The sequence below is a fragment of the Galeopterus variegatus genome, unplaced genomic scaffold (genome assembly GCF_000696425.1).
Source record: "Galeopterus variegatus unplaced genomic scaffold, G_variegatus-3.0.2 Scaffold1555, whole genome shotgun sequence".
Taxonomy (NCBI): Eukaryota; Metazoa; Chordata; class Mammalia; order Dermoptera; family Cynocephalidae; genus Galeopterus; species Galeopterus variegatus.
The window spans coordinates 336,061-398,754 of NW_007727666.1; the positions used below are offsets into that span (position 1 = coordinate 336,061).

The following is a 62,694-nucleotide window of genomic DNA, read 5'->3' on the forward strand; positions in this document are numbered from 1 at the left end:
AACACTGAGGGTTGCGATCTGTTGCCGGACACGGAAAAAGACAAAAGACAAAAAAAAAGAAACTAAGTTCCATAGTGACTGGGACAATGTATGTCTGGTTCACTTCCTGTGTTCAATCAGTACTTCTTTTTTTTAAAAGATGACCGGTAAGGGGATCTTAACCCTTGACTTGGTGTTGTCAGCACCACGCTCAGCCAGTGAGCAAACCGGCCATCCCTATATGGGATCCGAACCCGTGGCCTTGGTGTTATCAGCACCACACTCTCCCGAGTGAGCCACGGGCTGGCCCGTTCAATCAGTACTTCTTAATTGAATGGGGAAAGAACATAGTACATGCATGGACATTGTATTAGTGTTTCTGTTGCTTATAACAAAATACACAGAACTGGGTGATTTATAAAGAAAACAAAATTGACTGCTCACAGTTTCAGAGGCTAAGTCCAAAGTCCAGGGAGCACACTTGGGATCCCAAGTTATCTGTGGGCCGGCCCCTATTTTTTTATTAATTAAAAATTTTTTTTTTACATTCTATGACGTTGCAGAGCAGTTGAGAAGGAGGAGGAAAGGGGAAAGAAGGAAATAGGATAGAAGGAGGAAGGAAGAGGGGTGGGATTGAGGCCTGTGGCACCCCCCTCATTCCCACAGGGGAGACCAGGGGGCTTCCAGCAGTGGCTTGGTCATTGCTGGGCTGGGTACAAATGTCAGGGGGTGTGGCAAAAGTCCTCACCCCCCACCACCTCAGCTTGGGAACCTGAGGCTGTTCTTGCTGAGGCTCAGTGGTCATCACTGGGCTGGTTGCTCATGGTGCGGGGGGGACCAAGCCCACCGACCTGGCTTGGGAGAGCCGGGGGCACTTCCCACGGCTGCTTGGTATTTGTCATTGGACTGGTTGCATGTGTCAGGGAGGCATGACGGAGGCCCTCAGCCCCCACCACTCTGGCTCAGGGAGAACCTGGGGCACTTCCTGCGGTGGCTCAGTGGTGGTTACTGGGGTGGTTGTGCATGTCGGGGTTGTGTGGCTGAGGCCCTCAGCCCCCACCCTCGGGACTGGTTGCAGGTGTCAGGGGTCATACTGAGGCCCCCATCCTTCCCCACTTTCTGGCTTGGTAGCCCAGGGGACTTCCCGTCCTTCTAGGTGTTATAGGTGTTCTTTGGTGAAATGAGACCTTTACTAGTTAATATCAAACTTTGTCTCTGGTTGTGGGTACTTTGGTTTTTTTTCCAGTTCTGTGTTGGATTATTTGCTGTTCCCACCACTTAAACTCGGCACTAGTAACTAATTTCTTGTCCTTTGCTTACTTCTAAAATGGGGGAACTTCCTGTGGGGACCAGTACTTGAGCTGTGTGGTTTAGCTAAATTACTGCTTTGCTGCTGATTCCCTAGGGAAGGCTTTTTGTGCAGCTCAGATTTTAATGGTTGACTTTATGGGAACTTCCAGGTCTAGAGAAATCGGTACACCTGGGTTGTGTAGAAACTGGTCTGGGCCTGAGTCTTTTCATCAATCTGCACCCCATGCAATTCTATATTCCTGACCAGTCTCCTCTGAGTGGTCCTATGCCGACTGGGGGCAGATCAACTGTCTTTGCTGTGCCCGTTTTCGCCTGGCCACTGTCTGTGTTCCAAACACTTCCCATGGGATGGGTCATGCTCCGGTCCCTTGTGATGACTCACAGGCCTCTGAGTGGCTCCTTTTTTTTCAGTTGTTCTGGCTTCTCATTCCTATGTGGGTCCACGGGAACCCTATTAGTGGGGCCACCAAGGCCCTCTTTTCCCCTGCCGCCTCCAAGCAACTTCATACAAAGGGCACAGCTGCAGCTTTTGCCAGCTCCTGCTCCATGTGCTCAGCAGCTCCAGCCTGGAAACAGCCAGAGCAGTTTTTTCTTTCTCTCATCGTGGCTTCTCCCACCTTCATGTGCTCCATAGGTCTCTCCTCCTCTATCCTCTGAGCTCTAGTGGCCCCAGGTTGGCTGTTGTTGTTTGTTTATAGTTGTAAATCGGTTGATTTGTGGGAGAGAGTGACACTGGGGACCATCTATTCCACCATCTTAACCTGAAGAACAAATTTTTATTTTAGTTCCCCAAACCAAAACATTGTGTTGTCTTGTTTTTAAAAACAGCCAGAGCAGTTTTTTCTTTCTCTCATCGTGGCTTCTCCCACCTTCATGTGCTCCATAGGTCTCTCCTCCTCTATCCCCTGAGCTCTAGTGGCCCCAGGTTGGCTGTTGTTGTTTGTTTATAGTTGTAAATCGGTTGATTTGTGGGAGAGAGTGACACTGGGGACCGTCTATTCCACCATCTTGACCTGAAGAACAAATTTTTATTTTAGTTCCCCAAACCAAAACATTGTGTTGTCTTGTTTTTATTTTGGTCTTTGTGGATGAAGTTGTATTTCCTCTGGTAGCACACATTCATTAGGAGCCATGTGCCCATCCATTCATTCAGAGACATTTGCTGGGCCCCAATCCAGGTGCTGAGAATACAGCAATGAGCACAACATGGGAAATCTCTGCTCTCCCACGGAGTGTATGCCTGTTACAGGTGTTGGCTTCCTTCCCTTGATTGCTGGATTTCCTTCTTTTCTTCCTTCCGTTTATTTACTTTGCCTACCCCTGGTCCGTATACCTTGAGAGGGGGCATGGACCCTCATGCAATAGCAACCCCACAGTTGCTAGAAGGCCCACAGACTGCATCTATGGACCAGCATTCTACCAACCAGGATGTTGCCCGTCCTCTACCGAGGCATCTCAGTTCCTCCAGAGTCAGGAAGACCCAGGTTGCCCTCTGAGGTGCACACGTGCACACACCGGTGCTCCTCCCAAAGTCCGAGCCTCCCTACTACTGTTCCTCCTTCCTACCTAACATAAAGGATACAATGCCCTACACCAGTCCTCCTCTTTAGAGATCCTGGCAGAGCCTGTGTTCGTGTGGACAGCTCCAGGCCTTGCCTGTGTGTTGGTCCCAGCAGCCATTTTGTTCAGGAGAGTCAGGTGAAGGGGAGTTGAGAAGAATGTGAAGAACGTCCTCAGGCTACCATTTCACCATCCAGTGCTTTACTTGGCAACTTTTCCTACAGAGCTGACTCATATCAGCAGAGTGAGGGTGACTCCAGGCCTGGGTGGGCGTGGGCTAGCTGAATGACTAGGGATCCGTGGTGTGTAGATCCCTTCACTACTCCAGGTCTACACTTTTGTAGCCCTGAAATAAGGGGAGCTGGACCCGATGGTTTCTTAGGTTCCTCCGGCACTAAAAATCTACAGGTTTATGCTCTACAAAATGTCTAGAGTAGTGGATGAGGACAGGTATGGAGTTCTTCACCGCATTAGTCATACAGATACTCTCAGACACCTGTGGGGACCGTTCCTGTTTTCCCCACTAGGACCAGGTGATATAATACCCAGAGCTCATACTCTAAATATTCCTTGACAAAGGGCTGAACTATCTAATGCCTCCAAAATATTTCTGTGTTAAAGAACAGCACACTCATAGCCCCAAAGCCCAAATTCTTCTCTTTGAATCAATTTGTGCCCCAAAGTTTTATGACTCCAGGCTGTTTGGGCTTTTGCTTAGATAAGAAGCCTGCAGAACAGCACAGGGCTCATCCTTAAGAAACATCAAAAATCACCTGGGGCACCCATTAGAAATGCAGATGCCCAGGCCTTTTACCCCAAACCTGTTAAAGCAGACTCTCTGATGGTATTGGGTACAGGAATCTGCACTTTAAATAAGTGGCAGGGGCCCGCGGCGCTTCTTTGAGGCTCTTCTGATTTCCCCTCAAGTTAGCTAGCAGGGGTCTTGGGTGAGCGTCAACAACTCCAGTATCCTAGAGGCAGCAGGAGCCCACACTTCTGAAGGAAGGACAGGAACACATGACGTTCAGCAGGAGACGAGGCTGTCTCGCTGCAGAGCCAAAAATGTGACTATTTAGTGCAGTGGTACTCAAGTCTGGTCCCTGCACTGAAGACCTCAGTATCACCTGGGAACTTGTTAGAACTGCAAATTTTCAAGCCCCATCGTCCCAGCCCAGTCAGCAACACTGGGGGTGGGGCCGAGCATCAGTTGTAACAAGACTCCAGGTGGTTCTGGCGCATCTAAAGTGGGAGACCACTGACCTAGAAAGCCCGTGAAGCAGGCACCAAGACTCAGCACATCACTCTGAGGTCTCTCAGCCTCAGGCCATCAAGACTTTGAAGCCAGCCCAGAGATTCCTGCAAGTCTTTATTAGATTCTCCTCCTCTTCTTCATGACTTTCGGCTCCTCCAGAGTGGCCTTGAGGGCCACGCCTTCTTATTCCTTGAGAATTTGTCACCTTCCCACAGAAGGAATTTCTCTGGAGATGCAGCACAGAGGATCTGAAGCTCTTTATAGCAGAAGCTCTTGAAGTAGAAACTTCTAGAGGAACATAATACAAACCCCAGCAGAAGTCCCAAGCTTTCCTTTGAGTCACTAGAGAGAAGACTGGGCAGTCAGGAGTGGAAACAGCCGACAGTGTGGGGAAATGGCAAGCGTCCTGACCGTCCGCTGCCTGCAGGTGCGATCAGATGAAGAGGAGCAGTGTGAGCACGCTGGTGGAATCAGAATCGTGATGGCCCTCCAGCGCCACAGCCACCCTGGCCCTGCTCAAACACCACGCTGAACATGCAGAGGGGGGCATTTCAAAACAGTCACCTGGCCCACCCTTCACTCTCCTCCCTCCAAGATGCATCCTGAATGGACCAAAGAATATAAAAATGGGGAAGATCTATATTAGTATTGGAGAACAGGGAAGGGGCCACCAGTCATCCCGAAACTCAGGAATTTCTGTGAGAACTAGTGCATTCGGGACCAGAGTGGGGAGAGGGCTGCCTAACTGCTTATGCCACATGTGGGAAGGGGGGTGCAATGTCCCCAGCCCCACTGCAGCAGACACCCACAACTGTTGATCACATCAGCTTTCTTGCAGAGCTAGTGAAGGCTGACTTCCCTATTATAAACAACAGTTGGGACAACTATGTGGGATCCTTAAGCAAACCTGCAAATGGAATCTTAGACTTCTTGATACTTTCTTTCTAAATAAATGAAGGAGCAGCTTGTCCATCTGTAATGCAAATAAGACAAAAGGAAGCTGTGGCTGAGCTTCACCGCAGGTCCACAATTGCTTCCGAGGGGAAGAGGTGAGCCAGATCCCCACCCTGGCCCCCTGCGTTTGCTGCAGTGATGGCCAGATATTAGCTTAGGAGATCAGCTACACTCATCTTCCCCTTCTCCACCTTGCTCTCTCTGGGAACCAGCACCATTTGGAAACCTGGACTGTCACTTTTAAGCGAAAGGAGGAGAATGGCTAATATTTAGATATTATTTGGGCAACACTTTAGGCAGAGAATAATGAACACAAGAGATGCTGTACTGGTTGCAGCCTCTTGATGTCCTAAAATTTATGTGTGCATTGCAATTAAAATTAAAAAGCAGTCTTGTTCTATCTAGAGATAGAAGTGATCCTTGAATGTGGAAACCCCTAACACAGACAGGACTGTGGTTGCCTAATAAACATCAGAATCCATAAAAACAAGCTTGAAAATGAAATTATAGTAACAATGCAGTGATTACAAGCCATTCAATATTTCATAAAGAGCACAATAAGTTCAGAAGTCATTCGCATACAAGCCCTGTAGAAGAACCCAAGTGATATTAAAGGCTGCTGGTTATTACAAGCCAGTGGCATTCAGGAGATCATGTTATCTTCAGTGCCTTCACAAAAATGTATCTGAGGCACTCAAACATCAAGTCTACTCAAATAAGCTTCCCAAGCAGCTTTTCGGTACATCTTGGCTGCTTCCAGACGATTAGCTGCTGATATTATGCCCCGACCTACAATGATGATATCAGAACCTCGCTTGCCGATAACTTCTTGTGGGCTGTTGTACTGTTGGCCAAGATTATCCCCTGCAAAAACACAAAAGCTACTGTTTAGCATAATACGAAAATCAGAAAACTTGTCACACGACTTCTCTGAAAAATATCTAATCAGCTTTAAATAAAAAATATGCATCTGCTTTCCATTCCCCTCTTGTATAGCAGAGGTAAAAAGAGGAGCTGAAGAGACTCACTGGATCAGCAAAATCCCCCACAGAGAGAAAGATGCTAACCAACTTCTTTTCAATGTCTACTTCTAAAGCATTTATAGTTCAACAATATTAAAAAACAAAGAAATAAATCTGTGTTGCCAAGAAAGGTTTAATACGATACCAAAAAATAAACATTGGCCTCACATTGAAGAAAATTTTAGTATACATCTCAATCATCATGATGCACTGTTGGGAAAGTCCTCCCAAGCATCTAACCTGACCACTACCATACATATGAACTTTCTTTCTTTTTTTTTTTTTTTAAAGATGACCGGTAAGGGGATCTTAACCCTTGACTTGGTGTTGTCAGCACCACGCTCACCCATGAGAGCTAACCGGCCATCCCTATATAGGGATCTGAACCCGTGGCCTTGGTGTTATCAGCACGAAACTCTCCCGAGTGAGCCACGGGCCGGACCTACACATGAACCTTTCTGCCACAACCCCATTAAGTGGTCACACAGACTATCACAAACCCTAATCCTTAATTTTTGTTTTTTCGTTATTAAATTCCGCTGTTCTAGAAACATTCTATTAAATGGCTTAGCTTTCAAATCCAAGATGCTTTAAATATCCCTAAAAGCCTATATCCTAACTGTATTATCTAGTCAAAGAATTGTGGGGATTTACAAACAACACTAACAGATGACAAGTACAGAGTGCTTACTCGGTGCCAAGACCTTGTTTAAGTGCTTTACGCATTATCTCACTGAAACCTCTCAGCTATCCTATGAGGTCATACTGTTATCCTCATTTCACAGATCAAGAAAATGAGGCTAAAAGAAGTGAAATGACTTGTCCAAAGATACATGGCTGCCAAATGGAAGGGCCAGAAACCCAAATCTATCTGACTCATAAAACATTTAGCACAAATGTAGAGTTTAAAAAATTCCAAGAGTTATTGAATATTAAGGCAGCTATCACAAAGCCTTACGTAGGCAAGTCGTTCTTCTGAGGCCTATTCATTCTTTATTCTTTGGGGTACATCGACTACCCATTAACCCATTTATTTGAATTCTCATCAGCCTGTTAGTTTAGTTTTCTTCCTGATTAACTTCCTGTATAAAAATATTTAATTAAAAACAAAACAAAACAAAAAAACAAAAAGACAGTTCCTTCTTTTTCTTAAGTATGCTTATATTATCTATATAAAATAATTAGCTCCTTCAAAATTAATGGGTATCTACTAGTTCTAGTATTTAAGGATTTAAAAAGAAACTCATACCCTGCTTGATGTTATAAACCTCAACATCAGTTTATCTTCCCAGTGTCAGACACACTCTTTCATCTGTCTCTATATAGCCCATTGTCCATTCCTTCAACATTTGCACAGTCCTAGGGGATACACGTTTCTTTAGGAGCTTTTGGTCTAGTACAAGAGTATTCAAGAAACACTACATGTACAAAAATATATACAAGAATGTTCCCGGTTTGAAAACAATCTAAATGCAACCTCAGGGGAATGGTTAAATGCATTATGGTGCAATCATAACTAGGAAACACTACAGAGTAGTAAAACAAATGGGGTGAATATAGCTGCACATATACGAAAAGTTCTCCAAACCGTGTGCATGTTAGCACATGCAAAGCCAAAGGTCCGGAAGAATACACATCACACCAGTTATGTGATTATCTCTCGAGAAGGAAACTGGACAAGGGAAAGAATGGTGTGAAGAAGAGGTGGGTATGAGTTATGTAAGAATGACTAGTAGAAAATCTACTTTTCTCTTAATATTTTTAAAGGTATCTTTTGAAATTTGCAATGGTAAAAACAGAAAATCAGAGCTGTCAACTTGACAAATTCTGCTGAGGGGTGATAAGCACAGTTATTTTCATTTAAAATAGCTTTTGCAAACTGAGAACCCTAACGGTCCCAGTTCCAACCCTCAACTTCTTCAGCCTAACCCATAAGGAAGGAAAGAGATGGAAGGTGGGACAGAATAAACACCAGTGACTGTGATGAGCAACCGTTCTTGTGTAATAACCAACAGAGGAAAAATAACACATTTCCAGGTTATCATTTCTTCCTTATTCAAAACCAAAGCAGTTTTAATGAGTCCCATATTACATTCAAATATGTATATTTTTATAACCTAGATTACTCTTTATTGAATAACAGACTATCAGTGAGAAAATTGGCACTGCTTTTTAGCCAATACAACTACATTTGTCAGACTGCTGAAAGTATTACATGTTTGAATGAGTTTGGGGAACATGACAGAATCATAGTTATCCAAACTGAAGATTTGTAATAGACATTAAACTGAAGATTCCTAATAGACATTAACACATCAAAGAATCTGCAAAGTCCTCTAGCAAAGAAACAAATGTTTAGTTTTGTTTAGCCTAGGGCTTTCCAAATTTCCTTAAACATAGAATACCTTCTTTGGGCAGCATATTCAGAACACTATCTGGGAAACATAAACATAAAATATCAATATTCTGGGCATATTTTAACAAAAAGTCACTTTCTAAATCTTTATCCTAAAATTAGACTGCAAGTTGTCTTGCAAATCCAGGTCAGTATCACCAGGCCCAAGGCCTCATTCATCATGGTTCTAGACTAAGAAGGCTTCTCTTTAGCAACTTTTTAATAACATGCAAAGTTTTATTTTGCCTGACATGGGTAAGGAAGTGTTTTGGAAAGAGGCATGACTAATGAATGGATTTACCTCCTGCTTCTAATTGAACTCCTGGAGTCAAGTGAAGAAATTCTGGCTTCATGCTTACTCGGGAGCCAGAAATAAAACCAACCACAAATTCAGAATGCTCTTCAGCCATTCTAATCTAAATGGAATATAATAGGACATATTACAAGAAAACAGTAAATCACACAAAATAATGTTCTATGAAAGCAAAAAACCACTCTATTAACTAGTCAGAAACTTTGCTGTATTACAGATGCCTTTCTCATTTCCTATTATATACAAATGTATCTGAAACAGGTCATCTTAAAAATGAATCATGATAATGAAACATACTTGTTTCATTAAGATCCTGAAATGACCCCTTCCCACCACCCGAACCATACTTAAAAACATCAAAAATCCTATATTATGTGCATCTAAAGTTAAGATGCTGCATAACTACTCATTCGTAATAATGCTTGGTGGCCCACCTGCTCCCCAAAAGGATTTGAGGTGAGTACTCCAGAACACATTACAATGGTATTAATTCACATTCAAGGCTTACTGCCTATCAACACAGGGTGCTTATATCCAAAGGCAGCCATCATATAAAAACAGCTATGTTGTCAAGAGCTAAAGAAATCTCTCTCACCTCCACTGCTTTCCCACTTCTTTAATATTTGCTACTAATTGGTCTCCCCAATTTCTATACTATTACCTCACATTTATAAAAGTCTCTTTAGAAAGTCTGCCTGGCTTTCGGATTTGGCTCTTCCCTGAGACTCACATTGTTACATTCTTGCCACCAAGTGCTACCACAACAAAGTGATGTCTTGTCCTTCAGCCAGACCCAGACTCAAAGAGTGCCAAATATTAGCAATGACTCATGACCCCTCTGCTGTGAGACTTGGGAAATCAGACATTTATGTCAATTCAGGGGTGGGGTTAGAACCTGACCCTAGGACCACGTGAGCTCTTAACATCTCCACATACAGTCTTTGAAGTAATATGAAAAAATAAAAATTCCCATGGCAATTTTTTAAAGTAATATATTCTTTAAAATATCTGTATAGGTGATTTATCCATCTTTCTAGGTGACTATCCAACCATGAAATTTACCCACAGGAAAATGTGAAGAGGAACTTTTTAACTAGATAATTAGCCATCTCATACTTTTTTTTGTAGTGCAGGTTGGAGATGGTGCAGGGACAGGCATAACATGTATGGTGTTATAGGAACATTTAAAATGGAGTTAGTTATTGGAGGAAACAATGCATCTGGACTCTAGTTTAGAGCTTTTCCCATACACTACCAACTAATATCAAAGACAGAATAAGAGAAAGCCACTGCACATGGGCGCTGTCATGAGAGTGTGCACCTCCACGGGCCTCAGGAGATTCGGAGAAAATGCACTTCTGGGAAGCTCTTCTCAGCCTCACTTTCAACTCATGAGATGAGAAAGACAACTATCTTAAAAGCCAGGTAGGTAAAGGTAGATGTTCATTTGACTACCTATCTGTGTCTCAATGTTTTTCTCAGTACAATTCAAATCCCTTAAGTGTCTACTACAGTACATAAAGTGCTATTAACTATCAAGGGACTCTATCCAACTAGTCTTAATATACTGTCACACTAACAATAGCTGAATTTTGGGGGACGGAGGTTCCACAGACCCCAGATTAAGATATGTTCTTGCCCTCTAGCATGCAGCCTGACAGCGCTGGCCGCCTCTCACCCCAGTCCGTCCGTCACTTACCGCTGCTGCAGTGTAACTCCCCGTGGCCAGGGAGCCAGCAGAGCTCATTTCCGCAATGAGCAGGCACCCCCGATGCAGAGGCAGGCCCACCTCTCGCAGGCCTTTCACAACTCCTGAGCCTGGCACCACGTGAGCATTTACTAGATCTGCCCAGGAAGCTATTTTAAAGACACCACCTAAGACGAAGTGGGAAAAAAGTTATTTGCCAGTTTTCAAACACAACCTCTAAATTTTTGCTATACGAGCCAACTACAGTATGAAATAATCTCCTAGTAACATGTCAAAAGAAAGAGTCAAACACTTCAAAAACTTTAGTGATTGTCAGTGAACCCATAGTTCCATGTGTGAAAATGTCAGTCCACCTGTCAACTGGGTGAGAGATCACAATGAGAAAAATTCTTGCAAGTTCTATACCTGGTTTATCAGGAACACTGATAAGACTTTTCCCTTGCGGGCTGAAGCTGTGACCAAGAAAGCTCATGCAGTTCGAAATGGACTCCAGTGAAGAGAGGCATTTACTGAGGCTAAGAATATCAACATTCTCAAGTTCTTCTTGAAGATAACAAATTTTTACTCTGCAGGGATCTCTCAGCAACTTTGCTATCTCTCAATATTTCTATGTGTTCCTTAGCTCTCCTTAGCTATTTTAATTTCAACAGCTGACAATAAAAACCCTGGTTTTTTGAAAAAATTATATGCAAACCTGAAGAAAGTTTATATAACTCCAACATCAGTCAATAAGCTAAACTAAGCTAAGCAAAGTGATAATGGTAGGACATCTTAAGCACATGAAGGAAGTCACATATAGACAAATCTATTCTAAAGAAATAGCTTAAGAATATGCATGCCTTACTTTAAGAAAAATTAAGTTATCTCAAAGATGCCTATGATAAGTGTTAAATAACATGACCAAATATCTGTTAGAAGGTTAAGTAAAAAAAGCATTAGATATACATAGTATGATCACATCTTTGTAAAAACATGACAGAAAATTGCATAGAAGAATGGGTAGTAAAACTAAGCATTTTTTTCAACCAACACATGCACTATTTTGAGTCCTACTTGACTTTAAAATAAAAAAAAGGATGTACATCAACAGATCTTTTTCTGCTGAAATGAAATCTTATCATTTTATACTACTTTTTCATCGTTTCCTATTATCTGCAATTTTCATTCAAAACTCACCATGTTCTGCCAGGGCCAATATCTGTTATCAACAGATCTTTTTCTGCTGAAATGAAATCTTATCATTTTATACTACTTTTTCATTGTTTCCTATTATCTGCAATTTTCATTCAAAACTCACCATGTTCTGCCAGGGCCAATATCTGTCATTGAACCTGTCCAGAACCCATGTACCCTTCCTCTGGTATCAGCACACCCATTTTCTTTAGGGGAAATACTCCTGCCCAGTTCTCAGTTCAAGAAGTTTAAATGGAGTTAACAACCTCACATTTGCAGGAGGAGGCATATTACCCAGGTTAACTGATGAAAGTGTTCTAAATCCTAGGCCAGAGTGACTGGTTTGGGGTAGGCACTTGGAGTGTGCCTACCTGAGAAAGAAGTCAACAGAGAAGGAAGCAGAGCTGGGAGATGGAGAGAAAAGCAAGTTCAGAAGATATCACTTCAGGGCCAGCCGGTGGCTCACTCGGGAGAGTGCGGTGCTGATAACACCAAGGCCAAGGGTTCGGATCCCACATAGGGATGGCCGGTTAGCTCACTGGGTGAGCGTGGTGCTGACACCACCAAGTCAAGGGTCAAGATCCCCTTACCAGTCATCTTTTTAAAAAAAAAAAAAAAAGAAGAAGAAGATATCACTTCAGCTCCTGGATCCAACCACACTCGACAGCTTGCTCTATCGCTGTACTTTCAGTTATGTGAGCCAAAACATTTCCTTTCTTTCTTCTGCCAGTTTAAGCTAGATTTCTGATTCTTGCAGATTCTTGAATAACATACTTACCTTCATACTGCTTTTTTACTGTGTTTCCTATATCTGCAAACTTCCGGTCTTCAAACAGTAAGAACTCATGGCGTTTTGCCAGAGTTGTTAGCTCCTTCATCACATCCAGAGTAAAATCATCCAGAATATCCACGTGAGTCTTGAGCATGCAGATGCTGGGTCCTAAAGCATCTGCTAGCTGCAACAGCTCTCTGGCCTCTGAAACATCAGCAGATAGACATAGATTGGTCTCCTTCTTTTGCATAAGCCTGAGAAGCTTTGATGCAATGGGGTGGATCCTGGGCAGCTCTGCACGTACACCAAAGCTGAGTTCTTTGGGTACTTTCTTTACCAAAGGGAGAAAACCATTCTGATTAGCTTCCACAAAAACATTCTCCTGAATAAATCTCTTCACTCTCTTGACCATCTCAGCATCAATTTTTTTCTGCTGCTGGAGAATCTCCAGAATGTTGGACAATGTACACACTGAGTGGAGACGGATCCCGTGCGCCTGCAACTTGTCCTTGCCTCCCTGTTCTCTGTCCAAGAGCACTATGGCATCGGTGACCTTCAAGCCCTCTTTCTGAAGGACCTCAACAGTTTCCAAAATACTAGATCCACTGGTGACAACATCTTCAATGATTAAACAGGTTTCTCCTGGATTAACAGCTCCTTCTACAAGACGTTTAGTACCTAGAAAAGAAAAAATGCCGTTGATTCCAATTAAAAAAAGTATGTATGTATTTCAGACAACTCAAGATGTATCTTGCAGTATAAATTTGGCATGTACTTATGAACAGGTAGATGATCCAAATCTTATTTTCTGATAATCTACTTTGCAGCCACTTTATCTTTATTTCTGATAAATCTTCAAAGTGCCATGATGACTGTTTTGTTGAGTGTCTCTCTATCCCAAAATTGCCAGTTACATATACAGAATATTTGCAGTAAAACTAGTAAATTATTTTGCAGTGTAAATAAACACCACTCAATGTGTTTTATGATCAAATTGTCAAATATGGGGATCTTAAAGAAAAAACACTTAGATCAAGGAAAGTTACGAGATGCAAAATAACCCAATATTGTCAATGAAATCATTCCTTTTTCATTAACAAACTATTATAAGTTCATCCCACAAAATCAGCCAAACAATTGGCTTTTTGAAGATATAAATTCAGAAGGGAAATTATTCAGCAACCATTTAGACCCATTACTACCATCTTATGAATTATATAATGTAATGTGACTAAATATATTTCTCTACCCAAGTCCCACTACAGACTATTTTCAGATAACCTATAAAAATGTAAATAACTCAGGCTGTAGATTTTATAACTTTTTTTTTTTCCTTTTTGTCTTTTTTACTGACCGGTGACGGGATCGCAACCCTTGGTGTTGCGCCCGCACCGCGCTCAGCCAGTGAGCAGGAACCGGTCTCCACATGGGATCCGAACCCTCAGCGGGAGCACCACCGCACTCCCAAGCGGTGCACTATCCAGTGCGCCACCGGGCCGGCCCTAACTTTTTTTTTTTAGAGACTCATTTTTATATTTTCCACTGCCAATTTGTCTTATTTTGAACAGAAACAGAACTGGTAGGCATTTTGCCTATTTTTTGAGCTTTACTGCAGGTATCATCTTTGACTTTTCTCACTCCTTTTCTCTCAGATCTTCCACACACCCCCAAGTACTGCAAAGAATTGGCCAATTTAACTGAATCAGCTTAGACTAGAACCCAATACTGCAAGTACTTATAGGTATGTTAAAAAATAAACTATTTCGGGGCCAGCCCGTGGCTCACTCGGTAGAGTGCGGTGCTGATAACACCAAGGCCATGGGTTCGGATCCCATATAGGGATGGCCGGTTCGCTCACTGGCTGAGCGTGGTGCTGACAACACCAAGTCAAGGGTTAAGATCCCCTTACTGGTCATCTTTTAAAGAAAAAAAAAAAAGAAATAAATAAACTATTTCATTCTAGAAATATTTTAAAAAACATTTAATGAGAAAATAGACATAGTTTCCTTATAAGCAGGGATTCATGTACATAATTTTTTTAGCTCAAAAAAATCTAACATTATACCTTTAAGCAGCAAAAGTCAACTAAATATTTTTTCTTATTTTCTTTATAATGCCAATTTCAAACAAATAAAAGTAGACAAAATAGTATAATGAACACCCGTAAACACAGAACGCCACCACCCAACAACTCACAGTCAAGCTTGTTTCATCTATATCCCTATGCATTCCCTCCCCCCATAATTTTTAGAAGCAAATCCCAGACATCATGTGATTTCATCACAAAAATTTTTAGAAGGCATCTGTAAAACCTAAGGACTCTTTCTGAAAATATGTAACAAAACATGACCACACCAACATAAAACAAAACAAGCAAGAAAGCCCATTAATTCCTTAATATCATTAAATATGAAGTCAGTTCCAATAGTTTTTGATAGAGTTTCAGGTTTTAAAGCAAGTCCACCTGATAATCTATTGCCATGGACCCACAAAATACCTCCATGAGGTGGTTATATTGCTTTATGAGAGTAATTTTATTCATGCATTACTCTTCATGCAGTTTAAATACAAATATACTGGTAAAGTATGTGTTCTGAAAACATTTTGCTGATGAGGGAAAGGCTGGTAAAAATGTTAGGGGTTCACAGATACAGTGCATAAAAAAAGCAATTTTTTTCATTGCCTAATCAATACAAAGCATTTCACCCCTAGACTCTAAAGGAAAGAAAGGTGATTTATAGCAAGAGTTAACACATCCCACAAGCAATAACAACTTTAAGGACCTATAAAGAATATTTAAGATGACTCTGTTAAAACGTCAGTGTATGGAAGAAGAAAAAATTCTAACAGTATCAGGTTACATAATAACTTAATGCTTATGCTACTTTTATTTTACCATAATCCTTTGTTTCTTTCCTTCTAATAAGCATTGGAATTTGATTGGTTGAACAGATAACTGTAGCCAATGGCAAAGCTGTGTAAGGTACTCCGCACACAGTATCAAAACTGATCCCCGCATTTTGGGCAGTTTGGAATAAAATATCTGCAACCTGTAAGAAAATGAACATATAAACTATCTATTATTATTACTATTTTAAATGGTGTATAAATCACATAACAACATAACATTAAATCCAGTGGGGGTTAGTCTCAAACCTGATAGGAGAAAAAAAATAAGTACCCTTTTACTAAATTACTCTCTCCATAAATCTCAGTATACAAATATAAATATAAAAACACAAGAATGAACCTACTTGCTAGACTCAGGGTCTGCTCTGGGGAAGATCATGATGTTGACCCCAAAGACTAAGGATGATCCTCAGACTTCCTACTTTCCCTTAGTGCTTTGAGTACCTAAAACTATCATCTACTATTTATATTTCCTGAAAGAAGTCTTCAATTAATAAGTTTCATAAATATAGAGCCTATTGTGTGAATTGCTATTTTATGATCTCCTTTTCCACATAAATCATCACATTTTAATGTTAGAATGCATCTTCCCACCCAACACCACCCTATTTAAAAAAAAAAAAGGAAAAAGAAAAAGAAAAGAAACAATCACTCAGAGCTGCTTCATGAACAGGATCAGAGGTCTTTAAAAATTTTTACTCCTGCACTTCTAAATATTTAAAAATCTATAAATATTTTTAAGTTGCAAAGGATGTAATTTCCAGTACTAGAAATATTAACATATTATATCACTCATATCACTCTCTTTAACGAATATACTTGGAATCCAAATGCTATAATGATGTGACACCCATTATCCCCATTAAAAAAAAAAAAAAACGTGAAAATGCTGGACTGTGAAAGTTGGAAAATTTTCACATTTTTTTAAAACTCATATTTGCACTCTACTGTGTCCACAGAATTTTATTCTAACGCAATATATATGTATGTTTGAAAAGCTTTTACTGATCCTTCTATCATACTTCTCTGTATGTATAAAAATTAAAATGAATGTAAATTGAAATTTAAAATTGTAAATTAAGAAAAAATTTCCTCTGACCATAAGTCTCTAAGTATTAAGTTATTCTGTATTATCATTATAATTATTATGAGCATATAGTTAATTAAAATGTAAAATTTTGACAGAAACATAAAAACAGATTATTTTGGAAATAGATGAATGGCACCTTTTCCCTCCAATTATGTACAATTATGCACTAATGTATACATATACTGTAGTGAAATATTGCTTATTACTAGGAAGTCAGAGTTTAGCATAAATTCTATTGCTTTTTGGGGGTGTAAATACTGAGAAACCTTATTTATATAAATAAGTTGATGTGAAAAGGAGTTTTGTTATATGCAGGTCTCTCAATGTTTTGAACTCCTCCCCAGTTAACTACCAAAAATCACACACACAACATGATCCAGCAACAAAAAGTAAATTTTAGTCATTTATTGTTAAACCCATTTTTCATTAGAATCCTTAGTAACTCACTTTCTCTACACTGATGAGATATACCATAGAAATATTCTGGAAGGTAAGAAGTTAATAGTCCAACCCACCTCAACCACTGTTTCAATCCTTCTTACAATAACCACACAAAGTGGGTGCCCAATATATATATAAGCCCTTAAGTGGGTGGAGAGAACTTACATATGTCTTCTAGACAGAACTTTCTGCGATGATGGAAATGTCCAATATGGTAGCCACTAGACACATACAACAATTTAAATTAAAAAATTCATAATGCTCAATATTCACATGTGGCTAGTAGCAACTCTATTGGAGAACACATTTAGACCCTTCTATTCAAGGTGTGGTCTGCGGTTTCGGCTGGCAGTTTGTTAGGAATGCATAATCTCAGGCCCTGCCTCAGAGCTACTGAACCAGATTCTGCATTTTAACAAAATTCCCAGGGGATTCATAGATACTTAAAGTTTGAGAAGCACTGTGCTAGGACTTTCTAATCTGATCAAAAAGCTGCCTCACTGAAATGTCTGCCTTCTGGCTTTAATTCTTGCTCCTGGCCACACATTGCAAAATCGAATGCACCCTTCAAAGCAACCGCCCTTCCAAATATTTGACCAGCTGCTAAATTCTCCGCCTGTCCACCTTTTCCTTTCTTCTCCATGAGTAATTTTTCTCGGCGTTAAATACACACAACTCATTCAAATACTTCTGTGTCAGACAGGGCCCCAAGCTGGATTTCCCAACTCTTGCAAAAGCACGTGTCAAAGCCGGTCTGTCAAATAAGTTACTGTCTAAATTCCCAAAGAGCCCGACAACCCCTGGCCTCTGTGCTTGTCAAGCCTACTCCCCAAGCTGACAGTAGGGCCTGCCTGTCTGCCTGCTTGGCTCTTTTGCTCCCGACCACGGCCCAACTCCTGTCACCCCCTTTCATCTCCTGGTCCCCCTTCCCGCCACCCAGCTCGCCCTGTGCTTCCACTTCCTGGGCTGGCACCTGGGTCAGAAGACGCGGTCGAGACACGATGCCCCGCAGATCGATGTAGACTGGGGAGGAGAGCCCGCTCTTCAGCACGAAGTTGCCAAACTTGAAAGCCTGCACGTCGTACAGACCCGTCACCAACGGCTCTAAAGCTGCCCCGGCGGCCGCCATCGTCGCGCGCTCCCAGTTGGAGGCAAACTCCAAGTCGCGCCGAGCCCGCGGCGCCCGATGACGTCGTCCGCGGAGCCCCGCCCCTTCCGCGCCCCTTTCCGGCCTCTCGGGCAGGGTCGCTGGAGCGGAGGGGTGCTGGCGAGCTCAACCAGGGTGTGTGCTTCAGTGGATTCCTCTGGATAGGATCGCTGGGGTTTGAAGCCATGAACAGCTAGATTGACTCCAGGATGGTGAAGAGCAGCTTCTCAGGAGAGTTTGAGTAAATCCTGCTCATTGTTTATAGCTCACCCTCCTCTTGACTAGTTCTGATTATCTCTACCCTTTGATCCAGCATGCCACAATTTGCCAGTTATCAGCCACTCCTTTCCTCCCTACCTTTCACCAAACAGCAAAAATTCTCGAAGACAGGGACATATACTCAATTCTTTTATTAACTTTATAGCATCTGGCACGTGACAATTTCATAGCAATTTGCACACAGGAATATGATCTTAGTAGGTACTTGTCCATTGCCTCTTCTGTGGGCAATCTGCGTCCTGGAGGAGGGGCTGTGTTTATTTCTGTTAGACTACAACAGGGGCTTGGCAGTAATAGGTGTACAGCAGATAAGGAAGAGAGGAAGGAGAGTTAGAGGAGGATGACTGAGCCCTATCACGGTTATCCATGAGGATAATATTGACAGCCAGTCCGAATATTGAAACATATCTGGTCTTTACAAATAAATCCCTTATAGTGGAAAAGTTCTCCATCAGGTGGGGAAGGCAATACTTATCTATCCTAGTTTAAGGAAAGTAACCCTTAAAACCATAGGGCTCATTATTCTAGTTCATGAAACTGATTCTGATTTCATTTCTATCTTTCTGTGTTCTTCATGTCTATATTTTCTCTGAAGAGATTGTGCTGACTGGCCGATGTGAAAAGCCCATGCTTTTTATTATTATTATTGATTAGACATATTCATGGGGCAAGAGCTGACCACCAGCACCTGTGCCCAAGACGTGGTGAGCAAATCAATGCTATCAGCATGCCCACCACCTCACATTGCAATTATTCCCGGTGTCCCCCACCCAACCCCAGCCTAGCAATCCTAGGTCTGTCCTCTCCCTCTGTAAGTTCAACACACCACTGTGAACCCATGCATTTGACAATTGTTCCTTATTACAAATAAATGCAGTAAAATTTTGATGAAATAGCAGCCAAATGTTAAAACATTTTTGTACTTATTGGCAAAGTAAGCTAATCGAAATTCCTTAATCTCTAACACTCTGGCCAATTGACAGTGTATTATAATCAGCCTCATTTGCACTTGGGTGGCGAATGCAGACTTTCAAAGCCTGATCATGTCTGAATAGGCTAATCCAGATTCCTGGAGTCTGCACCAGGATGCATAAATGTGTGAGATCCAGCCCATATGGCCTGCCAACATTCTAACAACATTAACACATGAAATACCAGAAAGAAGTTAACAATATACCAGAAGCTTCCTTGGCATTTTTGGATAGAGAAACCCCTTAAAATAATAGGGCACAAAATTGTTGTTTTCTTTCTAAATGCTGGGCAAGAAGTAATAATAATGTGATATTTTTACCTTGTCAAGGGCCTTCATACATTTGGGGGAAGAAAAAATTACTCTTTTCTTTGAACAAAGGTTTTAATTAGGAAAAAAAAAAAAGACAACCAGAAATAGTATCTTTAGTATAGTATATTTATAGGAATGCATAACATGTGAAATGTACATTTTGAAGTTTCATCCATAACTTATAACATTTACTGTAGTAATAATAACAAGACAGCAGGTCATCACTTTACAACATTACACATGAGTGATTTTGACTTACAAATAAAATATTTACAACCTACCTTTACAAAACGACATTGTGTGCATACAAAATGAACAACTGCAGAAAAATTTAGAAATAATAAAACAACCCAAACCAGAAGATACACTTAAGGCAGACCAGCAAGACACTGAAATAATTAAGGCTGTGGAATTCTTCTGCACCTTGAAAATATAGAGATATTTATCAATACTGTGGAGTGGTTTTAAATCAACTGTTACAAGCCTGATGGAAGTATGTATTTATATGTATATGTGTAATGGTCCCTATGGGGAAACCTGTCCACTTATGGATAAGGCCCTTTTTCTGAATGGCCAGAGTAGCCCACCCCAAATTCTCAAAAGACTTGGAGGCTGCACCCAGTCACTCAAAACCAAGAGGTGCCAATGCTGTTTGCAAACCAACTACTAATGATTTAAATATAAAGATACTTCTGAGTCCAGGTAAAGAGAATAACCTAAGGGATGGCCTTTGTTAGTTTGGCTTTGTGGACTTCAAAAGACAGCAAATTAATTCCCAAATGAGTAGAATTTGTCTCCACAAATTATCCCTAATGGTTTTGAATGGCCGTAAATGGTTTTCCAATAGAAAAATTGACCCACCTGGGCTGTCTGCAAATGGATAGATTTCTGCATATGAGCAATAACATACACATACATATTATACACTATATACATGTACAGATGTACATATATCCGTATTTTCCAACAGTTTGCACTTTGATCACTGCTGTTCTCTTAATAGGATCTCATCCTGAAGAGTACATTTACTTTTTTCACAGTCTACGTATTTGTCCCAACTACTCATTTTACTCACCTTCCCCATAGAGTAGGCTGAAGTTTGGCAGAAACAGTAGTAAAAGCACCAGGATCAAAAAAAGCAAACACACAGCTGATAGATATGGCTTAAGTTAGTAAGAGAAGATGTATGTTTGTTAACTTCAAATTCATAGCCACAGTCTTTGAGGTCTTGGTAACAGTCTCCATAATACTCCAGAACGTGAATTCAGGTATTGACAGAACTACTACGCTGGCTCTCCCAGGCTAGCAAGTTCGCTGGGTTAAATCGGGCCTCCTAGAGCTGGCATTCCAAGAATTGTTATTGCACTTTCTCCACCGCTCTCCCTTTCTCAGCTAACCTCACTATCTCAAACAACAGTTATCTGACTAAACCGTTCTCTCCATCATTTGAATAAAAACTAAATCTGACCACTTTTTAGAATCTCCCAGCAAACAGCTGACAGGAAATCAGCTATGAGTACTGACTTCAGGCTTTTTGTAAATGTCCTTTAGAGGTGAAAACGTGTCTTAGAAAGATTGCTTTTTCCTCTCCTCTAACTTCTATATGTATTGAAAATGAGGAAGAAGTGCTTTTCATAGAAAATATGACCCTATGATATTTCCATGTTCTACTATTTCTGTATACATTTTTCATGTGAATAATATTTCCTATTAAAAATATCAAGTGATATGGACAAATGTCAGCCCTTTTTAAACCCCTAGAATTAATGAAACAACTGAGAGCCATATTGGTTTTAAAAAATAAATATTAACATAGTAGCTTTCCTTTTCTTGATGGAGAATATGTGAGCTCTATCTTTTGTAAGCCCACCCTGGGGTTAAGCATTCACTCCCAATTGATCCCTACATTTTAAGTAGTGAAGAAAAATCATGATGCAGTTTTACAAATAAATCCACTGAAAGCTCACATACTGTGTTTGCCTAACCCAGACTCTACAGAGATGCTACCCAGGAGAGAAAGGAATGAGGTCTACCTTCCTCCAAACTCATCCAGTACCATTCACTGGCCACCCTGAACAAGGATGTGGTGAGTTTGCACTTCTGCCCTACTACAGAGATCCCTTACGTTCAAAATATTTCCTCTTCTATCAAATGCATGGGACACAGTTTAAGTTAATGCAAAGAAATGACCACCATTTAGTTTATATCAAAGTTGCTCTGTCATATTCTCACAAATCTAAATTTCTATGTTCTTCCACATAGGCAAGAAAAAAGTAGTAACTAACTCACGGGCACTAAATCAAGGAGGCTATGGGACAGCAAATACTCGTGTGCTACTCCTAAAAGACCTAACCATCTAATAAAAAAAGAGCCAAAGCTTTCCCTCCACAAACCAACAGTCCAATTCACTTCTACACCTGCATTTAATTTGCCTCTTATAACATATTCCTGTGAGACTCTGAAGAAATGAATTGTGATATGGGAAGATATTTTATTCTCACTTCTGCCCTCCCAGTAAGAAAAAACGGCTGTTTGGGTTCTTCTCTGTCCATTTTTCCAGAGCATAAAGCTTTAGAAGAGAAGGTGGTGGTTGCTTTGGAGGGCATCTTACTTTATGTGCCTGCTGTTAAGAAATACTGCAGAAAACAGTTTATGGACATAAGATTTCATCAGCTCTCCTAACCCTTTTCTGTAGACAAGTTCTGAAATGATTGAAATTATAGGTTAAGATCAAATAACATTTAGACAAAGAACACCTAGTACTTCCAATTAAAAGCAATTTACAGAATTTAATCTCATGAGTTTGTAAATGGTATCTAAAGACATGAGTATTGAAAACCTGGAATGTTCAAAGTTACTATCAATAAAATTCTTAGCACTGGCAGTGTGTAGCACTTTTTAAAAATCAAAGTATTTTATAGACATCTCAACTAAGATTATTTCTCAACATTCCTACGAGATTAATGTCCTCCCTTCTCTATTTCCTCTTCCCCCCAATTCCCATTTTACCAATGGGCACATTTGGGGTAGAAAAAAAACCAAAGACTTTCTGTAAGAAAAAAATGAATCAGGAATAGCTGAGGTTGAAACTCAAGAATTCCTGTTTCCACCCTATATTCAGATGTTTTTATTTAAAAGATATTTTAAAATACGGAAAAAATGCTGCAATATCAGTAAGTCTAAATGCAATGAACTTCTTTATCTCCCATTCTCCCCTCTGAAAGGCACTACTATTGATAAAGACTTTGTGAACCATGAAGTGGTGAATCCAACTTTCTCCCCAGCTTCCTCTACTCCTCTTTAGACTGTTTATGGCTGAGAGAGAACTGAAGGACACCTCCAACATTACACATTTTTTTCTTAAAAATTTTACCACATTCAGCTATAAGTGGATATAAATCTATTTAATTGAAACAAATGTAAAAGATGCAGGATATCATTATACTTCTTAAAAGTTATTATGGGTTGTCCCTGATCTTTTCCTTCCTTCTGCATCCCATCTCAAAAAATAAAACAAAAAATCCCAAAACCCTGTGCAATGAACATAAACCAAGCAAGAAACTTGTGGCTTTAACCATTTGTTTTTCTGCTTCAGCTGGAAGTTCTTTCCCACTAAGAACTATCATAATTATAGTAGAAAGAGACTTCTTTCTTCTCTTCTCTACTACCCAGTAATAAATCTTTTGCTAAAACAGGTACAAGAGAGTGGTCCCTGATCCTTTTCCCCTCACCACAATGTCCACAAAGCAAACAACTTCTAGGATTCCTTGTTATGAGTATTTCCCCTACTACCCAGTAATAAATCTTTTGCTAAAACAGGTACAAGAGAGTGGTCCCTGATCCTTCTCCCCTCACCACAATGTCCACAAAGCAAACAACTTCTAGGATTCCTTGTTATGAGTATTTCCGTCTTGCAACAGAGAAATCTTGAACCAAGACCACTATCTTATCCCTGCTGGAAGGGACCAGGAGCTTTGCAGACAGGGAGGCTCCCTATTAGTTTTCTCAGTTATCGCACTATATAAAATATACCCGCTTTCTCTTAGGGCCTCTATTAAGTTCATTCTACTCTAATGATTGTACTTTGGCTCCAGTTAACAAAAGCACACTACTTTTCATTTCTCTGTCCCTCCTCCATGTCTTCTCATTCCCCCAACAGGGGTACTTGAGGGAGATGCCATGCAACCCCACATCTGGATCATCCCAACTCTGACGTAAAAGCTGACACAAAAGCTTTGGTTCTAACATTTTGCCAGCTGCCCTCCCTACAACATGATGTCCATAATGCCCTCCTGCCCTAGTCTGTACACCATTGTCCTAAGGCCCTGCCCTCTCAAGAAGAAGCAGCCTGTCATAAAAATGCAAAATGACTCAGCAGGGGAGTCTGTATTCAAGTCATCCACAGTGGGCAGAAAAGAACTTGCCAAGCCATATTCTATGGATATTTGGGATCCTCAGAGCCTGCAATCTATCCCATGACAAACCCTATGGACTAGACTTTCTTCTTTCATGTCATAATGGATTATGCCATAATGAAGACAAGCTTATTACTAAAAGGGCTTTTAGTAAATATATTTAAAATTTTAAAATGTGTCATATAGTATTTCTATATATACCTATAAGTTTAAATGAAGAATATGAAGGGTTAGTCAAGGGAGAGCTCTGAGAGAGTGAGGCCTGATGACCCAGGGCCGCTCAAAAACTAGGAAACTAATACAGTCAGAGTCGGTTTCCATATATTTGGTTAATCCCCAAAATACTAAGTGCTACCTAGTCTTATTGCTTGTACTTTCTATTAATTTATTGATCTGTAATCTTGGATGGGATGAGGTGGAGGGTAGATGAAGAAAATAATGATGAGTATTTTTAATTCTACATTTCCACTGTGGGAATAAGTGTTTATATATATTAAAGTTCAGGCTTAGTTCTACCATTTCTTTTTCATTTAAATGGGCTTGTAGTTCTATTTTTCCTTTATAAACTCCCTGCTTGCATGTCTATGCTGCATGATTTTAATTTCCTCAATCCTATTATAGGAGAGAAGTGATGCCATCAAGCCTGATTTGAACAAACACTTGAGTTACATTTTAAAAATATTATTTGCAAAACAGCAATTTTCAAAACACATTCTAGAAAACAAAGGGTAGATCATGAACAAACACAAAAAGTAAAAACTCCACCCCTCCCCCCAAAAAGAAACAAAGAAAAAACCATGAAATGCCCAGGTTTAATAGTTTTCCCATCAGAGGGAAAAAGAGCAGTTAATAATAATCCTGTATGGAGAATATACACCAGAAATCAGCAATTAATACAATTAGTCCTTTTAGTCCAGAGAAATATTGGTGGCTGAGTGGTGACAGGTATTGCAATCTCAGTTAAAACTCAATGCTCTGTTAGGGTGATGTATCAGGTTTTGCTCCATGGCTTCAAAAAGCACTTAGGACCAGGCATTTAAAAGGCCTATATGGCTGCCTCCTTTTGGTAAGCACCCCTTACCTACAATAAGGGTATAGAAATAAAGCAAGCCAGCTTTCTGAAGACTGTATTCTACAGCTGTAGAAGAAATCAGAAAGTGTTGGTACGTTGTTCATAGGAACTATAGGAAAGGTTTCTATTTGCCCTTTTGTATGAACCTGTTATATTCATTTACCTATTTCAAACCAGGTGTAGACATAAAAATAGTCCCACAACTCTTACTGTATTTAGACTCATTTCCTGGCAGGCTTTCCTGCCAGATTATCTCAGAGCTGCCAGTGAATTTGGGGGTAGCATTTCATATACAGAATTTATCTTAGTCAAATAATCTGTGACTAAGAGAAAAATCTTCCCATTCACAGATTGAAAAGGGTAACATTGCTTTCTCTTAATCCACAGGTTCTGGTAAAAGATTTCTATACAAGATTTATAAAATGCTCTAAAAAATTGTCATCTAATTGTGCTTAGTCAAAACAATGTAATGCTTCGATAAATAAATTACTGTCTTAACTGTAGCACTCAAATTTACTTACTTATGATTTCATATATATATCTATATTATAAAACTCTGGAACCTGAATGGGATATGTTATACTGTATGTGTATATGCATCCTATTAAGAAACTATATCTAAGTTACCTAAACCAGAATAGTTGATATACATGACATGTCTATTAAATAGAATTTTTGCTTAAAATTTCGGCAAAGGCAGAAACCTTTTATACTTACTATAGTGAGCTTAAGATTTGCCCAGTAAACCACTCATTCTGGAACATACAGTTAAAATATTATAACAGCTTATATTCTTGTTAACCTTGCCCTTCTTTTTAACTCTTTCTGTGACTCTTTGCATCTTCATTTCTTCAGAATGACCTTTTGGAAAGTCCCTGGATGTAGGGTGACTTTTACTGCTGCTCAGACCCTGAATAACCACTGACAAGCTTTTAGAGGTACATCTCTCAATCCAGAGAACCACGTGGAGTGAAAAAATGGACAGAATTATTTACAGTCACATTCAGTCTTGCTTTGGTTCACACTGCATTTCTATGTGAAACCTCACAGGCTGGGAGATGGCTACGTCCCTTGGTTCACCCGATTGACAATGTAGCTCTTGACGTTGGGAATCGGTCGGACGTCATTCTGGTGCTTGCGGCGCTCTATGAAGCACGCCAGGCGGGAGGTATCCAGGGGGATCTTGGAGTAGCTGCCATTGTGGGGCTGCAGCCATGGATGCTGCAGGCAAGTGGCTGCCGTGGGCCGCCTCCGGAAGTCTTCCTGTAAGATCACATTGATAAAATCTCTTGCGGCATTGCTCACACCACAGAAATATTCATGCGGGAAGCTGAAATCCACCCTGCAGACATTGATACACGTCTCCTCTTTGCTCTCATCCAAGAAAGGGGAGACCCCACTCAGCATGACATATGTCAGAACCCCAATGCTCCAGATGTCTGTGCCCAGAGAGACGGGGATGCCCTGGATCACTTCTGGGGCAGCAAACTCAGGATTCCCCAGCAGATGGTGGATGTGGAAGTGACCTGAGATCTGGACAGCATCCTCCAAGTCAATAAGCTTCACTCGAGGCACCGGAATTCGTAGGTCAATGAGCAAGTTTTCAGGCTGCGGAGATCCAGAGAGGCAAAGAGAAGAGAAGGCAAGTTCAGTTCCCTGTTTTGACTACGGTAGGGCTCCATTAGTTCAATCACAGTTCTGCTCTTCTCTGACAGAGCCTCCAGTGTATGGGAAATTCCCTATGCAAAGTGCATAGGAGGCTTCTAACTATGAGTCTGAACTCACTAAATTCTGAGTTTGGGTGGCACTTCAGTCTTCTTAACTACCATTTGCTTCTGCATTGAATCAAGAAAAGGATAAATTTCTCATTTTGGAGAACAGGGGCTTCTTTTTGAGCAGCATGAAAGAGAAGGTAACATTTATTTGCTTTCTTCCATAAAGTTAGACTAGATAGTTAAAGCTTCCCTTCCTTCTCTCACCCCAGCTGTCATTTTGTGACTCTGGTATGTTCTCATTAATTCCTAGACAGAGCACTTAAATTGTCTGACTACTTAGTTTCTGTTTAACAGTCATAGATTTCTAATCTAAATAAATAAAATGAATTCAAATTGACATTGCTCAAGGGTAATGACTGGTCAGTTGGACTTAGCTGTTTCCCTGCAAGGGTTGCTATTTCTTATTACCTTTATGTCCAAATGTGCAACCCTGCAGTTGTGAAGGTACTGCAGGGCTTCCATGATGTCTCGGATGTAGAAAGCTACTTTTTCCTCCATCAGCTCATCATGATTCATTAGGTAGTCTAAGAGCCGGCCATCATCCATCCTGAAAATAGGGAGAAAAGGCAAAGAAAATATGTTTCTGAAGAAACAGAGAGATAACACATGTACACACCTGTGAGATCTCTAAGATCTTTCTTACTTCCTGTTATAAATGAAGATCAGTGTTGCAGCACATGCATATTTTAGTTAGAGCCCAAAGTTAGTGTAATGTTCAGAACTAAAATAAATATTTACAAATGTGGTGCGCTTCGGGAAAGAAATCTGTATAACCTGTTTAAGAAATATTCTGTTTTGTTAACTTTTAAAATTGCTCATAAGAAGAAAGGTCTGACATCCCTTTGAGAGGTTAGATTGCAAAATAAAGAAAGCCTTCATTGAGAGAGACATAAGCAATATTCTGATTAACCAGAACCTAGTGGCTGCAAGCAGCTCCATGTGTGTTTTGCAAACTACTTTTCTCTGTAAATTTTTAGTTGGGGAAAATAGAAAGTAGCCAAAGTTTGTTCTTGGCATTCTTGATCCCTTTTTGAGTCCTTTCCTTCTGGGAAACTTTGCAATCTTAAAGTATGTGACTGAGAACATGGTATGTGGAGCCAGCCAGACCCGGATGTGATTCTGGTTCTGTCACCTACCTGCTGGGGGCAAGTCATTTAAACTCCCTGTGTTTTGGCTTCCCGGAAGCGCACCATCTTTAAAGTGGAAATAATAACAACAGCAGCAATAGAATAATACCTACTTCATTATGAGGATTGTGCAAGAGTAGAGTGAGAAAATGAGGCATTTAAGCACAATTGGTAGCATAAGTAAGTGCTCAATAAATGGTAGCTGTTCTCAGGCACCCTGTGCTCTCTCACAGGAAGGAGTGACCAAGTGTCAGTTGTTCTTTAAGGTACATTGGGCTGTTAAAGGCACATCCCAAGGAAATGCCCAGGTAAAGGAGCTTGATCCAGGGTCAGAAACTACTTTTGATCACAGCTGAACCACCCCCCTGGCCAAGTTTCCATTCTCTCCTCTAGCTTGTTACTTGCGGCTGGTCTCTTCTTATTTTCCTTGACAGGAGCAGAGGCTAGAAACGACAAAGGCCTCCTTTGCCTTGTCTGACCCTGCTGGGGGTGGGGTAAGAATAGTTAGAGTGCAGTACCAGTGGGCGTATTAAATGCATCCCCCTGAACTTCTTGGAGCAATTAAGGGAGAAATTAACAATAGCAATCAACCAAGAGTAGAAAACCTCAGTTCCCAAGTTCAACCTTAGAGCTTTTGAATAATGCAGAAGCCCACATTCCACCCTACGTCTGACCCTGCTGGGGGTGGGGTAAGAATAGTTAGAGTGGAGTACCAGTGGGCGTATTAAATGCATCCCCCTGAACTTCTTGGAGCAATTAAGGGAGAAATTAACAATAGCAATCAACCAAGAGTAGAAAGCCTCAGTTCCCAAGTTCAACCTTAGAGCTTTTGAATAATGCAGAAGCCCACATTCCACCCTAGACTGGGGAATCAGCATCTTAGTTGCCTGGTAGAGAAAAGCTCTACAAGCAATTCTGTTGACACCAAAGGGGAGAACCACAGTCAGAGTGTAACCAAGATTCAGCACATGGTTTAGCTCAGGCATTGCATCTCCACAGATTCTCCCTTAACCTCAAGTCCAGCTGAGCACCTTTCTATGTTCTCACAGGAACCCTCTCCAATGCAGGCATTTCTTTCTTAATATTTACCATGATATAATGAAATCATCCATTTAACTATTGGTCTTCCTCATTAGGACTTATAACTCCTAAAGGGCAAGAACCGTATCTTTTCACCTTGTTCCCCCCAACTCAGCCCCGGTCTGCACAGTGGTTGGCGCATAGCAAGTGCTCAGTAAATGCTTGCTAAACTAATTGAACCTAGCTTCCATCTAACTTAATTCCTGCCACATCTCGGGGAAGTTGGAGGAATTCTTTAGTCTTCACAGGTGAGGACCCTGTGGTCCAGGAAACTAAGTATTCTGTTCCAAATCACACAACTGGGACATGAGTCTAGATTCTTCATTCCAAGAACAGCTTCTTTCCATGTACTGTGGCAGCCTGATCGTCGACACCTTCTCTTGGAACAGTAGTAGGCATGTCTGAAGGGGCAAAAGTTCTGGGTCTGCTGAACCATCCTGGTACAAAGTGACAATACCCTTTATTGGAAAGCAAGCATAAATGTTGTCAGTTGTAAACAAGGATGGTTCACTGTCAATGGAATATGCCTTTTGAATGAGGAAGTTTCCAACAAATAGGTTCGGCTCTTAAAGACTGTTAAGTCTGTTTGCTAAGTCCAAAGTGACAAACTACCAACTACTACACTGCTAGGTAAAGTTAAATTTCATGAAAGGATTACACATGCTAACAGTGCTGATTTTGCCTCCTCTTGTTTCTTTTCAACTGACTTAAAAATGTAGCTAAAGATGTTTGTATTTTAGCTTTCTTTTTCGTCTTAAATAAATTTATCACAAGTTACTGCTTCAAAGACCCCTTACCCATACACCTAGACTGACAAGCACACAAGAGCAGATGAAAATGACAGTTGAAAGGCTGAAAATGCAGGTGCATCTCTACGAAATGTGGGCTCCCATGAAGCCATATGCAGCACTGGTCTGTGTGGACACGTCTGTCTCCTGTCCAGGCCAGCAGCCATTTCTGTGTTATCTCTACTACTTCTGAAAAGATTCTGTTCTCTTTAGTCTCTGTAAGAAACCACAGAGCATGCTCTCTGTTCTTAGCTTGGGGAAGCAGAGGGGAGAATGTAACTTTAATGTTCTATTTGATCTGTTCTGGAGGCCAAGTATTTGGTTGCCTAAGTCCCTAGAAAATCTGGAATGAGTGGAAGGTTTTGGAGGTAAGGTTCCACCCTAAAAGGAATTTCTTGGGCAGTAGACTGGGGATACCATGGTGGGAAGCTGACGCACAAAGCCCTCTCATTTCAACTCCACCCCATCAACCCTCAATTTGCCTACTGTCAATAAGCTCTTCCTAAACTCCTACCCATCCAAGAGTCCATTACAAAGAAAATGAAAATTGGAGTGAGGGGTGTGAGTTCAAGTCCCAGCTTCCACATCTTCGTTTTAAGGATCTTCTTTGTCCTTGATTTTCTAATCTATAAAACGGAATAACATGTATACAAGTTGGGGGAGAGAGTGCATGTTACATGTAGCACTTCGTAAACTATAATACATTGTAAAAAAAATACAACCGTCTTTTCCATTAATGGTGGGCAATAAATAACCCAAGCAGGTGGGAACCACCTTAGAGAGATGACACCAGTACTTACAATTCCAAAATCAGGATGTAGGATGTGGGGGACTCATAGGTGTCGTGGAGAGTGATGTACTGCGGGTGCTGCAGGTGCTGCAGGAGGGCGGCCTCGTGGGCAGCCTGCTCTTTCTTCTTCATTTTTTTGCTAACGAATTTCACAGCCACATCCTTGCGGGTGGCTTTGTGAATGCATTTCTTTACTATGGAGAAACGGCCTCTGGAAAACAAAAGGAAGAAAGCATTTTACAATCAACTAGGTTTTATTTTATCCAGGAATGTGTAAAGTTTTGCATGAAGTGGTCAGACAGACATTTTGTTAGGAATCCTACTCTACTATATTTTAAATTATAATGTCATCCAGAAAAGCTGTTTTTCCTTCCTTAGCATTTTAGGGTTCTTTAAGATGCAAAAAGCTAACTAATATCATTTTTTAGTCAATATATTTCCCTATCACTTTGAACATCAACCACAGGTTCAGTTTTCTAAGTAGAACATATTTCTATAAAATGCAACAATAACAACAACATTAAAGAAGCAGGAATTCTACTCAATGATAATTTAAAAAACATTTTTAAAGAGGCCAGTTTTTCATTTTATTTTGTTCATTATCTTTTTATTACGGAAAATTTCTAATATACACGAAAGTAAAGAGAAAAGCAGAATAGATCTCCTGTGTGTCCAGCTTTAATAATTATCAACACAACGATTTTGTTTTATCTATCCCTTTCCCATCCCCCGTTTTTTTCTCTGAAGTATTTTAAGCAAAGTCCAGATATGTAATTTCACTCATAAATACTTCAGTTTGCATCTGTAATTGACAAGGACATTAAAAAATGTATAACCACCCAGCCATTATCACATCTAACAAAATTACCCACTCCTGAAATAGACAGAATGGTTCCCAGATGCTGTTACAGCCCGGTAGGAGGAAGTAAAAGAGCAGAGGAGTAAATAGTCACATAAACTTCCTTTGGCCTTTTTTCCTTCTGTTTTGCTACCCAAAGAAGACAGGAAATAGAGTTGTGATATTTTGATACACAAGGGGTCTTCAAAAAGTTCATGGAAAGATTTGTATTACTTTGTAGTTCTGTCTTTCCATGAACTTTTTTGAAGTAACCTTGTATGTGTGTGTGTGTGTATATATACATATACTGGTTTCTGTCCACTTTTCCTAGCTCATAATTCTCATAACCCTTGTTTTTTTGTTATAATGCTGGAACTCCTTAGGCTTCAGAGGAGGCCTCAGAGAACAGTCTCTCTCTCTGACCTTCTCCTGTCCTCCTTTCATCTGCTCTTTTTCTTCCCGAGGCAGGAAATTCTCTGACCTTCCTTAGATTGTAGGTCATAAGACCCCCATTCCAGAAGGGGTCTTGCCCCATAGCCAGGAGGAAGGAATGCTGCCCAGAGAGGCCAAGAAGAACCCACTGCTGGGTTTCCTCACCCAGTCTGTTAATGTTAGATCATACCCTTTTTCTCCAATTATATTTCTACGTGGTTGTCCATGCTTCAATCATGCCTATGTAATGAAGTTTCCATAAAACCCCAAAAGGACAGGGTTCAGAGAGCTTCCAGACAGCTGAACACGTGGAGGTTCCTGGAGGGAGGAATGCCCAGGGAGGTCATGGAAGCTCTGTGCCCCTCCCCCATTCCTTGCCCTGTGCATCTCTTCATCTGTATCCTTTGTCATATCCTTTTAATAAACCAGGAAGTGTAACAAAGTGTTTTCCTGAGTTTTGTGAGCCACTTAGCAAATCCTCTGAACCTGAGGAGAGGTTTGTGGGGACCCTGATTTATACCTGATCAGTCAGAAGTTCCAGGACCTGGACTTGTGACGGCCCCATCGTGGTGGGGGCAGTCTTGGGGACTGAGCCCTCAACCTGTGGGATCTGAAGCTATCTCCAGGTAGATAGTGTCAGAATTTATCTGAATTAGAGCACGCTCTGCTGGTGTCCACTGCAGAATTGATTGCTTGCTTGCTGGTAGGACAATACCCCCACATATATGGTGTCGGAAGCATGTTGTGAGAGTTATAGTGGGAGAATCTGAGTGTGTTTTTCTACTCAAGAGCTAAAGTTTGTTTTTGATGAAAGGTACAGTGAATTGCATTGTGACTCCTGCCTAACAACAGAAATAATGAATATTTTAGCTCTATCTACAACCTCTGTCACAACCACCCAACTTAGGAAATTGTATGCTTCCTTGAGAGATGCCAATCAGAGACGGAGATGATACGAAAGCCCAACTGTTAGGGGGTGCTCTTTTATTTATACATCCAGGGTGGGTGGGTAATTTGTAAGATCAACCCACATTTTCTCACCCAGACCACCTGCAGACAAACAAATGCTCTGGGATGAACCCTTTTTGTTCCTTTCCCATCAACTATTTTGTGGGCATGGTGATGAAGTTTTAAATTACTATTCTGTTGAAAGTCATATTTTTATCCTTTTTATTTTTATTTTTTTCCTTTTTGTCTTTTTTACTGACCGGTAACGGGATCGCAACCCTCGGTGTCGCGCCCGTACCGGGGACCGGCAACAGGATCGCAACCCTCGGCGTTGCGCCCGCACCGCGCTCAGCCAGTGAGTGGGAACCGGTCTCCACATGGGATCCGAACCCTTGGCGGGAACGCCGCCGCGCTCCCAAGTGGCGCACTCTCCAGTGTGCCACCAGGCTGGCCCTATCCTTTTTATTTTGAGGCACACTAAATGTTCTGTAACTGAGACACTGAGTGACAGAGAGAGAGAGAGAGAGAGAGAGAGAGAGAGAGAGAGAGAGAGAGAGAGAGAGAGGAGATGATGTGTGTTGTCCAGGAGGATTTGGACTAGAAATACCCATAGAGCAATAATGTGCTTGACACATGAACATATATAGAGACCTATATCTAACAATTAGTGATGATACATTCTTCTCAAGAACACATGGAACTTTTCACAAAAATTGACCATGTACTACTCATAAATCAAGTTCCAACAAAAATCAACGAATCAATATCATATAGACTAAGTTCTCTAATCACAATACAATTAAGTTAAAAATCAGTAATAAAAAGATAATTTTTTTCTTTTTCTTCTTTTCTTTTCCTTCTTCTCTTTCTCTAAAAAGATAATTTTAAAAAATCTCATACATTTAAGAACCTCATACAGGTTAAAACATTTTTTCTATTACAACTGGGTCAAAGAAAAAAATCACAGTTGAAGAAAAAATACATAGAACTATAAGATAATGAAAATGCCACATATCAAAACTTGGGAAATATAGCTACAATTTGTACTCTGAAGAAACTTTTGAGCCTTAAATTCTTTTTTTTTTTTTTTTGTCTTTTTGTCTTTTTTCATGTCCGGCAATGGATCGCAACCCTCAGTGTCGCACCAGCACTGGACCGGGACAGGCAACGGGATCGCAACCCTCAGTGTTGCGCACGCACCTCGCTCAGCCAGTGAGCGGCCGGTCTGTATGTGGTATCCGAACCCTCGGCGGGAGCGCCGCCACGCTCCCAAGCGGCGCACTGTAGCAGTGCGCCACCGGGCCGGCCCAGAGCCTTAAATTCTTATGTAAGAAAAGAAAAAAGGCTGAGAGTTGATGAGTGAAGCATCCAAGTTAAGAAGTGAGAATGGTAGGGAGCCACATAAATACCCTAGTTGTTTTCTTGCTATAGAGAGAATGCATCTATAAAAGAAAGAAACAAACAACAAAAACTAGTCACTCTGTTGTGATGTTGCTAAGAGTCATGAGGGAAGGAACACAAAACTGTGTCCTTACCGTCCAATTTCATTCAGTTCAGTATAAGCAGAATCAAAGTTTTCCTTCCATGAAATGGTGGCACCATCAGCAGCAGCATCTTTGGAAAAGAGAGAATTCATTTATGATACTGAGGATGTCATATAAGAGAAAAGAAAAGGTTAACAGAAGAACTTCAGCATTATCCCAAAGCAATTCTCATGACTAAATATGGAGTCTAACTCCATGGGAAAAGGCCATGATTCTCTGGAATGTTATTTTTAAAAATATCATCTAAAGGGAACTGACATGGCAGAGTCAGAGCACCTCTGCCGCCTACTAAAACAAAGGGAAAACTCGGGAAAACCAGAAATGTAACTCCTGGATATTTTAAAATAGAAAAAAAAAATTTTTTTTAAAGGGAAAGTGAAAAATACTCTGAAGGCCTAAAATAGCCAGTGAAAATCATGGCTTTAGGGAAGAGGTAGAGCGAATAGGAGAAAAGTTACAAAGTCAAGAAAAGAGAAAAAAAAAAGAACATTTTAAAACTTCTCTTTCTTACCCCCACTGTTCTCAGGCACTAATGAGCTTATCCAGTATATTGAATGATTTGACTTAACCCACAGTATATGCCTGAGTAGACTCTTTGGCTGCATTACCTTGCATGATTTGTCAACTCCCTGGCAATGATGTACATACACACACGCATGAACATGCACGCCAATATGTATTTGTGTTGTCTGCTGGAGACCAAAGCTCACAAGCAGCAAAACATGAACAGTGGACATCCTGGGGCAGGCCTGAGTTAGTGGCTTGAGGAGGAGAGGAGCCACGTCAGCAGCATGGCTCTTCTGACCCCAGAGCTGGTCACCTCAGCCTGCCCAGAGTACAGTCTGGCCAGGGCTAACGGTGGCTTGTCCATATTGAATTCTGAAGAGACAGACTCAGGGCCAAGGTTCCCAGTGAGTCACAGGCCCATGGGACAAAGTTAAAGTCACCGGGAGGGAAATGACTGGGCTGGCATGAAGGCAGGCTGGAGAGCATTTCTGTATTCACATGGGGAGAGGGGCATAGCCCAAAGCCCCAGAGGGTTTCAAAAGCCCCTCTGGAGACTGCCTCCACTCAAAGAGCCACAGACCCATTGTCTTTTAAGTGCAGAGACCTCCCCAACACACACAGACCACTCTCTTGCAGTGCCCGAAATGTCACTATCTGCAGATTTCTTTAGGCTAGCAAGTGTCCTCTTTTAAAAACATCCCTGGGATCAAGGTGAATAAGGTGGGCAAAATAAGCACCATGTTTGTAAAATACTTGTATTTAGCTAGTTATATGTACAGGGTATTTCAAAAAGTTTGTGGAAAGATTTGTATTATCTTTCAATTTTATTTTTCCACGAACTTTTTGTTTTGCAACCAATCTATATAAAAATATATCCATGTTGAAAAATAAATTCTGTGAGGGTTGGGGGCAAAGAAACTATCAAATATTCATTTCATAGTTAAATCCTTCAACAAGGTCACTTTCTCTCCCCATTTGAAGCTGGTGAGTGCGGCTGTCCCTATGCTATGAGGTATGTTTCTGTCTGGCGGGGATGCTCAGGTGAGAGGAGGCTTTGTATTTTGTCTCAGAAGAGGGGTGGATGGCATCCATGTGACTCCTGCCTCCTGCTTGTACCTCTGTGTTCCTGGAGACACACCTGGTCCCCTAGGAAACTTGGCAGGCCCAGGGTTAGCATGAGTGGCAGACCTAACATTTGCTCCAAGATACTTGGAGTCACACTTTATGGACACATCTCCAGGCCTCTAAAATGTTGATTGACTGAAGCTGCAAGCAGCTCCAGGCACCTCTTGCATGGTGGCCTGACCTGTCAAGGAGCAGCCAGTGCTGGCCAGATGCCTGACCTCCACTGCCGGGGTCCTGGTCCTGGCTGGGACTCACCGTATTCCGGAAGTCGCACGAACTCTGATGGCTCGCTGGGAAGGCTGATTCCCCAGGGATTACTGGCGCTGACTCTGAACTGATAAGGACACCCAGGACTAAGGTCTTCGATGACCAGATAAGTGTCCAAGGTGGAAGCTATCGACTGCTGCCAGACCTGGGAACCTGGTGCAGTTTCATTACTGGCGCTGACTCTGAACTGATAAGGACACCCAGGACTAAGGTCTTCGATGACGAGATAAGTGTCCAAGGTGGAAGCTATCGACTGCTGCCAGACCTGGGAACCTGGTGCAGTTTCCGAGGAGAGGGAAAGAGAAGAAGCCAAAGCAACATTGTTTCAAAGACTTTCAGCAAAGTAAGGAAAATTGACACATTCAATTCAAGGGACAATTGTGGTCACTGTGCTAGGCTCTGAAAGCCTGTGGGCCAACAGTGGCAGGTTTGGGTTCGATTTCATAAATGACTGAATAAATGGTGAAGAGTGCATAAGAAGTTGGCCTAAAGATTCTGTTTATTCTCAAATGTGTAAATGTGAGAGTGAAAAGACATAGATAATACAGAATTTACAGAGGATCATGTGATACATTTGTAATAAGGCTGGAAGACTATATTATAAGTTAAACAATGAGAGAAAATATGCATTTGGAAATTGAAACAAAATGGAAATTAACACGTACAGTACTGAGTACCGTGTAAATTACTGTGGAAAGTGTCTTCAACATAGTTCTCTCATTTAACTTTCTCACTTAAGTCCACAGAAACCACACGAGGTAGGGAGCATTAACTTTACTTTACAGATGAAGAAACCGAGCCTCAGAAATATTAAACAATGTACCCAAGAGTACTTAGTCAATAAGATGAAGTACGACTGAATAATGCTAAAGTAAGTATGAACTTTGTGAAATGTTCATTGTGCTGACCTGGGAAACACAAGAGCGGATGGCTTAAGAAAGATGCAGAAATAAACAGTTTTATAACTGCAGGGGGCCTGTTTGATAAAAGAGAAGAAGAGTTAAAATAAAACGAGTAATGGAAAGTAGAGTAAAATGGATGATTTTGGTTTGGGGGGGTCATGTAGTTGCTTTTAATTCAATTGTGTGATTCATAATGTGGTTCAGAGATGTGTTATTAACAATTAGAGCTATCTGGCAGCTTCTTATTTTAACTAATTCTTGATAACTAGTAGACAGGCTCAGCCGTTTCTAACTGCTGAAAAAAATACATGCACTGTAGCATGTAAATGTAACAAATTTTAAAAGTTTAAATTGCAGAATTTTAAACTACACAATTAAAAAATATACACACACCTATGAGACTGTCAATTTTATCTAGGGGCCGGGGGATAGAGCTCTGATCATACTACCCCAGTTATTACTCTGGGAGAAAGATCACAAATTAGCAAACTAGAGAGCAGGGTTCTAGTGGGAGAACCACTAATGAGGAACCTTAGCTTCCTCATTTGTAAAATGGGCCTGATCATCCTCAGTGATTGAGCATGTTAAATAGGGAAACGTGCAGAAAGGCACTTTGAAACCTGCCCTAGGTCATATACATGTCAGGGAGGTTTACATCATCTTAGCAAAAACAGCTGCTTGATGTTTAAGATCAGAAGGTGGCTGTAGTCTTGCACTCAGGCCCCTGTGCTGAGTTGAAAGACACAAGATGGAACAGCTTCTGAAAGACGAGGAGGATAACAGGTTTATAACTCTGAAGGATCTCCCTGAGAGGAAGAGAAGACAGAAAAAGAAGAGCAGGAGGAGATGGCGCACCTTCCTCTCTGTACTCCACAGTGTAACCAGAAATAGTGCAGTTGCCCGTGCTGGACGGGGGCAGCCAGCGGAGAATTACGGAGGTGCAGCTTCTCTCCTGGGCAATGGGGCGGTTCGGGGCTGCTGGAACACCTATGGAGACAGAAATCAGGATCAAGTGCTACTTCTACAGACCTTGGCATTTTCTACCAATGTGGAATGTCATCTAGGAGACATCACCTAACCTGTGTCTCAAATGTTTTCTATGACCTCTGTCAAGTGGCATATATTTCGTTAGGACCAAGAGAGACTGGGAGACAACTCTTGCTATCTGAAGTTCTTCCTTAGGCTAAATACTGCACACTGGAGATAAAGTTTGGTCAGAGAACTATGCAGAAGGTTTATGGAAGGCTACAGAGAGCTCGAAGCAAAGATTTGCTCTCTTCCCATTTGCTAGAACTTGATTTTGAAATTTTCACAATGGATTTTTTCTTCCCCAGGTCTCAGGGAACCCTTGTAATGTTCACTTAAAATGTTTGACTAACACAAATTCATAGACACAGAAAGTAGAATGGTGGTGGCCAGGGGCTGTGGGAAGGGGGGAGCGGGGAGTTACTGTTTAGTGGGTGTGGATGGAGTTTCAGTTCGGGAAGATGAAGGAGTTCTGTGAATGGATGGTGGTAGCACGAAATGTGAATGTGCTTAAATGCCACTGAACCGTACAGTTAAAAATGGTTAAGATGGCACATTTTGTGTTGTGTATGTTTTATAACAATTTAAAAAGTAAATATTTAGAAGATGTATTATAAAAAGTTTGACTAACAAAGAAACTGTACCTTGCACTTTAACTGTAGCAGATGTTGATGTGGTCCCATGGTCATTTGTTGCTATACAGGTATAAATCCCACTGTCTTGGGGCATCAGATTGCAGATCTTCAGGGTGATTTCCCCGGAATCACTAGAGACATTAAAAGGATATCCCTCAGATCCAGTAATGAGACAACTGACTGGTGGGTAAAACCCCATAGGGTTGGCACATGTTGTGCTGAGTTGAGGCCCAAAGTCTAGTCCCTGTTCTATTACCTACCTACACACCTTGAGTGATCACCTTGCCTCTCTATGTCCCCATCTCCTTATAATGGGGAATGATTTCTAGCCCTACCTATCTCTCAAGTTTTTTTTTATAAACAAGGGATAGAATAAGGAATAAAATGAGATAAGAATTAGAATATGTTTTGAAATATGCACAGTCTTATACAAGTACTGGTCCGCATTCCTATTAGTATTATTACCACTAGCAATTTTGTCCTAAAATATCTTGTCTCACAGATCAATAATGAACGGTACAAGAAAATGGAAAGACTAAAGAATGAAAACGTTCACATATTTCAAATTCTACATATGGGATTCTCAAAGTAAGTAAGTGAGTTAAGAGAGGGTAAATTCCTCCACCTAAATAACTTCCCCAGTTGTACCAGAGACATACTAAGGGCTCTGAAAGGGTTAAGTACAGAAGTCACAGTCAGCCCCACTCCCTCTCCAGTGGTCATGACATGTTCTGTTGCTCCTAATGATCCTCACCAAGCACTGACTCTCGCACTAAGCTCCTCGGGCCCACAGATATTTTATGACCTGGCCAGGGAGTCTCTGCTGGGAATACCAGGGAATAGTGGTCTTTTTCCATTTCACATGCACACAAATTAAGTCAATGGTTGAAAATGTCTTGATTCTAGGTGTTTCTTCCATAAGCGTTTCTTAAGCATTTAGGGCTTGCTACCTCTTGTCCACCATAAGCAGAAGCACACAATAAAGCTCATAATTAGTAGCAATATATGTTAACAGAATGACTGTGAGGCAGTCAGCCAAGAACCAAGTTCTGTTTCACGGCCTTCTCGTGTGGAAGCATGCTTACAGCTTAATGTTCTATTGCACATTTTGGAACGAGTCTTTTTTTTTTGTTCTTAGGTAAAGAATTAAATATTTCACTGTTTCACAGCATCCTGAAGGGCACAAACATACACCAGGATGTGCAGATTTGAGGACCACAGTTTTGCTCTACCTCTTCTGACATAGAGATGAGCCTGGGGAGCCTTAGGGAAAGATCATCTAATAGGGTGAGTATAAGGCAGTGACTCTAAAAGCCCTTCCAAACTACAGCTCATGCTTGACCTGGGATATAAAGGTTTATGTTTTTCTTTACTTGTTTAATGAGGGTCCAGAACGCAGTCTTTACAAACTGTTCTTATTGGTTCCAGGTATTTCTACATGGTGCTGAGTGACGTGTGAAGTGTGTGGTGCTGACCCAGGGTTCATTCACCAGGCTGAGCAGCTGGCTGCATTGAACCTAAAGCTCACAGCTCTGAGAGCTGTCCTGTGAGACTGAGCCACCTGTGGGTTTTTTTTTTTTCTTTTTGTCTTTTTTACTGACCGGTAATGGGATCGCAACCCTCGGTGTTGCACCCGTACCGGGGACCGGCAACGGGATCGCAACCCTCGGTGTTGCGCCCGCACCACGCTCAGCCAGTGAGCGGGAACCAGTCTCCACATGGGATCCGAACCCTCGGCGGGAGCGCCACCGTGCTCCCAAGCGGCGCACTCTCCAGTGCGCCACCGGGCCGGCCCCCACCTGTGGTTTTTGACTCAATCTGTCTCCTAATCAAGGCTAAGTGTTTGATCCAGAATAGGTGCCAGGGCAGCTATTCTCTTGGAGAGACTAGCAACCAGAAGAGAAGCAGCACCCCAGTGGTGCTGATGTTGGGGCAATCAGCTTACCAGGAGGAGACAGTGTATGTGGCTGAGCTGTTGTCAGTGTCGAGGATATTCTGGTCTGGACCCTTCCAGGTGATGATGGGCTTTGGCCGCCCACAGGCTTTGCACTGCAGTATCACTGTGTCCCCAAGCAAGCAGGTCACATCCACTAAGGGCACAAGGAATTCTGGGGCCACTGTGATCAAACCGACATGCATTCACGTCATTCAGAACAAACTTGGAATAAAACAGCCATTTTTTTAAACACAACACTCTCATTTCCCACCCACATTGTGTAAAGATTCAAATAATCCTCAGCACAACACTGTTGTGTCATCTGTGTCCCTTTAAAAGTATTTAAAAGTAATAAATGTTTATTGTAGAAAAACTATGAAATAGTAAACAAGAAGAAGCAAAAGCTCCGTGGTGTCATGATCCAGAGACAACTACTGTGAACATTCTGGTATGTTTCCTTTCAGACTTTATATAAACACACATCTTCTGACCAAAATTGAATCCCATTATACTTGTATACATTGCAAGCTGTAGTCTTTTCACCTGACAGTTTATCGTACAAACATCTTTCCTTATCCATAAGTAGAGAACTATATCACTATTGTCTAAAGGCTGTATCTTAATGCTAGATTTACCATAATTTATTTAGCCAATCCCCACATTCCCAATTCTGTCGCTTTTTAACTCACCTTCTTGGATGAAATTTGGATTTAAGATCTGAAAAACACAAAGAAACAGAAAATTGTTTGAATTCTAAACTACTAAAACAGAACAAGAGACTTTTACCCTGTTGAGTAAAAAGAAAGCACAATTTAGGGAGATGAGGCCTGGAGCCCAACCTCTCTTTGTTGGGATATATCACTGCACAGTAATAAAATGCTCAACAACAAAGGGCACTTGGTTTACTTTCCTGTCTAATCTAGTTGTTTACTTTCTCTCCTGGTGGTGTATGGCCCCTGTAGCTGGTCTTTCTGTCCTCTCTCTCCTTGGCTGCTCTCTTTCCCTTCCCATGTATAAAACCCCACTCTCCTCCCATTCAGTACTTCCTAAACAATGCTATGACACTAATTCTTCCTACTGTCGTAAATTTTCAAAAACAGAGGACCTGAGACTTATCAAACTGGAGGGTCACTGAAATGAACTAACCCAGTCGTTTCCTTCCAGATGTTCTCCCTCTACTTCCTCCACCCCAAGCAGGGGAAGCTTCTCTTCAAGTGGCTAAATGCAGAGCTTCCCCAGTTGAAGGGGAACAAGAGAAGTCCATAAATTTTCAAAAACAGAGGACCTGAGACTTATCAAACTGGAGGGTCACTGAAATGAACTAACCCAGTGGTTTCCTTCCAGATGTTCTCCCTCTACTTCCTCCACCCCAAGCAGGGAAAGCTTCTCTTCAAGTGGCTAAATGCAGAGCTTCCCCAGTTGAAGGGGAACAAGAGAAGTCCAGTATGTCCATCCTGTCCCCAGCATGACCTCCTGTAGCCTGGGCCTTCATAGGACAACTTGGAAACTGCTGACCTAACCGTTCTAGCCCTTTTTGCTGCATGGGTAAAAAATGAGGACTTAGGCTGACTAAGTGACTTGTCCCAGTCACATCCTGGATCTTTTGCAGAAGGGAAAATGTCCTAGCCAACTGGCCATTCTGGAAAGTTACCCCTTCTTGAGAGGGCGGTCACTTTGTGTTACCTCTGATCACTCAAGTCCAGGTCATAAGACCTCGCGTGGTGAAAACAGCATGGGCTTTGGAGTCAGAGAGGCTGAGGTCACCTGTTTTATTTAATGTGATTTTATGCTAATTACTTCAAATTGATTAGCATCAATTGCCTCCATTATAAAGTGGGGATAAATAATACCTAGTGCAAAGTGCTATCACCAAGATTAAATGAAATCAAGTTATGTCAAGTGCATAGCACAATGCTTGACAAATAAGTACTCAGTACCTATTTAAATAACGATCAGCTAATTCTAATCATCTTCCTTCTGCTGAGCAGCCTATTATTAAAGAGATTTATCTCAGTTTATTTTGCAGAGTTCTTCTTTCCCTCATAATGAAGCCAGAAAACTCATGTGCCTTATGAAATAGCCCACCTGGGGCCTTCACATTTATCTCCCTGTTACCTATGTCTTATATGAACATGCATGGCTTCTGTGTGTTTTCCCTTGCAGAGGGATCCACATGAGCCCTTTGGAACAAAGATGCTATTTCCTTCTTTGGGTTCCTCTTTGCAAACCAACTGCCTGTTTACACCACCCGTGTTTTTCACAAAGTGGGCTGCAGAAAACCATTGCAGTGCCAAGTTCTGGGCTGAGTGTCCCGATTCTGGCCACTGAAGTGCCCTCTGCTAGTCTCAAAAGGCCACTCACACCACTGCTCAGCTTTCCTTTAAATCAGTGGTTCTTAATAACCCAGACACAAAAGGGACAATTCCCGGGCCTCATGCCTAGAGATTCTGGTGTGAAGTGGGGTCTGGGCATCAGAATTTTTGAAATCCCTCTGAGGTGAATTACCTGTAACCTGGTTTGAGGAACGCTGCGAAAGTTCCCCTCTATCCAAGGGTACTGAGCTCAGAAAAACAAACTTCTTGTCTCTGGGGCTTTTCTGGGGTGGGATGGGGGATGCATGCGGGCATTTGGTAAAAGCTACTGCTTTTCTCACACCTAAGAGACTGCTTTATGTGAAAAGGTTCTGGGCCATGGTAGGGGAGGGTTAGTAGACAGTGAGCAGTTAGTAGACACGGTAAGCAGAACTGCATCACCTGTAGGGGGTGCTGGGGAAGCCATACATTTATCATGCAGGCCCAGGTAAGGCAGGGAGAATGACATCCAAATCAGTCACTTGACAGTAAAAAGAAAATGAGGCTGAGAATGTTTTCTAAACAGTAACAGTGGTTATCTCAGGGTGGTGGGATTAAGGATGGGTTTCCAAATATTCTGCAGTCAGCACATTTCACTTTTGTAGCCCAAGGTCTGCTGCTTAATGGGCATTTAATACATGTTGGTGAATACATATTTGACCTTTGACCTCATTTCAGTTCTCCCAAGAATTTAGGACTAGTTCGTCTCAAACTAGGATCAAAAGGTCTATGAAATAATTAGTTCTTGGTATATGACTAATAATACTTGACTACAACCTGTTTGCAAACACAGAATGCAAACTTTTTGAAAAATGATTAAAAACAATATAATCCATAGCCTTGGAGAGGGGAGGTTCTCAGCAGCAGGCTGGACAGAAGAGAGTGCAAACCGTGGCAGCAGATGGAGCACACAGTGTCCAGACCCTAGGCCAGACATACTCTTTTGCCTTGGACAACCCTTTTAAGCAACTGCCTTAATTTTATCTGTGAATTAGAGATAATAATGCCCACCTGGAAGGGTTATCTGATGTAAGAACTCAATTTATTTGATGAAGAGTTACTGAGCTGACCCTTGGTCAGGTGGTGGTGACTAGGCCAGGAGGGAGGCAGACATGCTCACCAGCCTCAGTGGGCCAACAACCTAGTGGGGAAGATGGAATGAAATGACATTTGCATTTGATGCAGTGTCTGAGAGATGTTAATGACCAGCCTTCAACAAACATGGAGCACTCCCCTCTCCCCACCACCCCACCCCCACTCAATCAGAAGGACCCTAGGATAGAGACAATTTGGAAATGCTGCCAGCTTTGTTCGTGGCCTGTATTTTCCATCATGATGGGAATCCACAAGGGAGCAAGACACTTGGTCCAAGCCAGGAGTCTCACAGAGGAGACAAATGACAAATGGAAGACACAGAAGCAGCAGGTTCAGATGTTATATAATTTTAAGTGGGGCTTCCTAAACCTGCACAGTGGCAGTATTTTTGTAAGAGCTGAAAGGACATCTTGCCATATTTCCTCTTTCTCATCACATAACCCCAACTGTGTTAAGTATATTATTAAACACACACCCTATTTAAAAAGCAAATATTCCTAATTTGGGTGTAGACTAGCAGAAACATTGGCAAGAAATGTTGCCAATAAGGATTAATTGCGGGTACTCCCTCTGGAAGGGACTTGTGGAAGTCACCAGTCTTGGTTCCTCTGCCTGTTGGCTGGCCCAGGTGAGGAGAGCCCAGTTAGGCACAAGGTGTTGCTGATAATGGTAATAACATCACCGATTTGTGTACCATTATACATCTGGCATACACTATTCACAAACTCCTTCATTTGCTCCTCCAAAACCCTGGAGGACGTCCAGAGCAAGTGTTATTGATCCCCATCTCCTAGATGAGACAGGGAAGTGAAGTGCGAGATCGTAGAGCGACTGAGGACCGCATCCGAGAGCACGTGAGTTTTTGCCCAGTGCTCTTTCCATCTAGCATTCGGCGCAGTGGGAGAGGTTTGGGAAGAGCATTGTGAAACCTTGTCATCGATGTCAAAGGCCTACCGGCTTAGCTTTGTGCCGCACCTTTCTTCCCATCCCACTTCTACTCAATCCTCCTCTTTAAGTTCCTCCAGCAAGGACAAGAGCCTGGGCAAGATCCACGCTAATGTTTTTTCTAACTTTGACTCTGGGTCATGCCCATAGAAGATTCCTCCCTCATTTTCCCTCTGTTTTGAAGCAAATCAGAGTGTGAACTGGAAGACAGTCTTGACTCCCTTCTCACACAGTAGCCTAATCACCTCTGGATTTGTCTGTGGCTCCCTATGGACTACAAGGCCCAGGAGCACAAGGACCATGTTGTTTTGTTCACTACTATTACCTCTGAGCCTAGCACAATGCTAAGGCTCCATTGTCAAATCAATGAAAACTTACAGTGGTGGGACCCTAACTTGGGGGAGGGGAGCTGAGAAAATATCTCGCCATGAACTTGGAGTGTCCTCTCATTTCCATTAATTGGGAGTGTGATTTGCTCAGGAACCTCATCAGTCAATGTCTGAGATTTAGTCAATAGTGATCTTCCTCCCTGGCACTCTTCTAGGGGCCGGTATCTCTAGCTCTGATCATGACCTGCCATGTATCATAACGTCTTACCCACATTGTATTTGCCCTACCAGGCTTGTGAGCCTTTTGAAGATAGTTACCCTTTCTCATGTTTTATGTACTTTCAGTCATGGCGTTTAACATAGCATCTAGAACACAGCAGAAGATCAAATATTTGTTGAGTCAAATTAACTGAGGCCCCTCAATCAGTAGACTAGGATTTAGGTCTCCTGACCACCTTGTCTAGTGATCATTGTTAGTGTGTGCACTAACACACTGAGGTGTGGGCCTGGGACCTGAGGGGTTAATCATAAGCTGCATGTTTCTTGAAACCTAATGTTTTCCTTCTTTAGAAACAGATGGGCAGGAGGAGAGAACTGGAATCTGAAATAGAAGTGGTAGCGGAGGAAAAGATGACACTGTTCACATTAAACACCCATGTTCTCTCTCTGGAGGATGCCAGGCAAAGCCCAAGAGGACAAGGCTGGGAAAGACAGTGTGGGGAAGAGCTACTTAGGAATCTGGCTTTATTTGAACAGCAGAGGGCGGCAGGTGGCAGTGCTTCCTCCCAGACACAAGAACCAGCACAATGTGGTCCATCAGCAACTTAAGTTTCTTCTTTCTGGAGAGAAATCCAATTGTTTTCTTGATTTTTCTTCAAAATGGAAGGTCAGTGAGGTGAGAGGAAAGAGTTACAGGTAAAACCAACCAGCACTGAATAACATATGCTGAGCTTTGAGGAAATCTTGAGTCCATTTTTCTTGCCAAGACTGACTGTGACTTAACAGGATGAAATTTGGTCTCAAAAACCAGGTGTTCACTGAATCCAGCAGAAAAATCCCCCTACCTAATTTTTTTACAAACCCTTCATCACCAGTCAAGACTGACTGTGACTTAACAGGATGAAATTTGGTCTCAAAAACCAGGTGTCCACTGAATCCAGCAGAAAAATCCCCCTACCTAATTTTTTTACAAACCCTTCATCACCAGTCACAAAACATAGTTCAAAACTGCATACCTGAGAATTCTGAAGGAATAAAAATGGTCAAAAGAAACTCAAATCAATTGTCCTAAACTCAGAGCTACCTTGAATGAACCAAAATTTCTATACCCCGCCTCTTCTTTCTGTTTCCTTTATGCTTGTTTCATGTGAATCAGAGCAGGAAGGAAAGGTATTATAGATGATGAAAATTGGCAATAAAATGAACAGACATAAGAAAAATAATTTCTAAAAATTTAGGTATGATTTCTGGTTTGGAGGTATAGCCCTTCATGTTTTCAGTCTGGCCAAACCAGGCATGATTTTTAAAATTTTTAAAAAATATTCCTACCTTTGCTCACTTCTAAATGAACATAAAACAAGCTTCAATAAAAAATGTCAATGCAACATAATCTCAGACAGCAGTAGAATTGTCTCTTCGAACTGGTTCCTTACTCACCCAGTATTTTCATTATCATTCAGAAAATATTCCTACCTTTGCTCACTTCTAAATGAACATAAAACAAGCTTCAATAAAAAATGTCAATGCAACATAATCTCAGCAGTAGAATTGTCTCTTCGAACTGGTTCCTTACTCACCCAGTATTTTCATTATCATTCAGTTCTAAGTATTTTTTCTTCAACTATGATTTTTTCTTTGACCCAGTTATAATGAAAATGTTTTTTCCAAATATGAGATTTTAAAAATTATCTTTTTTACTGATTTCTAACTTAACTGCATTGTGGCTGGAGAACTTGGTCTACATATTGATTCCTTGGTTTTTGTTGAGATTGGCTTCATGATTAGTACATGATCAATTTTTGTAAAAAGCTCCATGTGTTTTTGAGAAGAATGTATAACCATTAATTATTGGGTACAGGTCTCTATATATGTCCATGTGTCAAGCACATTAATTGTTTTATGCATATTTATAGTCCAAATCCCTCTCCCCTAACCCTTGGTATTTTGGTAAAAAACATTTAGTGTGTCCTCGAAAATAAAAAGGATGAAAATATGACTTTTAACAGAATCATGAAAAAAATCTGTCACCTGTCTCACAGTGCAGTTGATGGGAAAGGAACAAAAAGGAGGTTCATCACTGTGCAAGCGTTGGTCTCCAGGTGTTCCTGGAAGCCTACAAGTCAGTTAGGAAGGGCCTGGGTTAGGGGCGGAGGACGGGGCAGTGGTGGTGTTACAAATGCTTTTTTATAAATCACATTTCCAACCTGGCAGCCAAGATCTTGACTTTGGATAAAGTTTTTATGGCTGAGTGTTTTGGAGTCTCATCCCTTAAACATTTGGCCCTGATTATACTCAACCCTCCAAACTTCTTTCACTGGGTGACACAACCTCCCAGTCTTTGGAGCCACAACAGGTTGAAATTTGCTCTGAGGGCGTGTGGGAGTGGAAGGTTGATTTACGCTCCTTTGGAGTCCACAAGTGACACCCGTTCCCTGGCCTCCTGTCTGTACTCAGCTGCTTTCATTTCTACTTCTTCCCTGCTCCTCCTCAGCCTTTCACTAGCTCTTTTTCCTGTCTGCCCCTCAGGTATTTTTCAATTTCCAACAGGTCTGCCTGCCTCACCATTGTTTACAAAGGTGCCAGTTATCTTCCTAAAGCACAGAATGAATCCTATGACTGTGCTTAAAAACCTCCTCCTGCTCCTAGCTGTCCACAGATCAAGTCCTGGCTTCCTAGCAAGTTGCTCCAGGACTTTGCAGTCTGGTCTCAACCCATCTACCAGGCTTTATCTCCTACAGCTCTTCCCACATACCTATGCCCCAGGTATGCAGAACACACACCTTCTTAAAATGTGCTAAGAGCCTTCACACCTCAGGGCCTTTGTTCATGCTCTTTACTCACTCTTTACCCTTCTCTAAGGTGGTTTATATCAGTCCATCGACCCATATACTGCCATCATGTGAAGTCAATGACCACACTCATAAGACTTGCTGGGGGACAGGCTGCCTAGGAATACACAGGCTTGGGGAAGTTACTCAACCTCTCTGTGCTTGTTTTCTCATCTGTAAAATAGGAATAATGAGAAGAGTACTTATGTCATGATGCTGTCGGGAGGGAAGGACTCAGCACAGAGCCTGTTACCTAGGAAAGACTACTAAGTACTAGCTACTATTATTGTGAGCCCAATATTGTGAGCCCTGAGTGGGTGCATAAATATCCACTGAATGAATGAATGGATGGCTCCAGGCAGAATTAACCAGTCTCTCTCCATGACTATTAGAGCAACTTTTTTTTGGCGGTTGCTATGGGGATCTAAACCCATGACCTTGGTGTTATAAGGCTGTGCTCTAATCAACTAAGCTAACTGGCCAGCTCTAGAGCAAGTTTTAAAGTCTGCTATGTAACACAGACATTTAATCAAGCCTGCCTCCCTCCACTGTATGTTTCTTAAGCAAGGACCTAATCTTATGTGATTCCTTGGCCCTTCATAGTACTCACTGTAATGCCTTCTGTTAATCAAATTGTGTTAAATGGAAATAACTAACTCACATTGAATGAGCCTACAGGTGAACCTTGACAGCATGGGATTGACCTTTGCTCTTCCAGTAGCAGGTTCTTAGAGCAATTTCTCTTGGGTCCATGGCACCTCCTAATCTCATTAGTGTACAAGAAAAATGAAATGGGCTAGGCCTGCAGACTAGGGTGAAGGTGCCTCAGGACACGCATGACTGAGGGTGTGCCGAGTGACTGAGTTGGCCTGGGAAACCAGTTCAGACATTTTCAACTCATGTAATTGGACTTCCTTTCTTGGCTGCTACGGCTGGGTTCCTGAGTCATTGGGAAAGGGTGTGGGTGAGGCCAAGCAATTACTCCAACAGTCAAGGGATTTAAAAAGTTGTTGAGGAAGAAATTCTCCTCCTATAAATCAGATGTGCAATAAGAGAGGGCCTGAGCCTTAGTGAGCAGAGCTCCTCCACATGCCAAGTTCGGCCTCTCGAAGCACTACAATCAAGACCTACTTATACTGGCTGTCTGACCTGACCTCCCTGAACCTGTTTCCCCCTGGAGCATGAGAAACTCCACCCTACTTACTTCACAGGGTGGTTGTAAAGAACAAAAAGCATAATAGATGTGAGTATGCATTGGAAGATCTTAAAATTCTCTCAGGAGAGAGAACACCAGCTCCAGCAAGCTGAGCTCCCTTCTCTTAGTGGTGGAATATAGATGAGTCTGCATGAGAGTCAGAACAAAGCTAGGCAGGAAGCGTCTCCAAGTCAAACCCATCAGATAGATTACAAAGAAAATATTTTGTAAAAATGAAACAAGAGGAATGCAGCACTTCACTTTCTTTTCTTCCAAAGAGGTCTTTTCATAAAAAAAATTCTTTCTATAAAATGCAGAAACAGGCGTCGGTGGAAACAAACTGACGATACCAGGAGGTCGATCATCTGACAAGGAGCGTAAACGTTTTCTTCAATCTCTCTGGCCAGGTTATTCTGAAGCTCTGAATCTGGGACATGGAGGCCAGAGCAGCTGAGGTGGGAGCAGCAGGCTGGCTCTTTGAAGATGTGAGAACTGCGGCCAGAAAATTGTGAGTTTGGGGAAAGAAAGAAGTGTCAGCTCTTGCCACTCAAACCCTTCTCAGAGCTGGAATGGACACTCCAATTGGGTCTTGGGAAGACATCTGCTCAGGCATTCCTGCCACACCCCCCTGAAAGCAAGCTTCAGGGCAAGGTACAGAATCTTCAACTTCCTTTTCTGCCAGGTCTCATTGTTTTCAGTCAGAAATGCTTGTGAGCAAAGTCCTTTGATGCCATAGCTTAGATCTGCATGGTGCTCAAAGGGTTACACATTGCCATATAACCCCCTGTGCACTTGGAGCTGTGCAGCCTTGCACTGAGGAAACCTGAGGCTCAGAGAGGCTAACTGGTGAATGTCACACAGCTGACAGCATCTGGACCAGACTCCAGGTTTTCTGACTCCTGTTCCAGTATTCTTTCCATCGGATACTACAGGCTTTGTGTGATTTTTGTTTAAATTATACTTCAGTCTTGGAAAGCCAGGATGGGCAGGATTTATATTCCTCTTTGTTGAGCTGGAAAATTGAATAACACATTCACACAGAAAAACTGGCACTAGAAGATAGGTCTTCTTGTCTGCTGGGATCTGTGTTTTAGATTAAAACCAACTTGGACACGGGGTGCTCCAAGCAGCCACAGGATGGTGTAGGTGGGGGAACAATGACCAGGGAAAACCAGAAACTGCCTCAGGGTACCGCCTAGTTTTCAAACAGAAAAGCACAACTTCCTGTGCCTCAGTTTCCTCTTTCAATAGTGAAGGGGCTGGGGGAAGGGAGGAGAAGAGGGAGTTATTGTTTAGTAGGTACAGAGTTCCTGTTTGGAATGACGAAAACATTCTGGAAATGGACAGTGATGACAGTTGCACAACACTGCGAAGGTACTTAATGCTGCTGAATCACACGCTTAAAAATGGTTAAAATGGTAAATTTTATGTTATGTATACTTTACTACAATACCAAATTAAAAAATAAATGAAGGGATGGGGCTAACTAAAGATTTCCAACATTCTATTGACTCTGAAAGTCTATGATTCTTACCCCGATTGGAAATTTCCTCCAAAATTAGCTTCAACTTTCCAGGTGCTGTTTCTCTTTCACCTTCCGGAACCCTCTTCCACAAGATGCCAACCCTGTTCTTAACTCCCTGAGCTGGGTACGACCAAGGGCAACGTTTATACTTAGTCTGTGCTGTGGATGAGGCCAGCAGTGTGTTGACGGCTGGAGCGGAGATCTAGTCTTTCTGGAGTCATGATAACCTCTTACTCTGATGGACTGACCTTCTCTGCTGAAAGTGGTATTGGGCTTTTAAAAGATTAAAATGCATGTAATTAATTGGGCTTGATATAAATGCTGGGCTGAGAATCCTTATCCTTGGAGACAAAGGCCCCAGTCTGGGAGGCTGGTTTAGGCCTTTCGACTCCCTTGTGTGAACTAGGCAGGTGGCAATACTGGGGCTGGGGGGCAGGTGCAGAAATGCAAGCACTGACACAGTCCTTAGATGACATCTCAGAGGTGGTATGGATATGGGGACCTGCCCAGCCTGGGTCCTGAGGGAAATCCAGTAGAGCCCAGGAAGTATCCATGCTTCTTAGAGATGGGCATTGGCTAAAAGAGGGCAGATGCTGACCCCGGACACTAAAGACCTGGCTCCAGCCTGAGTGCCAGCACATACCCTGGGTGGGGCATGGGTGGGACTGAGGAAGCCAGCAGGTGGGCATGTGGTTCCCAGCCTACCACCATGGTAAAAGGCAATCAGCAGTCTAAGCTGTCCTGGAAAAAATGAGTTAATATTAACTTGTTCCCAAGGCACCCTAGTGTTTGATTTTCCGCTTGCTTTGGCTCTTTTTCCATGTGGAAAATATTTCTCTTACATATAATGACCCCTTTCATTCCCACTCCCAAAGTTTATGAGTGCAGAGTAAAGAAGTAAGCTGGACCCCGGACAGACACTTGTCCGTCTTAGAACAGTTCTCCATGGGGTTTGGTTGCAGATCGGCAGGAGGCTAGGCCACAAGGGGACTGCATAGACTAAGAGCCAATCTTGCAGTAGCTAGGGGTGTGGCTGGTGGTAGCAGGAGTGGGGAGTGGGGGCTGTACTTGAGAATATTCACAAGCTGGGGAAGGAAGAGGATGTAAACATTAGAGCAGAGTGACCTCCCTTTACCTAATTGAGTGTTTTTGGAAAGCTTTGTAAATCAGATTCCTAGGATTCAAGGTGCTTTGTTTCCCTCTAAATCAGCATTCAAGGATGTACCTGTAACTCTCCCCCAAATAGTGGCACATATGCCAGCCCTGAGGGTAGCAAGCAGCGTGTAAATAAAAACCCCAGGAACGTGCCCTTAAAGGAATCCTTCAGTCCACCAGTTGAGAAAGAGGAGAGAATATTTTGGTACCACCACCCCATGGAGGCAGGAGATGACAGCTAGGACTGGAATGGACATGCCGGCCTCAGGTCAAGGGTGATCAGCAGGGCAGGGCTTAACATCTGGAGACCTTGCACAGAGCAGACACACAGGCCATGGTGCCAGACGTCAGCTGGGTTCCAGGTTCCAGGAACAGAGGCTCCCTCACAGGCCAGGGGAGTTGCAGCTCAGCTCACTAAGAGCCCAGGACACACTCCCAAAGAGGCAACACCTACTGCAGCTTCAAGTTCAGAAGACAAGGGTACGTTTGGGGGCCACGCTGGATCTGGGAACAATGCCCCAAAGGATCAATTTATCAGCGGGAGGCCTTCAAGAGGTGGCCGGCCACCTGTGTTTCAAGTTGGGTCTTTAAGCTCTAGCTCTCTTCAGTGTGCACTCCCGGCCGGTTTCTTCCTGTGCAATGTACGTGGCAGTAAAGTTCTACTTATATATCCCTTGAGAAAATCCTCAACTCATGTTGAACAGGTTGACTTCCTGTATCATATTTGTTATTTGTGTCTGGAAATACTAAACGAGCAGTGCCTCTGTACATGGACTCAGAGTTCATTCAAGCTAGCAACACATTCATAAGAGCTCACTGAAGCTTAGAATTGGCCACATGGAATATACAAGGGCTGCATACACCCTTACTACAGAACCTTGGATTAACCAGAATATTTGCTACTTCCAACTACATACCCACTTCAGGGTTCCAGTTAATTGAAATTTCTGCCTAAAGGAGACCTTGTGCCTCAACTACTGTACTTGAAAACTTTTTGGACATACATCAACACAATTTTTGGCTTTCCTCTGTTCAGCAAGAACATTCTAATGTCTTTGCTTACATACCCCACCGCATCTCCTGGGGACCCATCTCACTTAGCCCACGGACTACAAGCCTTGGATGAATAAGAACCTTAACAATGTGCTCACAAGGCAGGGCTAAGATGTGTGTGGTGTGTATGGGCATGCATGCGTGCTTTTTCTTATCTAAACGCAGAATGGAGCATCTGATTACATCAGTTAAATTTCTCAGTGTGTGTTGCTTGGCTGGTCACTGGTCCTATATCCCTTTATGCCCACCTCTTACTTTAGAGAGTGGGAAAGTCATTCTTCTCCCCCATGTCCATGAGAGCTGGACAAGGTCCCAAATTGTCTTCTGGAACACAGAAACATGGTTTTCCCCCTACCTCTGTCTGGCCTTCCTCTACTTGCAGCTGACATCTTCAGTACATGCCAGCAACACTTAGGCCTGGAGATACAAGTGCCAACAGGCATCTACAAGCTGACAGGTGTGGGCTCCACGGGAGCAGGTGCCTATCCTATGAAATGCAAGGAAAGCAGAGCCAGAAATTTTCTCTGGCTTCCTCATTTTCTAAGATACATTTATGCTACAAATGCCATATCCACTTCCTCCCACAGTGGAGTACTGTATTGACCCACACCTGCCAGATTTAGCTCTGTGGCAGACCCACCTCCACAGGGGACTATTTTATCCTGGCAGAACTCCTGTTTTCAACCACTTGCCTCTGGCCCAATTCAACTCAGCTGGCTCCTTCCACAGCTGACTTGTTAGGCCTCATAGTCTCTCTCGGGTTTTGTGGTAGTTGTCATAATATGGTGGAGAACTGCTTTGGGATTAGGTCAAATTAGAATAAGAATAATAAAAGTCCATCTAGTTAAGTGAAAAGTTTAGGGCTTATACAAATAAAAATGTTTTTTGTTTTTTTTTAAATAGTCTCTATTTTGCACTTAGAGGAAATTTCTAAATATTTATCTGTTACTGGGACAGAGGCACAGATTTGGAAAAAAATATTACAATTTATTCTGAAAGATGGAGTGGCAAGGAAAGCCAGCTCTGTGTTTGCTCCAATTCTCAAGGGTTTTTAAATTTATGATGGTTGTTGCTCGGTGGCAAACCATGTAGGAGTCATGTTTCTAGAACCCAGTAGACAAGAAGGAGCTGGAAGTGGATTGGATGTTCTTATTGGTAGAGATGCTGGTTCCACTCCCACATGCCTGCAGACCTGGAGTGTGAGAAAGGTCTCCTGTGCACTGTTTCAGTCTCACCATCTCTAGAGAGGCCTCTGCCAAAGCTATGGGAGGAAGGCTGTCCCCAGGGCTTTTCCTGCACACGGTGGGAACAGCCACTGCCCATGAGCACTGGGGACTGGGCAAGGTGTGCTCTGGAGTTGCTCCAGTCCCATCTCACTAGGTGCCAGGTCACCCACAAAACCATACTTAATGCATGATTTTGTTGGAGCATTTAGGGAAGAATAGATCCCAGTAGAAGAAGAATATGAAGAGCATAAGGGGAGAAAGAAAAAGAGGAAAAAGGAAGGAAGGGAAGACAAAAGAGGGAGAAACCATGCACTAAACGGATTCTTGTCTTTTAGCTGGGAACCACCACTATTAATAGTGCTGTTTTCCATGAAAAAACGTGTTCCAAGTTTCAAATAATGAAGTTGGATTTTTTTTTTTTACATAAAACCAAATGGCTCCCAAAGAAGAAAACATTAAGCAAGCATTCAAGAGAACTACAAGTTTTTGTTTTTAAAAACATACCTACGTAGAATTTTCTACCAAAATTGAGCTGAATTAAGTTGTTTTGTTTGTTTTCCTTTAGTTGGGATGGGACAGCCAGGGATGCTCTAATATCCCAATTTATCCTTGAATGGCTGGTTGCTTTAGCGAGGTCACTGTTACAGAACACATTTAAAAAGGCAATCATTGTAGGAAACAGGACAACAATAGCTGCTTCTACCTCCATGCTAGTATTAGGGTCAAGATCATCACATTCTGACTCCTCGGAACTGTTCGTCTCCTTGATTGGCAGCATGAGGAAGGGGAAGAAAGAGAACACAGTTAGAACACGGTAGCTCTTGTGAGAGAGACAGGAGAACTTCAGGGAAGCACGGGCAATGGGAAATTGGGCAGAGAAAAAACCAGGTGCTTCTAGGCAGGGGTGCAAATCACCACGGGCAGCAGCATGCTGTGTTCAGGGAGAGTGGGCTGGGACGTGTACACTGCTTATCTCATGGGAAACAGCGACAAAGCAACCGAATGAAGCATGAGCGCTGCAGAATCAGACTGCTGTCTTCTGTGAGGCTGGACTTCCCAGATGAGGGTGAAGGAGGGAGGACAATTTCTTTTCCCCAAGAAGGACATTAGCAAGGGTTTCAGTTGTTCTTACTTTGCTCAGGAAGGAAACCAAAGTGCCAGGTAGATAATCATACATTATAACAAAATTAAATAATTAGTGCCTTATTTCCACTGTCCAGAGGCAGGTCTTTTTCAGAGAGCCCAACTTAAAGAAAGCAGATGATATTGTTTCAAGAAGGGAAAAAACAAGTGTCTGCCAAGCTTAGAATCAGTGAGTTCAAAGCAATAGATGGATTATTATAAAGATATAACTTGGGCTTCACCAATGTGCCTCCCTACCATGCCTGTGCATAGAGAGAGGCAAGTAACATGGCCTAAAGTTGATGTTGTCTGAACTCTGGGGAAAAGAAATGAAACTTTACCAAGGACACAGTGCCCTTAAGTTCCCCAGTCCTTCACAGGGCACCCCTAATCCCTTTAACCTGCATGTATTCTCAAAACCCAGGATACTAAATGGGCAGCTCTGAGAAATTTAATATGAATCAAGCATCTTGCATTTCTAAGAGGATACTGCAGATAATTTTGCTGTAAAATATCTGCACAGTATAAAGAGAAAGGTATAAAAGAAAAAAAAAAGAGGTACTTACTTGAATTGAAGTTGCCAGGAGAAATAAAAAATAAAAAATAAATTGATCTTGCATGCAAAATCCTGCTAAACTACTTCCCCTCTGGTCCCTGCACTGGGAAAAAAAAATCCCCATCCACCCACATTGCCTTGTGAGAATGCTGCAGGGTGGGAGTAGATGAGAGGTGGGGGACACAGCTCTGGAATACCTTACTCACTTTAACAGAGACTTTGTTGCCCAGAATATCCTTGGGTTTACGAGGCCCTGTGGCTTCATTTTTACCCGTGTTCTCCACTTCTGCCCGCTTTCTCATGCGTAGAGTATGCCATGAACATGACTTCCTGTTGTACCAAAAAATGCACCAATCAAAATGGCAGGTCAGGGCAGAGTGAGGTGTGGGCGGGCTCACTACCCTCGGGTAGTCAGCAGTGAGGTGGTCCAGTCAAGCCCTGGCTTCAGAGGCCCCAAACCTGCGCACCAGCTCCCGTGGTGGCTGGAGGCTGACCTCACCTCCAACTGGACGTGAGCGAGGACGAACTCTGACCCCTCCTGACAGATGTGCAAAGTTGATGTGCAGCATTTGAAGAAAATATGAGTGTGGAGGTTTATAAAATCATATTGATGATGCCTTACAGGACTGGGGAATTTCCCTGGTGAAGGGCATGGTGGACGGGGGAGAAACGGGGGTGAAGGGCACAATGTAAGGCAAAGGAAGTATATTCTGTAGTTCCTAAGCCTCTGGCACTTTCTCAGGAGCAGATATAAAGACTCTAAGGGATGATTTTGAGGTTCCCACCTCATTATCTGTGTTTGGGCACAGCCACTCCCAAACACTGTAGGACAGGATTTTCTGGGGCGTTTGACTCAACAAACACTCTTTACCTGGATATTTTAGCGCAAAGGGTTTCTCGGTCTATGTCTTCTACACCAGCCAGTGTTTGTGAATATAGTGCTCTGTCAGGCACTACGAAGGTGCTAGGGTTGGCCCTGTTGGAACAAGACCAATACGTGCTCCCCGGGGGGTGAGAGAGGCAATGGCTTCCATTCCATCCTGACTTCTTTATTCCCACAAGGGGTTTGGCAGCTACTTCTTCACAGACCCATAAAGAGAATCCCAGAGCAGAGCTCTTGAGTTCCGCATATATTGGGACTCAAAGACAAAGACACCAAAAGAAGTCACGAACAGCATCAGTGACCCTGAGCAGGCATCCTCAACTTCGGATGTGTCACAGGGTTTGGATGAAGTTCCAGTCATCGTCTGGAATAAGTGAGGCTGGAGACTGGCTTCCCTTCAGTGTCTGCTTGTCAAGTGTAGGCCTGTACAGACAAGGCTCCATGAAAAGGGCCTTTATTAGGGAAGAGAGGCATATGAGATTTAGGAAGGAGGAAGATGCTCCAAAATATATAGCATCTCCTCCACGACACTCCACACGTCAGGATTTTTAGGATATCCTAAGGAAGTTGTTCCCAAAATACTTATCACCTAACACACAGGCTCAACAATGAATCTTCAAGGTAGAAAAAAGCATTTGGAGTCATGTTCTTGAATCTTTTGGGAGAGTGGCCTCCTTCAAAAGGCCAGACCTTGTCTTGAACCTCCTGACTGGGCAGGCTCTCTAGGATGCCGTCACACCAGCACCTTGCTCCAACTGTTGCATCTAAAGGAGAGCTGTCATGGAAGTTAACCTTAGATGATACACCTTGTGATCTTCAGACTTTTATCTCATATCTTTACCCCCAGATACATGCCCTGGCTTCTTCTGAGAACATCTTGAGTCAAGGAGGTCACTGCTGAAAAAACTCCCAGGGCAGACAGCACAGAGGGTATGTGTGCGTGTGTGCAGATGTGTGTGCCTATGTTTATTACAACCCTCTGTACTATTCAGTATGCTTGATGAGAAAGTAGAAATGTTAAAAATAATGTTCAGAAGGAAGGCTCAGTAGTACAAGTGGCAGGACAGGCTCAATTTCATCTTCTTCCCAGAAGAACTCATTATCATGGTTTGGGGAGCTTCCATCTCTTGGCCACAAACCTGGGGACCGATGTGGACACAGAGTTCCAGTGACGTTTCTGCTGTAGGCACCACAACCAATTCTGACCCCTGTGGTCATAGAGGGCCAAGGGGAGGGTATGGTGAATGTCCTTCACTGATAAATACAGCCACTATTGGTCACTTGCTCTCCTCCACCCCCACCAACCCTTGTGCAAGAGCGGCTGACAAGGAACCACAATGACCACTTTGCATTTCAATCTGTTCTCTTTTGCCCAGCCTGTCACCCCTCCTCCCTTCTCTCCCAGGGAAGGTAAGAATAAGTGACCAACAGACCCAAATGTGGAGAGGAAGCAGTGCTTGGTGCCTGGATAATAAGAGTATGAATCATTACGAGTTAGCTCTGCAAGGCCCTTGATTAAGAACTTCAGTGCTTTGAGGGCCTTTATTCCCCAGGCTTCCTAAAAAGTACCAAAAACAAAGCACCAACCTCGAGAGAGGACCAAAGCACCGCAGTTCTGCTGGTGCTGCCGCTCAGATATCGTGGGAGCCCCTCATGCCCTCCCACGGACAGCCACGCGGCACAGAAAGCAGAAGGGGACGGAAGCCAGGCGCTGCCTGCTGCTCTAGTCAATAATGCACGGCAGGGCCTCAGGGGTGCCCAGTCGCGGGGAACCCACTGGACGGCGTCTAATCTGCATCATTCCTCACCCAGAGGTTAGAGGAAACGAATAGGGGCTACAGTGTAGAAGGGAAGGCTAGGGTCGGAGCTTTAGCAACAAAGGTATGTTTTGTGTAGGAAAAAGCTGCCAGTGCATTCAACCAACTCCTAAAATACAGAAAAGGAAGGCGGGGTGGGGGAAGAAGAATCGTTTGCACATTTAAAAGTCCAAGAATAGTGAAATGGGGGAAAAAGGGTCAACTAGTCTTTAGCTTCATTAAAACATGCTCATGGTGAAAATTTATTTTACATATTTAAAATGGTACATTTAAAATTATTAGTTACATTACAGGTACAATGATGAACATTGTGACTCTCCATTATATTGCACAACCTGACTTCATCCATATGGGTTTCTTTAAATAGTGCAAAATACTTTATACAGGAATGTGTTTGGAAGGGTCTTCGCAACCAAAATAAGGAAAAGAAATATCTTACAAATTACCATGAACATATATTAAAGTGACAGGGGAGGGCAGAAATTAAAAAAAAAAAAACAAAAACCAAAAAACTGTTACAATCTGTACAGACGAATTGCCACAGACAACCAAAAAGTTCCCTCTCTCCTTGGGAGAAGCAGCAGGCCTCTGACCTACACAGGTATGGCATTTGTGCTAAGGTAATTTTTTGGTGTCAATCAAAAAATATATATAAATCAGTAACTTAATACAATATAAATAGAAGTCCAGTCCAGTGAGTCCTGTGGTGGGTCAAATGTAGCAACGGAAGGCGTGCCTTTTGTCACCTAGGGTTTCAGTAGGGTTCTTTTCTTAACAAGTGGGGGAAATAAAAAGAGGGAAAAAATGAGCAAAAAATATAAATGAAAAGGAAAGAAAAACCACTGCAACCACCACCAACAAAAAAACCGGAACAATCCAGCCTGGGTGCCCCATGCTGCGTGTGGTTCCAGCACTTGAACATTGGTTCCAGTGGCACTGTCGAGAATAAGCAGCAATAATTCCCTACATGTGTTTGCATGTTTGTGTTCTTTTGTTTGCTTTTGAATTTTTTTAATCCACATACTCCTCTCCCGGGGAAGCCAACGAGGCACTTACTTGATGCTCCCGTCACTATTTTCTGCTGCTGCTGTGGCTTTGGTGAGGGGCGCCAGAATACTGCCCGGGACCCAGCCCTCAGCTGCGGGGGAATGGTCGCTGGCAGGCTGGAACACCAGGCACATGTTCTGCTGGTTGACGGCAAGGACCTGGACCACCTCACCTTGGCTCACACAGATTTCATTCTCCTTCAGTGCATAGTAATCTTTGATCACAGCCATGGAGGAGGTCCCATTGCAGCCTCCCAGGTCGTTCTGTTAGGGGACAAGGGTGAGGGGGACACAAACACAAGAAGGCTGATTCACAGGCTTGCTCTGCACCCTACTGCCTCGTTAAAGGGCAAATCTCTCACAAGCAGGGTAAATAGCAGGCAGAACACTTTCTTGAGTAATGGTATCATATTCATAAACATGCTCTGAAAGTCTTTTTTTATAGCAGTGTTTCATACAGTATTATAATCAAGGGTGAAGAGGTAGAGATACTGCTCCAGCCCAGGTAAAGGTATAAACACACCTTTGACCTGGAAGCCCTGTCCTAGCAGGCACCATCTTGCCAGCATCCTCTTACTAGTGGAAGGAAGAACCTGACACTGGCACAGGGATACATACATAAGCACCTGGACAGAATGAGGTCAGGGCAAAGGTCAGGTCAGGGGTCACAATCCTCCAATAGAAAGAACACAGATCCTTTGATATATTTTTTTCCTTTTGAAAAAGCGTTGGTCTTACTCAACATTTTGACTCTCCTTGAGAAAGGAGTAAGAATGACATCTCTGCCTAATTGAAAGGCAAGGCCATGACCTAGCCTGACCCAACTCTGTGTGGGAAGAGAATTCCTGTAGTCCCCTCATCCCTCCCCAACTACCCACACTAATTAACTGGAGAGATGCTGCCTAGTGACCTTTACATGTGTGTCTACACCAGGGCAGCTGCTTCTTTTTTTTTTTTTCCTTTTTTTTTCGTGTCCGACAACGGATCGCAACCCTCAGTGTCGCGCCTGTACCAGACCGGGACCGACAACGGGATCGCAACCCTCGGTGTTGCGTCCGCACCTCGCTCAGCCAGTGAGCGGGAACCAGTCTGTATGTGGGATCCGAACCCTCGGCGGGAGCGCCGCCGCGCTCCCAAGCGGCGCACTGTAGCAGTGCGCCACCGGGCCGGCCCAGGGCAGCTGCTTCTTGACAGACCTATAACTCCCAAGGAGGCCTGGCTGCCTCACAGAGCACAGAGAGAGCTAGAAATTCTTCAATATGTTTGACAAGATGCCAAAGTGACTTCAACTTATTTACAAGGACAGGGGTTTTTAAGGAAGAAAATCATTTCCAGGTGACATGATGAAATAAGAGCATACTTCAAAAAGTTCATGAAAAAATAGTACAAACCTTTTTTTTAATAGTTACTATCCAAGTTTTTTTTTTTTTTCCTTTTTGTCTTTTTTCGTGACCGGCAACGGATCGCAACCCTCAGTGTTGCGCCCGTACCGGACCGGGACCGGCAACGGGATCGCAACCCTCGGTGTTGCGCCCGCACCTCGCTCAGCCAGTGAGCGGCCGGTCTGTATGTGGGATCCGAACCCTCAGCGGGAGCGTTGCCGCGCTCCCAAGCGGCACACTGTAGCAGTGCGCCACCGGGCCGGCCGTTACTATCCAAGTTTTAATCCTTCTCTTTTATTTTTATTTTTTTACAATTCACCTATTTATTTAACTTCTCAGTATACATTGTAGTTAATTTTCATGACCCTTTACCCATTCCTTGTCCCCCCCCCCGTTCCTCCCCCACATCATATCTGTTCACTTGTCTTAACATGTTCAAGAAATTGTTGTGGTGGTTGTGTCTTCTTCCCCCCACACCCTTTATTTGTTTGTGTTTATTTATTTATTTTTAGCTCTCACCAATAAGTGAGAACATGTGGTATTTATTTCTCTTTCTGTGCCTGACTTGTTTCACTTAATATAATTTTCTCTAAGTCCATCCATGTTGTTGTGAATGGTAGTATTTCATTCTTTTTTATAGCTGGGTAGATTTCTATTGTGTAGATATACCACAGTTTCCTTATCCACTCATCTGATGATGGACATTTGGGTTGGTTACAACTCTTGGCTATTGTAAATAGAGCTTCAATAAACACTGGAGTACAGGTATCCCTTTGGCATGATGATTTCCATTACTCTGAGTATATTCCCAGCAGTGGAATAGCTGGGTCATATGGTAGATCTATCTGTAATTGTTTGAGGAACCTCCATACCATTTTCCATAACGGCTGCACCATCTTGCAGTCCCACCAACAGTATATGAGCGTTCCTTTTTCTCTGCAACCTCTCCAGCACTTATCAATCTCAGTCATTTGGATATTAGTCATCCTGACTGGAGTGAGATGGTATCTCAAAGTGGTCTTGATTTGCATTTCCCCAATGCTGAGCATTTTTTCATGTGTCTGTTGGCCATTTATGTATCTTCCTTTGAGTAATGCCTATACAGCTCCTTTGCCCATTTCTTTTTTATTATTTTTAATTTTTTTTTAATTTTTAATTTTTATTATTTTTAA

The 62,694-nt window shown here is 42.4% G+C and overlaps 2 protein-coding genes across 2 annotated transcripts; both read right to left on the reverse strand.

The window, feature by feature from the left end:
* Window positions 1-5,543: 5,543 nt before the first annotated feature.
* Window positions 5,544-18,031, reverse strand: UMPS (uridine monophosphate synthetase). The gene is made up of 6 exons (XM_008577645.1): window positions 17,854-18,031; window positions 15,336-15,489; window positions 12,446-13,117; window positions 10,486-10,661; window positions 8,775-8,889; window positions 5,544-5,920 (listed from the first exon to the last, which is right to left on the reverse strand). Exons 1-6 carry the CDS (start codon window positions 18,007-18,009, stop codon window positions 5,751-5,753), a joined length of 1,443 nt encoding a protein of 480 aa, XP_008575867.1. The 5' UTR covers window positions 18,010-18,031; the 3' UTR covers window positions 5,544-5,750.
* Window positions 18,032-24,801: 6,770 nt separating this feature from the next.
* LOC103594438 (kalirin-like) lies at window positions 24,802-60,404 on the reverse strand (the record flags this gene model as incomplete). Its single annotated transcript, XM_008577648.1, has 12 exons — window positions 24,802-26,683; window positions 27,259-27,397; window positions 30,646-30,846; window positions 34,389-34,467; window positions 36,285-36,449; window positions 38,054-38,185; window positions 38,869-38,990; window positions 40,805-40,976; window positions 41,485-41,512; window positions 55,420-55,479; window positions 56,601-56,724; window positions 60,151-60,404. Coding segments are annotated over 12 exons (2,022 nt in total), but the record flags the coding sequence as incomplete, so codon positions are not given.
* Window positions 60,405-62,694: the final 2,290 nt, after the last annotated feature.

Coding starts and splice junctions, on each gene's coding strand:
- UMPS (XM_008577645.1), bottom strand. CDS start 18,009: ATGGCGGCCGCCGGGGCAGCTTTAGAGCCGTTGGTGACGGGTCTGTAC. Junction 13,118..15,335: donor GAAAGAAACAAAGGATTATG/GTAAAATAAAAG, acceptor TTTCTTTTCTAG/GTACTAAACGTCTTGTAGAA. Junction 10,662..12,445: donor AGTAAAAAAGCAGTATGAAG/GTAAGTATGTTA, acceptor ACTTCGTCTTAG/GTGGTGTCTTTAAAATAGCT.